We start from the raw sequence: 70,889 nt of genomic DNA on the forward strand, positions 1-70,889 counted from the left end.
TCCCTCCCGGGCAGCACAAATGTGCCTGCCTTGTCCTGTCCTACTGATGTGCTCTTGGTGTGCTCCTGATGTGTTGCTTCATGCTGGTGGTGTGGAGGCTGCAGGAACACACCTGAAGATTTCTTGTAACCAGAGTCTCTTCTGCTCTCTAAGGCACAAGTACCCTGGGGAGACCAGTAACTGCCTGTTCACTCAAACAGACACAGTTTAAATGAGAAAATCACAATGATAAAAGGACTGTTAAGAAAATAATAATCTCTGTCTGTCCTGCTGAGATTCCTGGCCATGCTGCAGCCAGAGATAATAAGAGAACCTTAAATAAAAATGAGCAGGTTGGACCCAGGCAGGTTTGAAAAATTAGATGTCTTTACTGAAGCAAACTCCTATTTAATCATTCTTCTGTTGCTTTAAAGGTAGAACATACAGCCAGGTAAGTGGAAATATGTTTTTTTTTGAAGCCCTGGGTAAATGTCATATAGAGGAATTAAAATGTCAATCTGTAGCTGCATTTGTGTAATGAAATTGTATAAACAAGGCTGGAAGCAGACATCATCTCACTCCAGCACCTTAAAGGTTTTGAACCACTTCCCACTCCTCCAAATGTGCAGCCATCCCCACACTCTGCTGGCAGAAGGGTCAGGGGGATGCTGATGGGGTGCTGGAGGCAAACTCCCCCAGGCTGGCTTGTCCCCTAATTCATCAAATTAACTCATCCATCTGCAGCAGCTCAAGGTATTTGCAGGGTGGTCTTGAGCTGTCATCTGCCACCAAGCACAAGGGCTGCCTGCAAGGGCTGTGGGGTGAGTATGTGAGCACAGCTCCACAGCAAAGACTCAGAGCTGAACTGGAGCAGGCATGGTCAGGAGACGTGGGCTGACTTCACCTGTCTGACTGCTTGTATTGCTGCTTTGTTTGAAGGATGCTGCTCACCACCATGACTTCCTTGCCCTAACTCTCCTGTGGTGTGTCCCAGGGAAGGGACACCTGGCATCCATCACCTGTGCCTTACCAAACCCACACAGGCTGGTAACTGTGCAGCAGAAGCATCCACGTGGAGTTACAGTGCCAGAGTTGTTGCATTTCAGTTTCTCACTTAGGTAATTTTATAGCAGCTTCCCCACTGGGGATAAGCCATAAAAAGCACACAGGAGTACCAGGATGCATCTTTATGTTTACTACTGGCTCTCACTTTCCCTATAAATTCATGTTGTGCACAGTTTCAATCCCACCCCCTTGCTTAGAAGATGAACTGTTTGTCTAAAACAGGTTGTTTCTTCTCATATCAGATGATCACTTAGGAGGGAAGCTTGTATTTTACTAAGGTGCCTTTAAAACAGGCTTCCAAAAGAAAGGAGAAGGGGGGACATCTTTGTCTTGCAAAATGGCTAACAGTGGTTTCTCAGCTTTGCCTGTGTAGTGAATTGACATTTCTAGCAAAGACAAACAAAGACACCATGCATGTATTAAAACCAAACAAGAATCAAAGATTGCTTAAAAAAACAAACGGGCAAATTTAAGTAGTGAACACACAGATGTTCAGTCTAGCCCCCAAGGACATTTTCTTTTAGCCAGTTCATGTGATACCTGATGAAGTGCGAGCTACAGGTTTGCAGTTGAAATACTGTGTTGGTTAGCACCTTTGTTTTCCCCAGTTTCCCAATTTTCTACTCCACTGTGTAAGCTGTTGTGTTGCTTTAGAGAAGTCACTCAGCCTCTTACTTCCCATTTCTGCTGGTAAAATTGGGAACTTGCATTGCTGTGTTCAAATGACAGTCTCAGGTGGGACAGGGGTCTGTCCTTTGTTGTCTTTACACTCAGCCTGTTACTGTGAACTCCTGGCTTTGGTTGTTACTGTGCTCCTAAAACCAGAATAATGCTACCTCAGAGAGCAGCCAACGTTGGAGTGCCCCGTTCTGCAGTCATATGTACAACAGGTGAAATTCTTTCTTCAGGCATGACCCCAGAGATTTGAATGTTCAAGGGACAGGACAGCACACCTTCTTCTCTACTTAGGTGCAGGGCAGGTGCTGTGCATGGCTATGTTGATAAAGGCAATTATGTTCTGGGTCTTTTTCTAATCCTAAACAAGATAAAACATCCCTGATTGTAGAGTAGAAGAATGGTTGATGTGCAAGAAATATTTCAATAAGAAGGGACCGTTGAGTTTGAGAGCACTTAAGGGGTTGGTAAGAATTGTGATGGTTTGTTTTTCACATCTGTTAAATATTCAGCATGTGCTTTTAGCAATTACCCTTTTTGTGAGGTTGAATAGGTTTGATTGGATTTTATGCAATTAGTATATTGTGAGAGTTTGTGAGGATTTGCTTCAATTCTGAGATGATTTCACTTTGTCTGCCTGTGGTTTTCTTCAAATGTCTGAGCCAGTGCACCATGGTGGCAAAAACATTTGAGGAAAATAAATGTCAAAATCTCATGTGTTGCTACTGCTGAAAGTGGGAATTTAACTAAGATCTTCCAGATTTCATAGTAAGTATTCTTGTGTGCTTTTCAGAAAATAGAAGTTTAGCTTTTAGGGAATTGATAAGTATTGTCTGTTTTGGGTGTTGAATTACAGAGAGCAAAACAATTTAGAAAGCTGTTCATTGAATATGCTCAGAACAAAAGTCACAGCAGGCTGTGGTTTCTGAGAGCAGGAAAAAAGGCCAATCTTATGTCATAGGCTAATAAAATGTATTAAGCATGAAGTCAGTAAAGCTGTGTAGGAAATCCTCTGAAACTGGGGTGGAATAGCAACTTACTGTCAACGTTCTTAGAAAAATTAAAAGTTAAGTAAAATATCATACAAAATAACGTTTGGCCTCTCTTTGTATCGTATGAAAACTTGGCAAAGGCAGAGTATCCTTCAGAAGGGAGCATTGCTTGCTGTGAGTAACCTCTGCACAGCTCTCCTGTGAGAGCTCCTCCACAAGCAAGTCCCAACACATTTTCTTGGTGCACATGGTTAATACTGTACTGAGAAGTTTTGTCAGAAAGTTAAAGGTTGCTAAATCAATGACTCTAAGTGTTTTCTAGCAAATATTTGCCTTAGGAGATGTCTAGCTTTGGGAGATGCACAAACAGGAACACGGTTTCCAGCTGCTCGGGTGGAGGGCACCATTTCAGGTGGTGAACTGAACACGAGCCCATGGGAAGCTCCTTCTGCAAGTGCCAGTGTGGCCTGAAAGGGAGGTTTGGAGGGAAGCATGAACCACCCCTCCTCTGCTGTGAGCCCAGAGCCAACCTCAGCCAGCCACGGACAAAGAGGAATAGAAAGCATGGAAATGCTCCAGTGGTGTCTCATGGTGGCACCTCTGGGGAACTGACCAGTGTTGGTGGAGTCTGAGTGAGACCAGTGCATTTCTCCATCGAGCTGTTTGCTCCCTCGCTGCGGAGGGCAGCTGTTCATGCAGCAGACTGGTTTGCATTTTTGCTGGGTAGCGTGGGGACTTATATTTTATGAATATTTTATTCAGAAGGTAATACCTCCAGACTGTGGTCTTTGTGGGGGGAAGTCACTCTATGACTTAATTGCTCGAAGTCTTTCCCCACATTGTTGTCAGCAGAAGCAGATTGTTGGAGGTGAAGCTGTTACAAGTGAGAGCCTTCCCCCACTTCCCCTTCCTTCCTAGTGTGCAGGGGAACTGGTGCCCTGCTGTGGTATCACAACACTGGAAACCAAAAGCCTCAGCTTGTGCTGGATGAGTTGCTGTCCCACAAGGAACATTAAGGAGAAGCAACTGATTGTTTAAAGAATGCCTGTGAGAAAAAGGATTTGCTGTTTACCTCAGAATTATTAATAAAAACAAAATCAAGTATTCAGGGCTTCTAAAGTCTTCCTCTCTGTTTTCATAATTTTTTAAACTGAGTTGCTGGATGATGATATTACTGCATTATATATATATATATATTTTTTTTTTTTTTTGCAATTGACCCAGTCGGATTGGTAGTTACAGCTTGAAAATCCCAGTTGAAAAATGAATTATCTGCATACATCCCAGAACCAAAATTTTTGGGGGCTAATTTAGATTCAGTGTTATCATGCTGACAACTTCTTACCGGCTCTAACTTCATCTTTCCTCTTGTAGCTCGAAGCTTGGTTGGCATTCCCAGTTGGTGAAATGCTTTGTCACCCCCATGGTTAGGAAGGACATGGGAGGATGCATTGCTCTGGATATGCCACTTTCCCTGTCACTGACTTGGTGGATTGATATGTGATGGACTGGACATGAAGAGATGTGGTTGCTGAACCAGGAAATGTGTAAACAGATTGCACAGCGAGGAAGAAAGGGGTGCAGAAATCCTGTGCTGCTGCCAGGTACTCTCCTGGTGTGTGTGAGGAGCCGATCCATGTGGCTTGAAAATCAATTCTCACCTTGTAGTGCTCACACAACAAGGGTGAGAGCTCATTATTTTGCCCATGTCAGCCTCTGACAGAAAGGATGAAAGGGATTCATGCTTATTCTCAGAATCTTGTCCTCCAGCCTGTGCTGTTTTCCTTTTTACACTGACTGGACTGGGAGAATCCAATCTAATCCGGACATTCAGGATCTTTACTGGACAATGTGCCAAAGCTGGGTTTTATCTGAGTTTCATTAACGCACCATCTGGGGCTCAGGCAGGCAGGGACCTCCAGGCCTGGCTGTCTCTGGGCAGTGTAGGGCACATCTCCTGCCCTCCCTGTGATTTAATGATTTTCTGTGAGGAAATTACTGTTCTTCTGCTCCCAAGAAGTTAGCGTGGGCTTTTTCTTATCTGCTCCAACTTCAACCTTCCTCCTGTAGCTCAGTGGGTTTGTATGCTGGGCTGTGGATGAAACTCTCCAGTGCTGCCATGGTCAGGGTGGGACTGGTAGGATGGAGATGCCACTTTCCCTGTCTCTGCCTTGGCGGGTTGATGGACTGACCCAGGAGCAGATGTGGTTGCTAGGTTTTTCTCCTCCCGAGTACCTCAGGAGGGCTTGTTTCTGACAGGGAAGGACTGCTTGGAAAAGCATCTACACAGCATCCTCTCGGGTTGGCGCCGCTGGTTCACTGGCGAGCCTCTTGCGGCGGGGCTGGGGCGGACGGGCAGCACTCCCCGCTGTCTCCGCACTCCGGGAGCGGGGCTGATGCTCTCCTGGCCCCCGTTCCCGCGGGCTGCGGCCACGGCCGAGCGCGGGGCGCTCCCGGGCACGCCCCGTCCTGCGGGGGGCGCTGCCGCGGGGCCGCGCACACGGGCCGCCCCCGACCGTCCGCGGGGAGGGGCGGCTGCTCCGGGGCTCCCCATTGGCTACCGATGACGTTATCGCCCCGCCTCCGGGCCGGCCCCCGCGCTTCGATTGGTCGGCGCGGCCGCCCGTCGGCGCGGGCCACGCCCCCGCCGGGCCGTACATTTACGCGGTAGCAAAAGAGAAAGTAACGAGGATGGTGCGGGCGGCGCGCGGAGCGCGGGGCGGGCGGCGCGCGGGGCAGTGCGCGCGACACGCACCGGCACGAGGGGCTCCTCCCGCGGCGGCCGCCGCCACCTCCGCGCAGCGGGCCGGAGCGCGGCGCGCCGGTGAGTGCGGCGCACGGCGCGGAGCGGGGCCGCGGGAGCCCGCGCCAGGGCTGCCGGGGCGGGGAGCGCCGGCCCGGCCCGGCCCGCCGCGCCATTGGCGGTAGCCCCGGCTCCCTGCGATCGCGGGCAGAACTTTAGCTTCTCTCTTCTCCTGGGCTCTTTCGTTGTCTCCCCTCGCTGGGGTAACTGGGTTGTCTTCCTCGTTTATTAAATAATTTTAACTGCGTCAGGCGAATGCGCTCGGGGCGCCCTTATCCTAGTTCTTATCCTAAATAGGGCGAGGGGAGGGTTGGGAAAAGAGCGGGCTGGGGAAGCCTCTGGAGCGAGCGAGCCGCCGCTGGCCCCGCTCTGCCCAGCCGCGGCACCTCCGCCGTGCCCGGGCGGGCGGGTCGCCGCGCCTTTCCGCGCTCCGGAGGCACCCGCGGGTTTGCTACGTAGAGCGGTGGCTGCTGGAGGTGGCAGTGCCCCCCGCCATCCCCTGTTCGGGATGGACATGCCCCAGCCGGCCCGGTGCAGAGCCGGCCGGGGCGGCCAGCGGGAGCTGCGAGTGCTCGCCCCGCTCCGGGGTCTTGGTGGAGTTGGTGAAGTTGGTGCCGGGATGGGTTTCTCAGGGAGAGCTGCGACTGCTCCCAGAGTTGCTGGTGAAGGTGACACACTATCAGGGTGTTTTATTCCTGTCGTCTTCGTTGTCTGCCGAGTAGAAACGGGGGGATTCAAATCCTGCGTGCTGCGTCTTAGCAAATGGGAAGGCAAAGGTGGGGCAGGCAGTGACCTTGCCTGGGGCGGAGGGGACCACTCTTTGAAGAAGCTGTGAAATGTGGTGGGGAGCGGGAATTTACCTCGCGGACTGCTGGAGAACAGCAGACTTCCCGAGCCTGGGGCTAAGGGCTTAACTGGGATTGGATTCACCTCTAACAGGGGGAGGGAAGTGCAAGGTGCACGCTTATAAGGATCTCCAGAAGCTAATTTTTTTTGTTTTCTATTGGGTATTTTTTTGTTTAGCCTTATGTGTTCAAGTTTGTAACTGTCTCAGAAAATTTATTCACAGGCTAATTTTATTCCAGCATGCTGGAAAAGTTGCATGTCACCTCTGACACATTCAGCTATTCAGCTCTTGCACGCTTCTCCCTGTAGTGGACTCAGCCCAGTAGTTGCTTTCTTTTCAGTGAGCAACGGGGTAAGGGAACGTGCCTCTGTCGCTATCAGTGGTGAGCTTTGCAGCCTGGGGTTTTGGAATAGCTCCGTAGCGTCTGCATGTAGCTAAATGCCTTCTCCTGGGTGTCACTGCACAGTCCAGGCTGCTCGTGTGGATTCTGCGTGCTATGGGCTTACATGCAGATAGCTGAAGCATTCTCTGCAGCACTGAAAAGGCTTATTAGCAGCTACTGTGAGCTGGTAACTGTCAGAAGGGGTTGTAGGGATAATGAGTGTCGGCAAAATAAGTTGCTGGATCTCTTGGTTTATGTGATTTCCTGATCTGTTTTCATCACCTTTTCTCTTCTTTCCCTTCTGCTTTTTCTTTTTCAGGGTGATCTTGAGTTCTTCTTAACTTGCTAGTGCTCAGCTTCCTCATGCCTCCATCTCCTTTAGACGACAGGGTAGTAGTGGCACTTTCGAGGCCAGTGAGACCTCAGGATCTCAACCTGTGTTTAGACTCCAGCTTCCTTGAATCTGCTTCATCTGCTGGTGAGAGCCACTCCAGTCTGCTCGGCGGAGTTGTCGTGTCCACAAAGACTGCTAATCTCACGTATATGCCCTCATCCAACGGCTCTGCACGCTCTCTGAGTTGTGGATGCAGCAGTGCCAGTTGCTGCACTGTGGCAACTTACGACAAGGACACTCAGGCCCAAACTCAAGCGAGCACCAGCAGCGCCCACGCCGGAGCCTCCCCCGCCTGTGCTGCCAACCAAATGGTCAACAGCAATGAGAATGCCGGCAGCCTGAGCCCGCTGGGCGGTGTGGGCAGCCCCGTCTCGGGCAGCACCAAGCAGCTCACCAGCATCAAAATCATCTACCCCAATGATCTGGCCAAGAAGATGACCAAATGCAGCAAGAGCCACCAACAGAACCAAGGTCCTGTCATCATTGACTGCAGGCCCTTCATGGAGTATAATAAGAGCCACATTCAAGGGGCTGTCCACATTAACTGTTCTGACAAGATCAGCCGGAGAAGGCTCCAGCAGGGCAAGATCACAGTCTTGGACTTGATCTCCTGCCGGGAAGGCAAGGACTCCTTCAAGAGAATCTTTTCCAAAGAAATTGTAGTTTATGATGAGAATACCAATGAGCCAAGCAGGGTGATGCCTTCCCAGCCACTTCACATAGTGCTGGAGTCACTCAAGCGAGAAGGCAAGGAGCCCTTAGTCCTAAAAGGTAATCCTCCTCATTGCACAGACACAGTGTGTTGGTTTGCTTTGCAGTGTGTACTCTCTGCTGTTAGCCTTGCTGATGGTTGCACCTTGAAAGCATCTGTTTATCTCTGGGAAGGCTTGGGTGTCTCAAGTCACCAGTGGCAAAGCAAATGCCTTCCATGGACAAATCATGGTGCTGGTAGCAGAGAGGTGCTTGCTTTTCTCTGGATGTTGTCCTTGAGTAGCTGGAGGGATGAGAAGTGTAAGGAGGAGGAAATGTGCTTCCTGGTGTCTATCTGTGCAAACAAAGAATTTCCCCCAGTGCTTATTCTGAGTATTTATAGCTCAAGGAGCAGAGGTCCAGGAGGGGATACTTCTCTTTTAGTTTGTCAGACTGACCTTTACTTAGCAACCTTATTTTAGTCCATGTAAAACTGGACTCCTAGGCGCTGGAGATGGACAGTGGGAGAGTAGAAGGAGTGGGGAGGAAAGATGAGGGAGGTCACTTGGTCTGAGGCATTGTATCATGGACCAGTCAGCACAACTTGAGCAATCAAGCCCAGTTTTGGTGATACAGGGTCTGAATAATGGACAGGGGGAAATTATTTGTTTAAAGAGTGATCTGAAAGTGGTGTGTTTCTGTGTATGAGTGCTTATGTATGTATATGGCTTTCCTGTGAAGGCTCCTGTTTTAATATGGAATTTGGTTTATCCCTTAATGCTCTTGTGGAGATGAGCCCCACCAATTAAGGCATCATCCAAGGACACTTCACTTTATTCTCCAGATCCTATTTATAACAATGCTGTCCTCTAGATTAAATTTCCTTTCCCCTGGGTATTTACGCCATTCGGAGGTATGGTTGGCAGAGACTGGCTGTGGCAGTGGGGAACTATGGAAGGATTTGCTGCTTAGCTCATACTGTATGTATTTAATTTGCTTAATTTTTCTGTGCAGCTTGCTACTTCCAACCTGCACAGTGTGGCAGGAGAATGCAGTGGGCTGGTACTTTATCCCTTTTCCTCAGCTGAGTTTCATGGCTTTGTAGGATCTAGGGATCCTGTAAGATACTCCTCTGTGTATCTTGTGGAAGCTTGAAATTGCTGAACTGTCCCCTTGCTCCTGGTAAGAGTGTTATCATGCTGGGCTTGTTTTGATACTTGCTACAGGATCCCAGTATGCTTTTATTGAGTCTCTGGGGGTCACGATGATGCCCTTCATTGTGGAAAGAGGAGATGAGGCGCTTGGCAGAGTGAGGCTGCCACTGGAGTTGTGCCTTTCTGGTGGTAATCCTTCTGTTGTACAGCCTTTGCAGCTGGGTATGTGGTTGTAGTCTGCAAGCCTTCCTATCCTTAGAAAAAGTAGAGTGCTGAAGGTGTTCTCTGTGTTTCTCTGAAAACACTGTAGCTTCTCTGAGCCTCGCATGGTACTTCTTTAGTACCTGGGATGAGATCCTGGCTGAGATGAAGCTGCAGGGCAGTAATTGGGCAGCGCTGAGCTGTTGGCCATCACCGCAACTCCACTCCCATTCTCTGAAGGGGGGCTCCAGCTGGGGTCGGATGGAGTTGAGCATGGGATAAAGCAGCATTTAGGGAGGCTGCGGCTGGCTTTCCGAGCTGGGGGCGTGGCGCTGGAGGCACTCGTTATTTAGTTTCACTTGACAGGTAGCGTTTTTTCCGTCGTGCTTCAGCCGCCCTGGAGCTGGCTCGCCCCGTCCCTGTGTTCAGGCGCTAAAACGAAACTGGAGGTGGCCGGGGAGCCCTCTTTGCCTGGTTATGTTACTCTGAGTGATTTCTCTCGCTCTCCGCTGCCCGGCGCTAATTTATTGCGGGCCCATCTGATGCCCGTGTTGTGTTTGCAAACACTGGTTGCTAGCCGGGCTGTCCAAGGGCCGTCCCCGCTGCGGTGCCCCCTTGCCCATGTTTGGTGCTGCTGTCAGCCCCGCGGCCGCTCTCGGTCCCATCGCCGGGCCGGGGCTTGGGTTACAGCCCTGCCCCACAGCCCTGCCCGCCCCCCGCCAGCGGCTCGGAGGTGCCCCAGACTTTATGAGCAGCACAGAAACCCTCTGCTGTTTTCCAAGGCCGCGCCGTGATCTATAGATAAATGTATGTATAGCGTGCCTTGTTAGGCACGAGTTAAAAAGAGATGGTGTGGTTTATTTTTAATGTAGCAGACCAGTGTATAAACTAGCGATGTGACAAGAGAGGGTTTTGTGTACGCTGTGGCATGAAAGATTTTAAGACTTCAGTTCCTCCTTTTCTATCCATGCCTCTTCTTGCTACTTCCTTTAACATTTTTTTGGTCATAAATATAACACATGCATAATTTTGATTTAAGCTCTTAAGAAAGATTTGCTTATTTCTTTTGCCACAGGGCACAGCAATACTTGAGACAGGCATAAATCGTCTATTTTTACAAAAAATAAGCCCATAAGAATCCTGTATTTGGTAGTCCTGGTACACGGGCAGTAACAGCCTGAGCTGTCCTGGCTAAAGCTGCTGCTCAATCTGTTTATAAACAAAATAGGAAGAAGTCATATTTCCCCCAACACCCCATGACCATGACCATGGTATTCCATGCTTGCTGAAAACTAAAGGCCTCACTTTTTGTCGATGCTTTTTTTTTTTAATTTAGGTTTTTTTCTTAGCATTGGAATGGAGATGGGGGCGGTGATATGAGCCCAGTGTCCCTTCTGCTTGAGGCCAATGTCAAAGCTGAATTTGGGGAGGGGAAGAACATGGTGCTGTGACCCCAGGCTGGGTCAGCAGCCCTGGCCCTCCTTGGTAGGGCTGTGCCCCTTTCCCTCCTGCAAACCCAACAGTGATGCATCTCTGCCTTCCCTGAGCACCTCAGCTCATAGCACAAGTTTCCTTGAGTCTTGGGGGCTGGTATGCTTAAGATTGCTCCTAGGACCTCAAAATGGAAAGTGGGAAATTCATTTGCATTCAGATCAAAAGTACTAGTTTTCTATGACTGAAACATTTAAGCTTGGAGTTCAGCTTTTTTTTTTTTTTTTTTCACAAGCTAAATTCAATCTCCAAAGGAAAATAAAATGAAAAATTGAAGCATCTATGCCAGCACATCTTGGCAGCTTTTAACACAAGAGGAGTTGCCTTTGTCTCCCTGACCAGGGTCCAGTGGCATTGTCTCCATCCTGCCGTTCTTCCTTTTCCTCAAGACCCAGCAGCAGGAGCTTTGTGAATCTGCTTAAGTCTTGTGTTTAGTTTGTAAGGCCTGCTGTGTTTGACTTCAAGGAATTTAAAAGCAGAGGTCAAAAATATGATTTGGCTTTTTCTTTTTAATTCCCACTATATGCTGTAAACTCATGGCTGGACTTCTGCAAAGGAGATGGGGAGGAACCAACTGGTTCCTCCACAAAACCTGGTTGTTTCTTTGTTCTTGTTCGCAGTCTGAGGAGTTTATTTATGTTCTGCCTTTCAGTCTTCTCTCTGCTCATCTGACGGGGAAATAAATGAAGTGACTTGCTCTCATTATAGTGGGGAGTGTAAGACCTGCCAAGAAACCACTTCATGCTTTCTGCCATGGTCTAAGAATTGTTTCAGATCTCTTACCACACTAGAGTCACATATCAGCAAAGTTGAAACAACTACAGAGGGGCTTTGTAAGCAAGTAATTATTCCTTACAGAAGGAATAATTATTTGCTTTATATTCTTCTACATTCATGTAAATACTGTGATCAGCTGCCTTTGGAATACCTGACCTGGTCACTTGTACAAATACCTTAATTATTACTTTGATTAATTATAGAATTTAACAGTGTCAGTGTTGCTTTAAACCCTAATTGGATTACACTGCACAAGTGTATTTGAAAGTAAAACTTGATGTAATAGTCAACAAATCCAGCTGACCAACAAAACATGTGCCTGGCACTTATTTCCACCAGAGATCCCCACTGAATAAGTATTAGGTCATGGTTGTAATAGGGAAATGTGTAGTTTTAAAAACACAGGACACTTCACATGAGTCACTTAACATTTAAAAATAAAACTTATTCCCTCTGTGCTGCAGAGGAGAGCTGGCCCTATCATTCACGGGGGGAAAAGCTTCTGCTAGCTCTGTCAGGGCTGAGATTTCACCTTCAGTGTTCAGACTCTGATTGCTGGTGCTTAAAGTATCTTTCTACTGGAATAAATAATATTCTTTGCCATCATACTAGAAAATTGTTTGTATGTGTCATTACCTTTTGCATATAGATAAATTGGGGTGATGGTGTGGCTGGAGACCAGGGTCTTTGACATATTTTGAGGGTACTTCTGCAGAGGAGAGGTACCTCTACACTTTGCCTATTCAACAGTAATGGTAAATGTGGCTTTTTCTCTGAGATTATGGCATCTGAGAGTTTGCTGTACTGGCTTGCATGGTGCCTATCACATTTTAACTGTCCTTGGAAAGAGAGCAATGGTAGTGCCTTGGAAACGGAGGAATAGAAAGGAGATTTCACCCCCCCCCCCCCCGCCCCAGTTTTTGCTCCCCAGTTTCTTATACCCATGGAATGAAGAACCAAAATGTTACATTAGGCAAACCTCTCTGATGCTTGTAAAGAAAAATCTGGTTCCAGTTCTGTATAAACTGGGGTAACATTTCATATGATGCTCCTGGTTGGTAGATGTTGGATTATAATTAGCTGAATGCCTCATGTGCTGCCCTTAGCCTTGCCCTGCCAGAGAATTTCCTCCACTGAAATCTCTCTAGGATGGTGTGCTCGTCTGTCTTCTGGCTTTTTGTTCTCGAGGTGAACAGAACCTTTTGGAGAGGCTCGGGATGGAAGGGTAGCTGTGTTTGAGCTTTGAGTGGTGTCTGGATCTTAACTAATACACATGGGCTATTTAAAAAAAAAAAAGTGTTTTACACATGTACATGTGTGATTTGCTTCCAAAGCAGCAGCCAAAGTTTTCACTACACTTATGAGCACAGAAGTTTTTAGTGAGATTGCCTTGGCTTGATGATGTGTTTGAAGAGGGGGCCCATCCCTTGTCTTTAGGCTATGACTTTTTACTCTGTGAAAAGCCCCATTATATTTAGGGGTTTTTATTTATGCAAACAACTCAAAAATGAAGAAATGCTCTAAATATAAGCAGTATGCAGACATCTCAGTGTTTCCCTGCTTTGCAATTTCACCAGCCAGCCAGGAGGGAAGCACCTCTCAAACATTCAGCATCAGCTTGCAGGGCTGTCAAGTCATGCTATTTAAATAAATAGATTGTGGTAATCTGAAGATAACCTAGTGCCTTGTCCATCTGAGTGTGAGATGAGATTTTGTGTGGTGCTTTGGCCTTGTTGGGAAGTCCCTGGTGGGCTTGGGAGAGTGCTGGCTACAGAAATCACAAGGCTGACCTGAATTACTGTGAGCAGCTGTTTTTCTGAAGCTTTGAGTCTAAGTTTTCACCTGAATCAGTCTGTAGCAGTTTTTTAAACACCTCTGTACTGTAAAAGTTAATTTGTTGTTATCATAAAGGTGTTTGGTAAGCTGGGGCTTAAAGAAGAGCAGTGTGTTTATCATGGACTCACCTTTCCCTGCCTCATGGAAAAGTAAAGGCTGCAAAGAGTCTGGTTGAGAGGAGATTGGATCACGGTGCTGTCTTGAATATTGTATTTGCTTCAGCTTCCTCTGGCAGGCTTTTCGCCTACTCTTGATCCAGTGAGTGTTGAGGGTTGTGGGAAAGCTGAAATGTGCACTAGTGTTCTTGGCTTTGGCCACCAGTCCTGGCAGTGCCACTCAGACACCCTGTGACAGGGCAGAATGGGGACTGCACGAGGGATTCAGGGGACGTGTTTCTGCAGCTGGGAGAATCAGGGGTGCTCATGGTTTCTGCACAGTGTGTTGATGAATGCTCTGTGGTTCAGTAGTGGAGCTTGGGAGTTTTGTTATTTCATTTTGTTTAAATATCTTGTGACTTTTTAGTACAGGAAACTCTTTGCTTCAATCAGTGTCTATGGTGAAGGCAGCCTCACATCTGGGAGCACTCTGAAGGTTGTTTTTGGTGTGTCCTCTGCTGCTTAGAAAGATATTGATTCCCCATGGACCTGTGTTCTACCCAGAGGTGGTCTCTGACCTAGTTCTGGAGCAGCATTTTGGGGACTGGAAGGAAAGGGGAAGAGATGGAGAAGCAAGTCTGTCCGCCATGTGGTACAAAAAGGGAGGAACTGGACTAGAGGGATAAATCTGGGCCTAGATAGCAGGGCAGTCTTGTGGCCAGGGGAGCTCTGATTAAGCCAACATAACAAACTTGCCATGAGGTGTAGAGAAGTTATTTTCATCTGATTTGGATGTGGGGTTTTTTTTTTGGTTTGTTGTGGTTGGTTTGGTTTGGTTTTTGTTTTTTTCGTTTCTGGTTTTTTTTTTTTTTTTAATGCCCTTTGCGCCGTTTGTTACACAGAGCTTATCTCTCTCGTTGCCATTGGTGTTAAGTGTGTTTGACCCTGGCTCCATCCACAGTCGGAGTGGTGCCCTGGGACAGCACAGCTGCCTGCTGCAGAAAGTGGGAGATGGATTTCGGAGCACCCTCTTTCTTCCCTTGATTGTGCATTTTTGCACATAATTTTGCAAATTTTAGGCTCTGATTTGCCTCCAGGAATTTTTTTTTTAAATAGAGGTTCATCTTCATGTGTTTCTCTGCTTGGGTGAGGGAATTGCCTCCTTTTCAAAGGAATGCTCTGCTCCCAGTAAAAAGAGTGGGATCCGGAAGGGGCACAAGCTTCTGATCTCCTGGCACTTGGTTTCAGTGAGCCTGTCCCAGGAGAGTGTGTGCAGAGAGACCTAAACTGGCCAGTCTGCAGGGAGCAACCGGGACCTTGTAGGTCTGGGTGCCACCTCATCCCTCTGACGTGAAGGAACGAGCTTCTGATTGCTGCTGCCTGGAGCAGTGCCACCCTTTGTCAGCCCAGCTACAGCCACCCACAGCTCCTGCCGTGGGAGCTTCTGCCTTGGGCTGTGCCCACCGGAGGGTCTGGGCATGGTGGGGTCAGGAGGGAATGTAAATCTGTCATTGCCTGCTGCTGGAGGACAGAAATGCTCCTACTGGGCGGGAGGGTTTGGGAACCACCGCTCCTGCCAGGGTTAAGTGCTGCTTTGTGTGCATGCAACACCCTGCTTAGAAGATCAGGGCTTTGAAGGAGTAAATTGGAAAATATAAATTAAGAGAATAATAACAGAGATGTGAACACATTTGTTTCCAACTCCTTTACTATGCCCTAGCTTTAAAAAGTCTACAGCCTGTCTGGATAAATTCCCACTTGATTCACTGCAACAGAGAAGAGCTGCTTCTAATTAAAGGTAATAAAAAGAACAAATGTTGCTCTTTGTCCACACATAATTATCATATATATTTTTTTTCTTACAATGGCCTAAAGAAAATAGAAGAAAACTTGCAAGCTTCTGTCATACCAGTCAAATTGATTGTCTCCAGTTCATTATGCCAAAGTGTGATATTAAGCCTTATGTAAGCAGTTGAACACTAATGCTTTAAAGCAAAAGCTGCTGTTGGAGCAGTTGACCTGCACTATGTTGATGCTGGGCTCTTAATTATTCTTGTTTTCTGTTAAGGTAATGGGAATCTGTCTGTCCAGTGGATGAGAGCTAAAAATAAGACTTTTGCTGCTGCTTAAAATTTGCTGGCATATTTTAGGTACACAACCACTCTGATTGTTTACAATGAAATTATTCTTAAATTCATATGTGTTAGTCCAGGAAGGCAGAGCATCATCACTGTTGGGGGACAACAGAGTTCTTATGTTTCCTGGGAAATATTAGTGGAGACAAGGAGTTATTTTATTTGGACACAAGGATTGATTTTCATCTAGCTGGAAATATTACTTGTTTTGTTGCTGTTTAGCTCTGGATTCTGTTAATATGCCTTTTTCTCTTCACCCTCTCCCTGCTTCCTTCTTGCCTTGAGTCTGAAGAATATGGATGCAATCTTGGTCAACTTTCTCTTTGCCTGTGGGGTTTTTGGGGGCTAGCCTTGGTTCCTTGACCATTTAGACTGGGATGTATGTGCCAGCCGTGCTGGCCCTGAAGCTTTTGCCAAAGTGGGGGCTAGCATACACCGTGCTACTTCCAGTAGTGTGCTGCTTTTAATTTGGACTCTGTGGCACTGAGATATGTCAAGAAACCATCCTTTGCTTTCCTTGTTTTTCCTTAATGTGTTTTGCAATACCTTGCTAGAAAATGTCAAATCAGAGCCAGATATTGTTATTTCTAGATAAAAAGGTAGAAACTTTTCAGTCTAAAAAGAGTTTAAATTCATCAGGAATGGATGGTACTCCCCAATGAGAGTGTGCTGTATCAGCACCCTGTTTTCCTTTCATATTAATGTGCATGGTGCTGGTGTTTCTGATGTAGAGGAGCAGTGGCTTGGACTGGAAAAGAGCCTGTGTTATTCTCAGGAGAAACAAAGCAGCCTGCTCTCTCTTTAGAAAGAAACTGTCCTGGAGAGGTTGTCCTTAAAAGGGGAAAGAGAATAAATGTGTGGCTGAAGCATGAAAATGTCAGTGTTCTCTAAAGCGCTCGGATTAAACAGAAAGGTCTGCTCCTACGCATCCAGGATTGCGTGTGTCTGACACACTGCTGGGACCCTTCTGCCTCCTCAGACATGCTGAGCCACAGCTGCCCGTGTCCTGCTCCTGGGCTGGCTCTGTCCAGGCCCCTCGCTTGAGAGGTGCATATGGTCATGGCCGGGGAGGGAACTGATAATCGATTAAAAAACAAATGAAACTTGCTGTTTTGGGCAAATCTGCTCAGCTCTACCTCTGTCTGGGAAAACAGACCCATAGCTCTTTGTCAATATAAAACCATTTGTGGTATTGTATTGCATTAAAATAGTTTCTGTTCCCTCCTCCCTCACTTCCCCTGCCTCTTTTGTACATAGCTTTAGCATTTCTTGATGACCTTTTTGTTAATATGATTTCCAGTGGGAGCATTTCACAGTAGAAGTATGTATTCTTTCAGGGTTTATGCTGACATTTCCAGTGATTATTTAATTGGACTTCATGTTAGCCTGCATCCCCATGGGAACACATACTTTTGCCATGAGAATTTGTAATGTGACTAATTTTGAGTTTCTGCTATAAATGCTTGCCCTCCAGGGAGGGCACGTCCAGTCCTCCTTGGTGGCTGCAGAGTTGTCACCATAGTGTGTTTGGGATGTGGGGTTTACTGCCTTATTCCTATTTACATTCTTGTATGGTTTAGTCCTTGTACCAAAATTCAGATCAGGCCTTCTCTTTCACCTTCCTGACCGCTCCCCAAGGATAACACAGTGGTTTGAAGAAAGCTAGCTTATTTTCCTGTGAATACTTGAGTTTTTATTTTGAAATAAGCAGACTCAGCACTCCCATAACACAGGGCAGATTTCCAGTTACAAGTTGGAACCACTGTCTTGAATACAGAGAGGGGGTCCCAAATTATTCAGGGTGGCTTCTGGACAGGCTGATGAGCCCAAAGGTTAGTAGCATCTCTTGGAAAAGCTGACAGGTAAAGGGGTGATATGGATGGGATATGTGGGTTTGCTTGGGTGTTCAGGGTCTGAGAGAAACCCCTAAATTTAAGACAAAAAAAGTATAAAGAAGAGTTAAACTGAAATCGAAGAAAGGTTTTCTAGTGGCAGGTCAAGGAAGAAAGACTGTTTTTTTTTTCTAATTGGAATGGATTTAGATGATCTAGTAGTCACGAGAAGAGGAAAAGTGAAGAGGTGAAAGCTGATGGTGGAAAAAAGCAAGTCGTGTTGAGGTGTGGGAGGCTCCTGGGGGGTGATGGTGTGGTTGAAAATGGGTGGTAGTGGGATGGGAGGAGACTAGAATGGAGCTGGACAGAGCCAGCAACTCTGGCACAGTCTGGCAGGGAGTGGGGTTTTGGATGGCTTCTTGCCTGCCTCCCCAGGATGTGACCCTGGGAGAGCCAGCTTTGCTGTGCTGGTATCAGAGGAAAAAAATAAAAGTGGATGAGGTCAGGGACCTCAAAAGCCAATGAGAGAGGATGTGCTGTGACGAGGGGTGAGAACCATAGTGAGATAAAATTAGAAATAACATGCAAACATATGTGCATGTCCCTTGATGCTGAGGGGGAATCTTTCCTCTTTATCTGGCGTTGCACTCTTGACTTCTAAAGGGACCTCAAAGCCATTGTGTCAAGGATGTCCTTGCGACTCCTCTAGGCCAGAATTTGTGTACAAACTGACCTCTCGGGATAGTTCTTACACGGAAAAAAACTGACCTTGCAAGTTCTTTGGAATGTGAAGTTTTGCCTTTTTTTTTGAAGTGCTGTTGGCAGCTCAGTTCGAGGGAGAGACTAGATTAGATTGAGTGTATCGAGGTGGAAGCTGTTCTTTGTGTGTGCTGTTTACTTTTACTTTTTTATGTTTGCTCAAAGCTTAATCTTTTGCAGCACATCTGTTGCTGAATGCTGTGTGGGTGACAGGGAAAGCCCCACGACAGGGTTTCCTTGGAACATCCCACAGGCAGGTGAGCAGTTCACTAATGTCACCTGGCTGAGTGTGGTCCAATAGGTCCCCACCCCTGTGGATATAAGGGAGTTGTCCTTCCTGCTGTGTGGGCAAATACAGTATTTCCAGCCATGTCAAAGTTGCTACAGCAGTGAGGGCAAGCCTTGAGCACTGCTCAGCTGTAGCTGTGGTGAGGAGATGGCCATCTGCTTGGAGAGTAGGAACACTCCTACAGTGATCTGCTTGGATTGGCCCTGATGCTGTAGAAGAAGTTTGGGAAGCAGAGCTCTGCTTGGGCAAGGAAAGTGGGTGTCTTGTGTTGTTCTGAGGTCTGAGCATCCCTTCTTTCAGTGCCTCAGGATGGACAGAGCATAATCCCCAGGACACACCAGGAACCATCTTTGTTATGGCTAAAATCACTCCAGTAACATCTGTGAGCCAGTGTGTTGGCTGCATCTACAACTGCAAGGTGGCCTTAGGCCCTGTGCCCGATGAATGCAGCCCCTGTGCCTCCATGCCCTCCCTGACAGTTTCCTTGGTGCTCAGCACACCTACACCTGCAGCCCTAGCTGTGTTGGTGGTGTGAAGAGATGGTCTAGGTTGTTGTCCATATCCTAGGAGTGGATTGGGCCTATAATGGCAGAATTCTGCTTCAATCTGTGCAGCAGCATCTGCCTTGGTGGAAGGCCCATGGCCCAGGAGCAGGCTGCATGGTGGCATTGCAGTGGCGGTGGCTCAGCAGGACCAGTGTGCCACCCTGCAGCAGGACCTCTCCACACTGCTGGGAGCATGGTGGGGCTGGCTGTGAGACCTGGGCCCTCCTGCTCAGGAGGCTGAGGAGGGAGGAGAGCACTGGGTGGGCGAAGCATCTGGACAATACCTAACTTCTGTTTTTACGTGCTGGAGTCACATTTGCTTAACCTTGAGGCATCCTGTGCTTTGAATCAACTTGACACAAAGTCATCTGTTCATTAATAACACAGGAGCAGTTTAATTGTTGTCTTAGTGGAAAAATACATGAGACTGTCATCAGCTGTTGCTTCTGGCAGTGCTTTTCTGCAGTAATGTAAATAAATGAGGTCACAGGTTTAAAGGAACAGGCTGTATTGCACAAATTCAAAGCATTGTCTTAAACAGATACACACCAATTGTCTGAGTGTCTCTGTCCTGCACCCCAAATGCTCCCTGTGACATTTCAGCCCTAAATTCACTCAAACACAGCCGCAGGGTTTGCTGTGATGGTACTCACAGGGCACATGCTGAGTGGATGTTTTAAAGCTTGGCTTCACTACTGAGCAACTAAAGTTTGTGGAGACCAGAACTGTGGTAACACCAGATTCTCTGCTATGCACCCCAAAAGAGCCCAGCAATACGAGAGGAGGGGAATTTACAGATTGAACATCTCTTTCACTGATACTTCCCAGTCTCCTGGGATTTCTGTTCTTCTTGTGCTTGTGTGTGCATTGCTTTTCTTTTTTTTTGCCCCCCTTTTTTTTTCCAAGATAGCTTTGTGGTATTGTAATCAAGGATGAGCAGATCCAGAAATCTGCCTGGACAGCTTTGAAAACCATATAAAAGGTCTGGTTGTCTCCTAAGACCACGTGCTTAGTCTAAATGTGGCTCCCACATCTGCAGTCTGTCATGTATAAAAGTATGTTCCTGTTTGCAGTGGGAGCGGGAACACCCAGTACCTGCCACGCTCACAACAAAGTATATCCACACCGATGAGGTAATGCAAAGGTGTTGCTTTGTGGTGAGGGTATTTGACTGTAGCTGCCTCTCTCTAAGCTCTCCCACTGGAAACAAGGTCATTTACTTCCTTAACTTTGGGGCAAGAACCTGTTTCCAGATAGGAAACATATTGCAAATGTGCCAAAGCATATTGTGAACCCAAATCCTAGTTTGCATATAGTAATGCAGCCAGAGAGCAGCAGTGGTGGCTGAAGGAGAGACAGAGGAGGAGGCCAGGTGTTACTGTACTCCTTGTATTTAAATTCTCAATATTCTTGAACAGCAAACAATAAAACCCCTAAACTAAAAAGCTGCCGTGGTACAAACACAAAAAAATCCCCTCAAACAAGCAAATCCCCAACCAGCCAATCCACTTTTATAAATTTGTTTCTCTGGATTTCTTTGAAGATGATGCTATTTCAAGGCCATAGTCTCTCATAAAAAGCTGGCTGCCTCATTCTTGCTGTACCTTTTGTGCTTGTTTTGCATCGTATTTGCCCTCTTCTGATGGCAAGTGACGGACACTGTGTTAAGCATGAATTTATTGCCAGACCCATGATTCTTGTCTTTTTTAATTTGTTCAGAGCTGCTTTGGCTGCTGTTCAGCTGCTCACCTGGTCTTGCAGTGCTGGTGTGAGCCCTGGGGTCCTGGGTGGCTTTGGAGCTGGAAAATCTGTGTGCAGCTGCTGCTTGGGTGCTGCCTGATGGGAGAGTTTGAGGAGCATTAAGTGAGATGTTTATGGGCAGATGGCTGCAGAGAATTTGAACAAATGAGTGGGAATAGCTGGAGCACGTAAGGTGCTGACTTAAAACTTCTCCAAAATTTTTGAGGTCTCAGACACTCCAAAGTCTGTTGTCACTTATTAACTGTTCTGGCAGGGTAGGATGTTGGAAAATGTCATGCAGTTACAACTGCAAGAAGGGTTCTGCAACTTGGGTCTTGCATCAGTGGTGAGCAAAGAGCCCTTGGTGTTCTGTTGTATTCTGCTAAATGCCATGTGAGGCCATCTGCCAGCAAAGATTCCACTTCACTGATTGATTTCCTCATGGAAGAAATACCTTGGGTTGCCCAGAGTGCTGAGTGCCCTTGTATGTCCATCTCTGTTTGGGTTTGGGTAGGTTCAACCCTCTGAACACCTGCCCAGCAGCCGTTCTGGAACAGAGCAAAGGCACTTGGGATGTTGTCCGTGCCCATGCACAGGCTGCATCCCACTGGCTGGGCATACTTGCTCATGCTTTAGTCATTACAAGCTCTGTGGAGTGCTTAAAGCCAGGGGAGATGGGCTGCAGGCAGGGCAGTGTTGAAATGGACATCCATCAGTGGCTCATCTGCCTGCTGGCATTTTGGTTGGTCACTGAAGGTGGCTACACTCCTGAGTCCAGACTCTGTGGCTGTGGTTCCAGCAGACTGCCAGGCATTCCCATGGGCTTTCTTGGTGGATATATTATGGTTCCTCTCTACTTGGGTTGTCTCTATATGATGAAGGCTTTTCCCATATTGCAAACAGCATCTGAAAAGCTGCTTTTAAAATGCAGCTTTTGTGCTAGTAAGAGGCTTCTGCTAAGTTGTGCTTCTTGGCCACAGGTGCTGTTAGTGCCCTCTGTAGTGCTTCCTTCATTCCCCAGGTTTGGAAAGGCTTGGGCAGGGTCAATCACAAAACAGTTTTTGTTACAACCCCAAGCTGTGTCTCTGCATCCATGCCTTGAGCTTCCTTGTGGTCTGGAGTTGTGGTCAGTAGCACTGGTGTCTTGCACCTTACTGAGTTTAGTGAATCAACTCTTAGACCAGTCTTGCAAGATATTTGTGTTGGCCTCTGGTGTGGGAACAGCCTCTTCTCTCCCACCTTTTCTACTCTCCCTAAATGAAGACTTGAAATGAACCAAAATAGCAGCAGATGCATTTGAATACTTTGTATGTTGTATTTATCTTCATGTGGAAAATCCACTCCTCTCTTTCTGACTGATCATTATTAACTTTGCTTGGACCTGTTTTGGGAGGTAGTCTCAAACTTAAGAAAAGCCTGAGCATTATACGTGCTTGAGTGCCACTGAAATTACTCTAGTGCCTCATAAATCAGTTTGTACAAGGATGGTGTGTGTTGAGAATGGAACAGCACTCAGGGGGTGTCTGGGTCCATTTTGGGACCTTCATGACTCATATGGCAGCACAGATACAAGCTAAGCTCCTGCTCTTCGATTAGAGTTCAGCTTGCTGCCATGACTGCATCTTGCTGCATCATTTCCTGGGTACCAGTGTTCTTGTCCAGTCCTCCCCAGGCTGGCATGTCTGAGCCAGTTCAGGTTAGTAATCCTCTCCCCAGTAATGTGTTCTTTCAGGAACATTTGCTCTGAGGGTTGCTTTAAATATTGTTTGAACTGACTTTTTAACTCTCCTCTCACATGAGGAGATGATCAAGGAGAGTGGGGGATGTGAATTGACATTAGGAATGGTGGCACTGGCAAATGTCTGTAAATGTCTGTAAAAAAATTGTGAATGAAGGTATTATATGTCTGGCTACTCCACTTGTTGGGGCATCTTCCGTATGTTGTATTTGGGGTCCCTTCCCATCCTTTGCCCTGATATTCTGCTGTGTCTTACAAGACAGCTGGTGAAGCGAGATGGTGTCTGCCACACCATCAGTGTGTCCCCACCTGAGTGAGGAACCAGTGGGGTTCTACCTCCACCTATGGCTGCTTATTCCCAGAGGTCAGCAGGAGAGGTGGAAAATGAGCGTTGGCTCTGGGGTCACTAAAAAAAATCTTTTTCAGGGGATTTCTTGGGAATCCCAGCATGCTTAGCTATTGTTTAAACAGGAGTATTCAAGCTGAATGGATTGCTTGCCCATTCAGAAAGATGGGAATGTGGGTTAGGGTTTAGTCTTTAGCCTAGACTGTAGGCTGGGGCTGTTGGTTTAGATGAGACTTCAAACTTCAGCTTGGGGACCATCATCTTGTTTATTTTCCTGAGTGGACTGAGAAGACTTTTCAGGCCCTGTTGAGGCCAGGTGGTGCAGTTGAGCTCTAGTTTTTGTCCTTGCTCTTCTTTCTAGCCTGATCCCCTGTTATAAAAACTTAAATAATAGAGATCTTTAAGGCAAATCTGTTTCCTCTGCGTCCTATAACCAGCAGAAATAGCTGAAGACAAGCACATTTTTGAGGCAGGGGAAATATTCTGCATTTTGTAGGCATTTCAAGGATTTCAGGGAAATGACGTTGCTAGCAGTGCGTGAAGGACACGAGTTTGGATGTGGAAAAGGACACTTTCATTACAGGGGCGCAGATGGTTGTAACTAGTCTGAGTGCCTTGTGCCCTTGAAATGCAGAACAGGGCACCGAAATGGGCCTGGGTGGGTCCCACCCTGAGCATGTCACAGACACTTGAATTGGACATTTGAATTGCAGCCCTCAACAGTAGGCATTGAAACCCTTTGCTGTGTCTGATCCAGAGCCCGAGTGGAGGCATATTTTGCTTCACTTTAATGCCTTCACTGGATCACTGTGAAAGAGCATGGAAAAGACAAGTAGCTTCTCTCTTTATTTTTTTTTTCTTTTTGAATAACATTATTGGGAGAGTGACATTCTGCATTTATTTTGGCTAGTGAGGCTCTTTCTAGTAACTTCAGAGTCGCTCTCCCCTCTCCTGGGTTTTTTTTGGCTTGCAGTTAACAAAGTGCAATTGAGCCTGAGCACTTGGCTCATGTTGATGCTGAGCATGACTTCAGGCATCCCGGCACAACAGCAACATGCGTGAGGTGGGGGGAACATATCCCTGCGTTTCTCCTCTTTCCGCCTTTTTCTTTCAGAGGAGCCACCTGTTAGCATTACATCAGTGACTTCCAGGAACGCTGCTGCCTCCTACCAAAGGCCTTGCACAAAGTAGTAGTTCTTGTATTGTTTGCACTCAAAGAGCTGATGTCATGCCAGCTGATGTCATTGTGTGCTTTGTGGGATCGCCATGGAAACTGAGCAGGTGGGGAGCCTGCTGCTGATGTCAGGGCAGAATGAGGTGTAGAAAGAAGGTCCACTTTGCTTGCTCCAGCTCTGTGAAGCCACCCTCCTCAAAAAAAAAAAAAAAAAAAAAGTAAGGGGAGGGTAATGGTTATTGAAAAAGCCAGCAATAGAACAGGGAAGGCATGAGCTTCCTTCACTGAAAAACTGACTTCTCCCTCCCCCCTCAGATCCATTTCCCAATCCATTTTAATGTCCTAAAAATAACTCTTGCTAGATATTTTCAGGTGGCTGGGGCAGCAGAAGGAGAGCTGTTTGCCACATGTTAAGCAAGCACCTCAGTCGCTGTTAGGTTACAAGGAGTGGTTTTCTTTTGTTTGGGCACACAGACGGGTACATGCTGTTCCCTGCAGTGATGCTGGGGTGAGCTGCTCCCATCCCCCTCAGAGCTTTTGGGTGGGGGGGATGCCCTGCAGTCCTGCTAAAGGACAGGTAAAGCTAAGACTGTCCCAGCTGGCTTGCTGCTCTGCTCTAGTGTGCTGATAGCCCCTTGGCCCCTTAGTTTTGGTCAAGTTTCTTTCTTGGAACACCTTCCTTGTCGCGTGGGATGGTAGGTGAGGCAGCCCTAGCAGGCTGGTGTTGCACAGAGGCATGTTTGTCTGTGAGCCCTGTTGTTCTTTGGCACCATCCACCGCACAGAGGGAGGACAATGCCTGCTGCTGATTCATGCCACCCTTGCTGTCGACAGCCCAGTGGCACTGTTACAGCGGTGATGGGGACAGCAGAACCAGCTCCAATCCTTGTGGCCCCACTGTGTGCTCTGAAGGAATCTTGGGGTATCTAACCAAAGTATCTGCTTGATCTCTCTTCCCAGGAGGACTCAGCGGTTTCAGGCAGAACCATGAAAACCTCTGTGACAACTCCCTCCAGCTGCAGGAGTGCCCCGAGGGGGGAGGAGGGGGCGGCGCCTCCGCCGTGCCCCCCGTGCTACCTCAGTCCATCCCCACCACGCCAGACATTGAGAACGCTGAGCTCACCCCCATCCTGCCTTTCCTTTTCCTCGGAAACGAGCACGATGCTCAGGACTTGGAGAAAATGCAGAGGATGAACATCGGCTACGTCATCAACGTGACCACTCACCTGCCCCTGTACCATTATGAGAAAGGCATGTTCAACTACAAGCGGCTCCCAGCCACTGACAGCAACAAGCAGAATCTCAGGCAGTATTTTGAAGAGGCTTTTGAGTTCATTGGTAATTACCCTTCCCTGGAAATACTTCTGTTTGTTTTTTCATTGTTATTATTTTTACCCATTATAACAATTGAGAGTGAACTTTATGCTTTGCCAGGAACTCTGAAGGCTGGTTAAGGCCACATTTCCTTTAGTTTGGGTTGTCAGAAATGCTGGGCACGTCATATTTCTGTCCTTTCTCATCTCTGGCCCATCTGGTTAAGTAGCCTGAGGTTACAGTTTTTATCCAATGATAGTAACGCCTACCTCCAGGCTTCTAAATTCAGGAAACTCAAAAAAATTGAGACTTTTGTCATCCCCTCTTTTTGATTCCTTTGAATTCCTAGTTTCCACACAGTGGCTTTCAGCCAGTTTTTCTTAGTGACTGTTCTTAATGGTCTCTCAGTCTTTGCTAACGTAATGAGAAAACTGACAAACTTTCACACTTGGCTTGTTCCACCATTAGATTTGTAGCTTCAGAGTGTATGCGTGGTTGAGTGGATAGTGATGAAAACTTGCATTAATAAGCCTCTCAACCTTGTAGGCTGCGTGAGAGAGGTCACCACAGACACATCGCTTGTTGTGGAGATTGCTGAAGTGACCCAGCAGCGTTGTTCTGGACCTCATTACAATCAGCACAGCACAGCCCTCAGCCAAGTTTGGGGCCATGCTCAGCTAGGCTAAAGCCAGATGGCCACTTCAAGCAGGGCTGGTCAGAGAGGGCTTCAGCATGTGGTACTGAAAGCTTTTGAGGACCTTTCCTTGCCCCTCTAGATGTCTTTGTGGACACTGCTTTTGTGGCATAGTAAAGGTGCTTTGCTAGCACAAGTATGTGTCTTAAGAGGTTTTCTGAAATATGCCAGGGGAACCACTGACATAAAATTCTATTTTCTTGTGCTGAGACTGAGCTACTTCCTTTACCAATACTTCAGGTTTTATGGAGGAGTACTAGACAAAGGAAGAAGTGTGTTTGTGTGAGCAGCACAGTGTAGGTCCATAACGGCAGGGAGGTGCAGAGCCATGTTCCTCCCTGCCCTCCTTTGTGCTGGCTCTGCGCTCAGGTGCACTCAGGCTCAGCAGGGATTGGGCCCCAGCTGTGGGAGCAGGGAGGAGGGCCAGGCTCAGCAGGTTGCTGTGAGCCCATCTGCCCCTGCAGTGTGCTGGGCAGGGCTGGCAGCTCAAGGCAGAGGGCTCCTCAGCCTTGCCTGTCTGTGTCTGGCAGGGTGTCACGGTGTGCTGGTGCCTGTGCTCTGCAGCCACACTGCTTTAGTGGAGTGAATAGGGAAATCACTGCTTATGCTGCAGTTCAGGTGAATCTTACCACTCTGACCCTTTGGGCTTGTCTTCTACAGTGTGAAGTACTGAAGGATCTCTAACTCAAATTTTCCCTTGTGTTCTTAACCCAGTCCCAGCAGTACCAGTAGTGCTGTCGGCTTCCCAAGCTGCTGGGTACTGTGTGCCTGGGAAGGTCAACACTTGTTTGGGTGAAGGGCAGAAAAAAGGAAACCTTGCTTTGATCCTCTAGGAAAACAGCTGTATCAAGAAATCCAGTAAAACCTTAAACTTCAAGTTGAACAAGACGAGGAGATGCAATAGGCTAAGCTAAGGTAAAGAGACTGTGAAGCTCCATTGAGGTCTTTCTGAGGTACAAGAGAGAGATTTCTGCTCCCCTCATCCCTTGAATTGCAGGATTGGAGTTCTCAAAACCACTGAAAGATAGTGTTTGGCTTGTGACCTTACCAAGAGCAGAGAAAGCAGCTTTGCTCTGGAAAGATTTAGAAAGCCTTTCAAAACCCATTTTACTTCCTTTTTAATAATTACATCTTGAGGGTCTGTCTTTGTTTTAATAAACAAATATATCTCCATTGAGAATTTTTCTTCCCTCTCAAATTAACCAGCTGGGGAAGTAACCGGTCAAAACTTTCCCTTCCTCAGGGTAAACTTTAAATTGCATTTGAGAAGATTTGGAAATGTTTAAACTGTGGATTGTTAGCCTATGTTTCTTTAAATATGTCTTCAAAAAACCACAACCAACCCCAGGTTTAGCTAAGACTAAAGCCATAGGAAATGAAATCATCTCTGGGAATGTGTGTCAAAATGCATTAGAGAGTTACAGCTTTCTGAAATACTAACTGGCAAAAATGTCTAAAGGGAAGTTGGCTTCATTTATGCTCTCACAGTACGGGTTGAACATGTGGGGTGGGTTGAAGTGTACTCTTGGTGGGGTTAGATTCGTGCCAAAACCTGCAAACTAAATTCATGTTCCTCCTGTGGATTGAAATAAAAGAAGTAGTTGGAAGTGTGACTTCCTGGAAGTTCCATCTCCTGTTTTAACAGCAAGCTGTGGCAGATGAGGATGGTATGGTAGTGACTGTCCTCTCTCATGTCCTGTTAGCATGTGATTAGAAGGACTCTATCCCCCCTAAATGCTGGCCAGGGTGCCTCCCTGTAAGTGATGAATCTTAATGGTGTGTGTGTGTGTATCCAGCTCCTCCTTTTGCAGAGACACCACAGCAGAGACACCCACTGAAGCTCATTTCAAGAGTACTTTTGTAAAGCTTCAGAGGAAAGGGCGTTGAAACACATGTATTGTTATGAATTGAATCTGAAAATAGCTGGTTTCTAGAAGTGGCTCCCTGCTCTGAAAAACAGGGAGGTTGAGCTGCTGACATAACGCAGTGGTGTTGCAACTGAGGTGGAAATGAAGCCTGAGATGCCTCATCATGGACCTTGCCCTCCTCACAAAATGCTCCCTGGCAGTGAAGCAGCATCTCTCAATGCATGGTTCCACTAATAAAGAGCAGAGAATGCATGTGAGGATTTTCAGTGTCAGAGTGGACTGGGGGTTTCACATTCAGTAGCTCTGAAACCTTGGGGGAAGATGTGCTGGATGGGAGGGGGAAGAGACACCATGAAAAGTTCCAAATCAAGAAACTTTTTTTTTTTTTTTTTAAGTTACTCTTAATTGCACTGAGCTTGTTCTGATTTACAAAGGGGCAGAAATCTTACTTTCTTTTGTCTGTCTTGTTTGCAGAGGAAGCTCATCAGTGTGGAAAAGGTCTCCTCATCCACTGCCAGGCCGGTGTCTCCCGATCTGCCACCATCGTTATTGCGTACCTAATGAAGCACACACGCATGACCATGACAGATGCCTATAAATTTGTCAAAGGAAAACGACCAATCATTTCCCCGAACCTTAACTTTATGGGGCAGTTACTGGAGTTCGAAGAAGACCTGAACAATGGAGTCACCCCGCGAATCCTCACGCCAAAGCTGATCGGTGTCGAGACCGTTGTGTGACGGCCACGCTGCGAGGAGGTGGAACCTGTTCTTCACCTGATTTGGCGCAGTGATGGGTGGTTGTGGGGTTTTCTTTTTAGCTTTCAAAGGGGAGTTTTGTGGCAAACTTTTTGTGAATAAAAACCTTTTTTGTAACGAAAGGTTTTTAAAAGATCCAAGAACTTTGCTGGGTTTGAGATGCTGTTGTGATTTCCTTCTCAGACACTGTCACAGCAGGGAGGCTTCAGAGCAAAAAGAGTACTTTTTAAAATAAAAACAACAGGAAGAAGAAATGTTGGGCTTTTTTCCTTTCAAGTTTTATTTTTCCCTCCTCTCCGGCTACTTGTAGAGTTTATGGCTAAGTAGTCTGTGCAGGTTCATAGACTGAAGAAACCTAAGTTGAAGATGAAACACAAATAACCAAAACAAAGCAGAAAAAACCTCCCTGAAACAGATGGGCCTTCGTTCTGCAAAGACTGTGCAAAATGCTCACTGATGCAAAGGAAATCAGAGCAGCTTAAAAGTCTGCAAGGTACTTTTCACACTCCTGACTCAAACTAAAGAAGAAAACAAAGTTTATTTGGCGTGTTTCATGTTCCAGTTCTATTTTTCTATTTTGGGGTGTTAAGTTTTAACAGTAAGGGACTTCGATCATTCTATGCCATATGCCTTCACTGGCTTCTTGTGCAATAATAATTTGGGGTTTGTTTTGAGTGCTCAAACCAATTAAGAGTTGGCTGCCCACTAATAATAAGATAATAATTTTTAAAGTCTAATAGTGCAACAGCAGCCAGCTTGATTCAGAAAGGATAAATGCGAGCAATTATTTCTTTCCTTTGTATGATTTTGATCCTGGTTACAGTGCCATAAACCTTGTCACATATGTATATCAGAATGTACAAAAATGTAGAACAAGCAAAGTTTATTTAAAAATATTTTTCGCACAAAATATTGGTGTGTTTCAGTTGTCTATGTAAAAGAAATTTGATTATAAAACAAAAAATCTTTTGGAAAGTGTGTGTCCTTTTATTTCTTTTGCCATTTTCCATTTTCTTTCTATGGGATGGGGTTTTTGTTTTGTTCCCTTTGGTTTGTTTTTTTGTGGCATTGTACCTCTCCCATTGACAACATTGATCTCTCTTGTTTGGCATCTCCCCTTCAGTGTTGCGTTCCTGTCCTCTGCTGGTGGAACATGTTTTCTTTACTTTCTGCTGTACTCTTCCATCTCTCTGTAACCAGGTTTTTCTTTCTGGTTCGGCTGAATTAGCACTATTGGTAAGGGCTTTTTGGAACAGACCTGTTATTTCTACAGCTCAGTAGCCATTTGGAAAAATAAGAAATAAACAATCTCCACTGATTCCTTTTCATATTCCTGTAGTTAGCTTATCTTCTATGTTACAAAATTGTCCAGTTTTTAGACATATGTTGGTCACATGTGCTTTTCCCTGGCTTCTCTATAGCTCCCTTGTTTAGCAGTTCCACAATTCCTGGGAATTGTCCTCCTGGGATTTTCCCCTCCCTCTTGCCCTTCTTCCCTTCATGCCCCTCCTTTTCCAGCTGTGTCAGTGTTGTGTGGTGTGCATTGTAGGGCTGATGTTTCTGCCTGTGTCCCTTGGGCAGCTGACTTTCACTTTCCTTGTTTGTACTCACTTTTTTTTAATGATATGGTATGACCTGATCTGTTCTGGATTGTTACCACCTCTAAAGTTTATTTGTATGACCCTTAAAGGAGTTAGAAAACATTTTCCATGTGATTCTGTTGTGCAAACTGATCTGTCCCAGGAAGGCTGATAGCAGTAAAGGCTTTTCCTAGATGAAAACCTACATGGACTGAACCAAGTGTAAAACAGGACCTGTTGGAAAACTTAATGTATAGTCACATTAGACATGTATATTTTTGTGGACATTTTACTTAAAATATTGTTACTATAATGATACTTTCTTGAAACTTATCCCTTTATTAAATTATTTTTCTACTGGAGTTGAATTTTAATTTTTTTTTTTCTTTTCTATGATTATAATTGGTCCTTTTGTTGAAAACATCCTTGGCAGTGATAGTTGCCCAGGAAGCAAAACTTCTTGAACTGTGACTGCTCCTGGAGCCAAGGGAGAGTGTGGCTGGACAGAGAGGGTGCCATTTGCTGGTTGGGAGCCTTTGCTTTGGGAAGGAAGGAAGTCCCTTAGCAAAGCTGGTCTCCTTCCCTCCCTCCCCCCTTTCCCCATGTTTGGGCCCAGCCTCTTCCAGCTGTCCATGAGCTGCAGGTGCCCCTGGTTAGGTAGGAGGGAGGAGGTTAGAAAACCTTTCTTACCAGAGAACCAGAAGCAGAAGCAACAGGGCTGGGGGCTGGCTGAAAAGTTGATCCTTGCAGCCTGTTTGTGGCCATAAACACTGTGTTATTCACCAGAGGTGTGCAAGCTGCATTCTTGGGACCCAGCGTGAAGGGAAGGAGGACTTGATTCAAAGTTATCTTCCACGTTACTGCTTTTCTTGTTCGAACACTTTGACAGGGAGGAAGGTTGTGCTGCACCAACACGACTCACAACATCCTCTCTTTGGTTCAGCCTCGGCCACTGCATGCTGAGTACATTAGGATGTAGTTTGCAGCCATGTAAGTACTGGTGTTTAATTCTTATTTGAGCCAATGAGTAGCTCTTGCAGCCTTGAGTGAGTTCCATCGTAGCAGAGGATTTGATGTTTTTGCCTCAGTCAGGCTCAGCAGTTTGGCTGCTGCTGCTCCATGCATGGGTGTGGAGCTGGAGTTTCTGGTGCAGGAGCCCTGCCAGCTTGTTCTTGTCACCCTGAGGAGCAGTGCCTGGTTTTATTCTCTAGTGTGATGGTCTTGGAAATGTGGAGCAGGGTAATGTAAGGCTGTGAATGAGCAGAGTTTGCTGTGAGTTTGTTGATGGTGGAGGTGGGCTGATCAGACCCCTCTGTGCAGACCATTCCTTGAAGGGGACCTCTGGAGGGTTGTGTCCCAGTGAAGGCAGTGCTGGGAAATGGCAGCCTGAGAACTGCTTCACCAGGGAACAGGTTGGAGGGTAATGCTGACTTTTTTCTCAAGGCAGAATTTACTGAAGCTAGTAAATGATCACATAGCATCTTTATGCTAAGGGCAGGAGAAATTTGGTGAGGGTTTGAGGAGTCCTGCCTGTGTGCACATTTTGGATCCTTTTCTGTTACCCAGTATGATGCACTGCAAATATGCACCTGCGTGTCAGTCAAAAGCCTCTGCCTGAGCACTACATGCTCCTACCCAGAAAAAAATAGAAGATCTGACTTCATTTCTGGGAGGAAGCAAGGCTGAAGGGATGGGGGCCAGAATTGTGATAGGGTTTAAACAGGTATTGTTATTGCTGTGGCACAGGAACACCAGAAAGGTATTTATGACTTTAAGGACAGAACTGAGGCTTGATCACCCGTCCCCTGCTCTTACAGATGGCTGTGACACCCTCCTCAGCTACTCCAAGATAAGGCATGGTTAAAAAAAAGGGAAAATCATTCCATTTATTCACATAGCCTTTTATTCACACACGAGTGTCAGTGAGACCAAGACGTGCTTTTCCCTGCTTGGCATCAGCATTGTGCTCTTGTGTGAAGTGTGCTAAAATAGGCACGGTTCTGGAAAATTGATTCCTTAATAACTAATTTTCCATTTCTCCCCTGAGTTCTTGTTTCTGAGAATATTGCCCAGGTCCTGTGAGTGGCTCCCTGAGATCCATCTTACAAAGCAAGGCAGACATTGTAAGCAAGTGCTGCTTGTTGTTGGGAATTTACTTTCTCTTTACAAATGGTGACCCAGCCATGTGTGAGATCTGCTATAAAGCTCTGTTAAAGCTAAAACTGTTCAATTAGTCCATCTTGAAAGCTATCCTGACTTTAGGGTTGGATTTCCAGAGCCAAGAGATTGTTTAACTTTCCACGCTAAGCAGCTCATATGCTTTATTCTTCTTGATCACACTGGGGATAAGAGTCCCCCTTCTTGTCTTGGCAGATGTTTTTCTGAGGCTTCCTATGGCTTTATCTTTCACAGATGTGCCAGCATCCTTTGGAAAAAGACAGATGAAAGGTCCCTACCCTACCCTCTTGACAGATACAGACTCGGAGTGTTTTGAGCTGAAGCAAATGTGTGGGAATTGCATTGGTGTCTTATAGTCACAAGCTCTGCCAAGGACTCCTTGCAGGGAGGTGTGTTCAAAAGCATAGGCAGGAGCTGACAAGGCTGAGGAGTCACAAGGAGTGTGGGAAAAGGCAGATAGGAGGTGTTTTGCCCTCCAGTCCTGCTTAGCCCTGGTGAAGCTGACTCCTGGCATGTGTGCTCTAAGCAGCAGGAAGGTCTCTGGAAACTAAAGATGCTGATTCAGCAAGGAGGACAAAAAAGCCTCTGGGAATTGAAGATGCTGATTCAGTAGGGAGAACTGAAATAAAGCCTGCTCTGTCTCGACTGAGCTAAGGAGGAAATCAAAGAGAGATAATTAGTAGTTGAGGGCTGGCTCCTTAGCAGGTATCTGCTTTCCTGTGGCCTGTTTGTCTGCTGTTCCTGTAGGTACCACAGAGGTGTTACTGATACGCAGGTTTCAAATGGTTTGGGCCAGGCTGAGATCAGTAGCTGATAATCAGAGCCATTTTTTTTCCCAGTGAGTATACAGCTGCTGGAAACAGAGTTCAGGTCCTGTTGTGTTCCCAAGAGTGATCCTCGGTGCTCCAGCCCCCATCATCCTCCCACTGCTGGGTGCAGTATTAATCCCTCTGCTCAGTCCAGAGCTCCTTTTGCTGAGGGGTTTCTGGCCTCTGCTGTCTCCACTCCTTCTGTTTGGCCCTTGTCCCAGTGGAGCATGAGCTGGAGGAGCAAGCTCCTTTCTTGTCTTGCTTTAGCTGTCTTCTGCATCTTTTTCAGTCTTGTGATTCCTCAGACTGGAGGAAAGCAACTTAAAGTCAGTCATTTTTAAGGCATTGCAGCTGGGTGAATTTTTGCAATGATCTTGATGGACTTCTGGTGTGACTTGGTCATTGTCAGGTGACAACTCTTCCTGGGAACCCAGAGCTCAAGATGACCTGCAGCAATTCCAGCTTGCAACTGCCTCCTTATTAGAAACAAGGGGCACTGTTGGGATGGCAAAACTGCGTATTTCAATCACCTGCTGAGCATCTCTATTTAGTGCTGGCCAAGTGGAGAGCCTCTCAGGTGAGCTGGAGTGAGGAACAGTAGCAGAACTTACCCAAGGAGCAGTCAGGAGCCCTACTGCTGACTTGGTGACTAAGCTGCCCTGCTCTTTGCATCTTTATGGAGTCAGTATCCTGTATCCTGCAATATGTAGAGATGCATTCCCTGGCCTTGGAAGCTGTCTGAGGTCCTGTTGAATTTGGCTGGATCCAGTCTGGCTTAAATCCTGCCCTGTGAGATGCCCATCTGTTCAGTTTCTTCTTGGGATGTGACGGGAGTTTGTCACACTGAGCCAGGAGCCTGTGAGCTCCTGCTTCAGGGCTGGGTTCATTTCATTGGCAAGGAAAAATAACCTAAAGGTTTATTCCTGAGGATAAGAACGGCTGTATCTTGGAGGAGAAGAGTTCAGCACAGTACAGAAATGCTTGAAAAAACTTTCATGTGAACCAGAGAGTAAAATTAAAAATGTAGCAAGCTATTTCTGTTAGATTAATCGCTAAATGAGAGGTTAAATATAATTTAACTCATATGCCTTGTCTTCCCACTTCTGTACCTTAGTTTCTTTGATTGTCTATATATAAGAAGTGACATTGGAGAGCATGGATTTATCCTGAAGATTTATTTGTCATGGAGGGATGAAGGAGCTGTCTGGCACTTGTAAGCTTCATATCGAGTTGCGCTTCTGGCAGACACCCGTGGAGCATTTAAAGAAGATCACACTGTAGAGCATAGTAAGTTGCTATAAAGATGGGCAGAGGTTTGTTTGTGGTGCAGGGACTCTGGGTAGAGGGCTGCTGGGTTGTAGAATCTCTCTGGTCCAGGACACATGCAGGTACAGAATGTCTACTCAGAGGCATTGGCAGTAGCTTCAATGAGAGCATGTTGGTTGTTAAAATCTGTTGGGGTGATGGAAGAGGATTCTGGTATGAAAAACAGATACTGGCAGGTGGCTAAGGAGCTGTTCATATTTTTCAGAGATCTGAACAAGGTCTGGCTGTCCTGAACCAAGCTTTGCCCTGCTAGCACCCATTTGGAAGCTCTTTAAAGGCATATAGCATTGATGCAGTGTTGTGCATCTGCCTCAGTGTTTTGCTCTGTCTTGTAACCTTTTAACACCTGTGACTGAACTTTTGCAGTTACTGACAGTAGCTTGTAGGGACTTGTTTCCAGTGTGAGGTAAACAGGTACTGAGGGGCACACTGATGGATTATTTTCCTCCTCAGTTTTCAGCTGTGCCTCTTGAGTGGTGAGGACTGTGGTGACCATCAGGACATGGTGTGGTGTGGAGTCTGGCTGTTCGCCAGCTGGAGTGCATCCTGTTGGAGAAGCTCCTCTGGGCTTAGCTTTTCTGGGCTGGGATCTGTGACAGTACCTGGGATGGAAACTCCAGTGCCCTGGGTGAGCTGTTTCTTCCAGATAACTTAGCTGAACTCTGATGCGTGTAGCAACAGTAACAATCTCAGGAAGTTTGAAGAGTCCATTTCCTACCCTGAATTTTGAAGCATATTGACGATTGGATGCACAGTCACAAATATGTATGTAATATAATTTGTCAGGGAATCTAGGCAGATGAAACATTTACTGCTCCATATGAGATGTATGAAACATAGTATGTTGGACATAAGAAAGGAGTTGGTTTATTTAGAAGTCCTCTCTGCCTTGAAGTATCACCCACACTTGTAAATAACAACATGGAAGCAGGAGACAAGATTTCATCCTTTAGAGAGGTGCTATTTCTCCCATTCTGCAGCTGGGGCAGATGAGAGGGATCTCCATGGTCAGAGTGAGGGACAGAGCCCAGGAGCTAGAATCCCTCTTCCTTTACTAATGTCACAAAACCATTTCTTATGCTGATAAATGTGGTGATTAGCTACAGCTTCAGACACTTGGGGCCTTCTCCACTGAAAATGCCAGAGGGACTTTAGCTGCCACAAAGTGACACTGTTAGTGCCATTCCCCATTCACCATGCCATTCACCACAGTGGCACTTATTAGTGCCACTCACCAAACCCCTTTCTCACTTTCTCTCTAGTGCTGTATGAGCATTAGCAAGTGGTCCCCTACACCTTAGCTCCAGGGGCAGAGCAGCGTCTGGCTGCTACCCTGCTATATTTAACAAAGCTGTGATTACATGCAGATATAGAAGGAACTGATAAGCTGTTTGATTGCTCAGCAGAGAAATGGCACCAAAATAGTTGTAGTGTTGTTTCTAATTGCAATGGATGAGCAGCCTGGCTCATTAATCCTCCCTATCAGCAGCACATAGCCTGTCTGCACCAGAATAGCCCTGATCTCAGCAAACCTGCATCCAGCCCTGGCCTTCTGTTTTCGACGTATTTGGAAAAGACTAGCTTCCAGCACAGCCTCAAAGGGGCTTCCGCTTGGCTGGGCTGACCATCCACGGCAGAGATGACCCAGGGCATGAGGGGTTCTGTGGTGTTTCAGGAGGCTGCCAGGGTGCACACACGTCTGTGCAACCCTGACCTTAGGCTGAGCAAGAGCACTGCTTTGGCAGGTGCTGCAGTGCAGGCGCTCAGATAATCACAGAATGACTGAGGTTGGGAAAGTCCTCTGAGACTGAGTCTGACCATTAACTGCCACTGGCGAGGGGTGACCCATTGCCCTGGCATGTCCCGTGGCTCGGAGGGTGATGTGCAGGTTGCTAAATATGCAGGCAGGAGATTTGCTTTGGAGATGGGCTAATAATGCCTGTTGAAAGGTGTGAGGTTTTTCCTCATCTTTTTTCCTTCATTTTAGTTGTGCATGTTGTATTGGCTTTGAAGGCTGCAGAGCTAGCAGCATCCTACAGCACACTGCTGAGGTGGGATGTGTCACTGAGTGCTGATAGCTGGCTGGGACCACTTGGTCAGTGCCAGCACATCTCAAGATGGGCACTTGCAGAGCTGAGCCCTTCTCCATTCACCACCTTGCCAAGAGCGTCTTGAAAACCACCCAACCTAACTGCCCTCCCAGCTGAGTTCCTGAGGTGGCTGGGCTGGATGTGGCTGGACAAACCACTGGGGAATTAAGTAAATAAACTCTTGGTACCTTTGCCCTGCTTTTGCTGGGGTGACTGTACATTGTACATGAGGAAGTGGAGGAACCATGGCTTGGTGCAATCTGTCAGAGTAAGGGTCACATATGGGGAAACTCGGCAAAAGGGTTTCTGGATCAACCTAACATCCCAAGGAAGTTTACTATAGTATCATTGCTTCTTCAACCTCTCCTATTCTACGTTTCTCTCTGCCAGGTGCCTCTGGTAGCATTCCAGGCTACACACCACAGAATAATGATGGTTTGCCTATTGAAATTCTCCTTTCTGTTTCAGCTGGAGATGGTGTTTCTCTTTGCTTCCTTTTTCACCCTTAAAGTGAAAAAAAACCCCCAGGCTTTTAATGATTGAAGGGTGGAAAAGACATAATCACCTTGCTGAAAAGAAACAGAGGAAGGCACGGACAGGGAAAATTTGGCACAGAAGTGAGAGTCCCCATCACCCAGATTTGAGGGATAGTGACAGGTCTCTCTTAAATGGTGGGGATTTGGGAACGCCACCTCTGGCAGCTGATAGCAGGACCTCTTGAGGTGAGGTGCTGACCAGGGACAGAAATGAGTCCTAGGATAGACCAGGGATAGAAATGAGTCCTAGGAGCTGGGCTGGAGCAAATCCCACTACTTTTGCTTCACTCATTTGTTTATGATATTGGCCTGGTTCAGAGAGATGGAAACAGTGACCAGAGAGGCAGGGAGTTTCTGCGTGGCCAGAAGTCCCCCTTAGTCCCTGCTCTGGGCAGTGGTGACAGCTGGGCTGAGATCAGGCACCTGGAGAAGGCAGTGGAGTAATTGTGTGTCCACTCAAGGTCTGAGAACCTGGTGGATCCCCACCTTCCCAGGATGGGCTTGGGGCCCGCTGGCTGAAAGCTGGTTGGGTCCAACAGGCATCCTAATGCTGGGAGACAAGTCTGGATGCCCAGCCACTGGCAGATTGTCCTACCTGAGGTCCATCTTGTCTTCCCTGCAGCCCTTTTGCCATAAAGGTTAAATTCTTTTTCCTCACGAAGGGACTTGGCACTTTGTCATTGCCCTGCTCACTCTGTCTCACTGTGGCTTCCTTGCACTTATCATGAGAAGGCTCAGGTGTCTGTTCCTCATAATTTGACTGAACCTGAGCTATTGAGGTTAAAATTTTCCATGCTGGGTAGGTGCCAAGGCTAAGCACCCCTTTATGAACATCTGAAGCTGATTTAATCTATTTCCATTGTATTCTTAGGTAATTCTCTTTTAACTTGAAGAGAATTAAATGTGCTTGGAATAAGATGTTTGGATTTTATTCATGAGGAAGATTAAAATAATTTCAATTTCATTAGGAAAATTATTAATTTCATTAACAGCAAGACATTGCATAGAATGCATAATTCTCTTAAGAGTTTTGTTTAGAAAATAATTGGAAAGAACCTTTTGATAAGGTCAGAACATGTCACTTTAACATTTTTAGTAATGAAACTGTTCAATTGCTCACCCCCTAAAAGGGCTTCATCTTCTGAATGCACGTCTAAAATGAAATCAAGTTGTTGGTCAAAAGAAGTGACCAACAAGTTTTGGCTTTCCTCAAAACTTTTTGGTCATCTGGGAAGGAACAGTTTTTTAAATGGCTTGGTGTAGGTGGTTTTTGAAACTATGGTGTTTCTTTCAATAAGGTATGCTTACATTTCCCAATGGATCATAATCCCAAATAGTAAATGTGAGAGAGGGGAGCTTTGTCTGCCTGCCTTGGTTGTTTCACAGTCTCTGACGTCCCCTGAGGGTGTGGAGGTGCCTGGCTAGGGGCTGGTGTGGGTCACCAGCAGGAGCACTGGTGCCATGAGTGTGACCCAGGTCTGTAAAGGATGTCAGAGTGGTGTGCTGACATCCTGAAATATGGTTGCTGCTCTTCCAGAGGAATCCAAGGTTTCACCTGTGTGAAGTGCCCAGCCTGGCCATGGTGAGAGGGAAAACACAGAAAGGGGCTCCAGTGTTGAATTGTCTTCAGTCAATTCACCCCACAGCAAGGACTCTGCAGTTGTGCTGCTGCTAAATCAGATTTCATGGGGCTATGGGTGGGAAAGGAAAATGGGAAAATGTCTGTGTCAGTGGTGGACAGCACTTGCAAGGCTTCTGTGCCTTGCCTGGAGGATGATGGCAATGTATTTGTTCTACCAAGACTGTCTGGCAGCAAAAGGGGTACAAATAGACTCATATCTCTGAATTGGGTCTTAACATGAAGGTGAAATTCTCTTTATAGAAAACCATGATGTATTCTCATGTTCATAAGAGATCTTAAAAAATATTGACTTACAGGGACTCCACAGAGTTTCAGGCTTTCCCAAACAAAACTTCAGTCTCTTCAGCCTGCCAGACTTTGAGGGAAGTGAAGCTTCCCTTCTAGATGATGGTTTCTAAAAACAAACTTTATGCAGGTATTTATTTTCTTCCTTCCTAATGCTTGTCTGATCCTCTCTGGGGGAGCACTCAGACTAGAAGCACTCAGCTGTGCTTATTGGGAAAATCCTTCACTTGATTCCCTGAAAGTGTAAGAGAAGGACTTATGGAAGTTTTGTGTTTGCAGTCTTGACAAGTGAACTTCTGATTTGCAGTTGAGCTGAGACTGAGTTTGAGCTGGACATTCCCTGCTGGTATCCCTGTGAGGATCTGGCCCAGCTGGAGGCCATGGAAACTGTCAACTCCAAGCCAGTATCAAAAGCAAACAACAGGCCAGTGATGCTGCTGTAGTTGTAGCAATGCTGTGCCCACACTCTGAGGGATGTGAACTCCTGAAACAGCTCCTGACTCAGGGCTGGCCACCAGCCAGGGCAGCAGTGACAGCTGGGGCTGGTCTCCCTGATCTGGGAATGTCACCTTACACCCATGCCAGCGGAGGTTTTCTTGTTTCTGCTTCTCTTTCTGGACAAGAAGGCAAGCATTTATGTGGTAAAGCATGGTCTTAATTCTCACTCTCAGCATTTCATCTCTACTATCATAGTATACATCTCGGGGCTCATTTCTGCTTGCAGAAAGTGTGGGTGCAAGAAGGCAGGTTGGAAGTCCTTCAAGAGAACCTGTGGCCTTAGGAGCAATTAATGGAACCACAGAACAGGTTGGGTTGGAAGGGATGTTAAAGATCGTCTATTTCCACTCCTGCCTTGGTGCAGCTCTCTGGATTCACCCTGAAAATGCCCGATGTGCTGCATGAGGTGTTGGGATGGGAATGCTTTTTATTAGAGCATGAACATTCAGAGATGAAGCAAAGGGGTTTAAGTATTCACCAGGGGTGGTTGGTGCTGAATTAAAGGAGGCTTGATAACGCAGTCAGTAAGGGAAGAAAGCAACATGTGGAAGTTGTTTTCTCTGTGGTAAAGGAGAACAAGCAGTAAAAGCTAGTAGAAAGACCCACAACACACTGTGAGAAAATCAGCCCAAAATGTGCTGGAAAGAGAAAAATGGTTCATAATTATCATAAGACCATTATCCTGTGAAAACCTGCCATCTAAGGTTGAGTTAGAAGCAAGCTAATTATGGTTCAAAGGGATTTTAACATTTTGGTAATTCAGAGATATTTAGTTGGTAATTTACCTTTTATTTCTTATAAAAGCATCTACCCCTTTTCTGCAGGGCAGGTATCAAAGACATTGGTTTCATTTCATGCAGAAAATTCCACTGATGAGGTAAAAAGTATTATTTTAAATAACTTTTCAGCAACTTTTCTTTATTAAAATTTCAGAATTTTATGTCCTGTTTTGGTTTTCATGGATGATACTAAGGTTGGTTCCTCTGAATTATTTTGTAGAGATTTGTGGCATTTTTTGGAAGTTGCTAGCAAAATTTTTATGGACCTGTCATCACAGCTTTTAAGCAACCTAATTTACTCAAAAGAATCCTTGCAATTAGCTTTTTGAGTAAATTTTTAACCTTTTTTGAAATGTTTGATTTTTGTTTTTACTGCTTTGGGGCGAAGGTCCCCAAAGTTTCTAAGCTTCTGCAAAGTGAAACCCTCTCAAATGTCTGATCTCAAAAGCCCTGCAGGTGCTGCCTGAACCTGAAGCTCTCAAGGACCTGTAAGTTTTTATTCACTTTCCACACACCTGGTTCCTCTTGCTCTTCTCCCCAGGTCCTGTGTTCTATAAATGGAAATTCTGAGATAAGGATTTTTCTCTTTTCCCCTTTTCCCCCCCTATTATGTTTTGACCACTTGCTTATCCTGTTCCAGGCAGGATGCAATATTTCTCAGAAAAGGTGGCCCTTTCTTCTTCCTTATCAGCCCCGCTATAACCCAGAAAATAAATCAGTGAAAGTTCAAATTCCAATCTAGTTATCAAAATCACAGTGTTGGAGCTATTACAAAATACATTTGCCTCTCTGTACCCATGCCTTCAAAATTACTCACTAATGTTGGCAGTTTGAGCAAAAATCTGTTTGTCTATTTGAAAGTGGCTACTAATAAATCCAGATTTTAAGCCTTGCCATGTTTAGCACCAGCTTTTTATCATTTTCCTGTAGTCGCTGACTTCATGGCTGGTGGTGAGCATCAGTCATTCTCACAATCTGACCCACCTCAATCCACTGACAATGTATTTTTCCCACTACTGGAAGTTCATCCTGTTTATTATGCACTTTCTCAGCTTTCTTCCTTCATCAACTTCTCCTTACCTGATGCTGAGGTTGAATGCCACAGAAATAATCCTCCACAAGCACTTAGCCAGCCTGTTTTCTGTCCTCCTAGCTGGCTGATTGACTAACTTTATTTCTATTATTTAATTTTATTCAGTAAGCCTTTAAAGGATTTCTTTCTGAACGCAAATAAAGAGTTAATTATTTAATGTAATTATTTTATTAACATACTTTACAGCATTTTTTACCTTGTGTTGAGGCTTTTATATGCTTAATGCATTACAGTCCTGATGGCAACACAGGATTTTGAAATTCCAATTAACAACTTAAATTAACTTCTAATCAGAAAGAAATAAAACTTATGCCTGACTTCTAAGCTACTCTGACCTGACAAATTCATTTCTGAAGCATCTTTATTCTGTTGTCTCCTTCCTCCCTAGTGGACAGCATAGTCTTAAATTTGTCCTTATGGAACCAATCTGGTGTTGAGTTTGAGTGTTAACTCTGGGTCTCCTGTTGACTGTGTGGCCTGGCAGAAGGGTGACAGGGTAAGTCCCTCTGTATTGTCAGGTCACTTCTCAGATCCAGTCCAGCCAGGTACTTTCCCAAAAGCTGAGAGATACCTGTGGCATATGAAAAATGTGCCAGCAGTGAATGGATTTAATCATCACTAAATCCCAGATGGGGGCTGGAACTTGCAGTCCTCTATTCAAATATGCTTTTTTTTTTTCCCTCCTCCTTCTTCTTCTTCTTTTTTTTTTTTTTTATTTGTAAGGAATTTGATGATTGACAGCTCAGTCTTCACTGTTTCAGTTTAAAAGCATTGCTGTTCCTGGTCTGTGTGCATGGGCAGGGAAACTGAGCTGCTGCCAGCCTGAAGGAAGTTCCTTAGCAGTAACACTCTTGCAGTGATCACTTGCAGTCTATGAGTATTCCATAAAAATAACAAACAAATCTGCTGCCAGAATCTATAGAAGCCTTTTCATAAATCCTGAAGCAAACTTGGGCCATAGTAATTGCTGCCAGGCAGGACAGAAGACTGTTTCTTTGTAGCATAAAATCTGGGGTGAAAAAAATTAAATTCAATACCTCAAAAGAGGCAATTTTAAGACATTTAAAGAATAAGTAGCTTTCTGGATAATAAGCAGGACCGCGATTCTCTCTGCACATCTGTCCCTTGTTAATAATGAAGGGGGGACTTGCTTACGAGGACATAGGTTGTGGCTGAGATTGCTCAAGAAATAACATTTTCTAACTGATTGGAAAGAGTGGAAGTGGGCAGTTGGGAATGAAAGTTTCCACCAGAGGAAATGATGGGTTGATGGAATTGTTACGCAGAGCTTAAACGGTGACTTGGAAACAGCCTTGGGTCTAGGACGTCTGTACCTTGCCCGAAAATGTCTGCACCAGATACTGTGAGAAATGTCCTAGTTCATCCTAACATAATGGTGGGTTTTCCCAAGAGATCCTGGCATTCCTTATGGCTTCCCTCGCAAAGGGGGGTGTGCAGTGAGGATGAGACACTGTTTTATGCACATATGAGGTGCTAATGGAGAGCTACTGAAGTCTGTGTCACCATGTCCTCAGCTTGCTGTCCCCTGCCAAGTTTGCAGACACTCCTTTCTTGAACCCCAGTGACAAAGAATGGTGAGATGTGGCTCCTGTGCTGCCTCTGCTCCCAGGGGTCTGTGTGCCCCAGGCCAACAGACCGGGAGCCCCAAAGGCAGACCAGAATCCAGCCTTTCATTAGAAGTGTGATATGAGCTTGGAGTAAAGCTGAAATTAAATGTGGATTAAAATGCTGGATGTCACTTAAAACTAAATAGTCATCGACTGGTGTGAGGTACTGTCTCATCATAAGGCCCTGTCTTATCTAATTAGATGTAATAGGATCAAAATATAACAATATCATTAAATTACAATAATTGCAGGAAAGTGTGAATCATAGCACAGCTAAAGCTCATGAAACTTGGTGTCAGTGTTCATGCATTCATTGTGGCTAAAGCAGCAGCTGTGGTGAAACATTCCTGACAGAGAGGAGTGGGTGACTTACTGGGGCTGGGTTTGGGAGTTTGATCATACACCAAAAAACAAGAGGATGTCCAAAGTGACTTTTTCCTCTTCCACTTGTTCTTTTTCTGGCTGTGGCTGGGCAGAGCTGGGAGCATTTGTCACCATTCTTCAGGTTCTCATGATCCCAAGTCCACATCTTCTCCTGCTTAGTGGAGACCAAACAGGTAAATATGCAGGGTGAACTGCCCTGAACTTACACTGGGTTTTTCTGGAGGGTTACAACAGGATATGACCTGAGAGTGAGGAGTTCTCACCTTCCTCTTCCCCTTTCCTTGGAGGGAGGAGGTTCTGCTGTTTCCAGCTGGAATGCTGTGGGTATTGTGTGAAAGTGCTGCTGTGAACAGGACATGTACAGGCGTTTCCCACCCTGCATGGGTGAGGCAGATGCTGGTTAGAGGGAGCTCTGTGTGAAAGTCACTAAAACAAAATTTGGTTGGTAACTGCTCCCTGCTGAAGAGGCAGGGAGACCATTTGACCAAACAAGAAGTGATAGAGCAGAAAGGTCAGGACATTTTCTTTTAATTTCCACAACTGGTAAGTGTCCAGCTTAATACCAAGGTTTCCAAAGGTGAGAACATTTGGAAACTTTTTGGTGAATATTTCTGTTTTGGCTTGCTTGGTGGATATATTTGCTGAGTTCCTTCCTGCTGTCTGTGGTCCTAAATCTTGTGGGGCCTAAGGAGGAACGAGACAGATTTGTGGGTGCTGGGACTTTTTCATGACATGGTGCTGTGCTTGTGGAGCAATAACTTTGGACAGAGCAGATGTCAACATTTGGCCTTGACAATTTCATGCCTGTGTGTGAGAAATGCAGCATTCCTAGGGAAAGAGTAGTGAGAGAAGCAAGAGTTGTTAAGGAGAGCCACAAAGCCAGCAACCAGCATGATGAGGTCATTGTGTCTGAGGGTAATGTGGTTCCTGGGAAAGGTTTTAGCAACTGATTACTTTTCTGCTCATGCAGAGACAGTTTTTGGGTCCTGCCAGTGGTTGATAAAAACACATCTATTGCTTCATGAAGCTGAAGCTTACCAAGTCCCTGAGTGGGATTCTGTTAGTCTGGTGTGTGTTGGGGTATGTGGGGCTTGGTCCATGTGTGCTGCTGCTGATCAAGAAACCCTACATTTCGTGCACTCAGGCTGTCTTACTTCCTCAAAGACACTCTGAATTCGTCTGCTCTTTTTCAGAAGGACGCTCTCACAGCGGGTAAGGAGGCAGCCCTGAGGACTGGTGCCTGAATTACTCAATGCCTCTGAAGTGTGTTGTTTGAAGAGGGAAGGATAGAAAAGTGGAGGAGATAATGACTCTGCTGTCTTGGCAAGAGCTGGGAAGGCACAGGGATGCAGAGGAAGATTGACTTGTCTCTAGGATACATTAAGACACTACATTCTGATCTGTAAAATGTTTGAGCTTCAACAATACAGAGATTAGAGGGATGATGTCTCTAAGAGCAGCCACTGGCATGCTTTCATTTCATTATGACCATTAAAATGAGGCATGTCATGAAAACTGTGCCCCCCCACCTGCCTGAGCACAGATGTCCAGTTAGACACAGCAGTTATTGATGAGCAAAGGCAATAAATGCCTGTAGGGGGTGTGTGTGGCTCCCTGTGTATTAGTAAATACTCTGCTGTTGTCTTACAGAAAATTAATGAAATCCAAGCAGTGGGAAATCAGTGCTGTGTTGTGGCTGGCAAGCAGCAGTGTGTCGATTTTCCTCTCCTTCCCCCACCCTCTGCAAATTATGAGGTGCCTGGATTAGTGACATAAGAATGAGTAAGGCTTTTCTGAGTTTGCTTATATAAAATCTAGTCCAAGTACATTTACTGAGGGGATACAGTTTTTCCTAGTATTAAATCACAGCCTGCTCTGGCAGTGATTCCCAAGCCTTTCCAGTAGGCAAAGTTCCCTTTCCCACCTACCACCCAGAAGGGCAGGCTCAGCCGCATCTACCCCCAGCTCTCTCAATGAGTCCCAGGGGAGAAACATATGTATTTTATGGATGATTACTAAATTCTGTGGAGACACAATCCCAGTATTGCTCCAGGCAGTTCTTATGAAAGCACTGCTGCAAATACAGATGCCCTTTATAATTTTTTGTCTTAATGTAGGAATTGTTCATCCGTGAGCTGTGAACAGGCCCCATCACCACCACCCAGCAAGAAAAGGTCATAGGCCTGCTCCCCAGACTTTGTTAGTCCACTAGCTGCATCTGAACAACCTCTTTTAAAACAGTTTAAGATTTTGAACCTCCTTAGGTCCAAACAGACAGTGTTATCTCAGATGCCAGCTGCATAAAAATCCTCATGTGTTTCATGCCAGTGAAGCTGTCAGCCAGGTCTCTGAGCCATCTGAGACCCCCTTTGGGGCAAGGCACAAAAATTCTAAAGGAAGGTTTTCCTCTGACACAGAGGAATCCTATTGCTTGTGGTCATCTAGATGAAAAGGAAATAGCTAAGGAAAGGGACTGGATTTTAGGGATAAACATAACAGCACCCTAGAGAAACAGATTGCTGGAGATGTGGGGGGGATGGGACTGTAGGAGTGGCTTGGCCATGTGCTATATGTCCTGCAACATGGAAAAAGGCACTGCTGTTTGGGTATCTGTATGGCAGTGCCCTTTGTCCCCTTGCAGAGCCTGGCAGGGCAGCAGGGAGGGCTTGGGGCGCTGCCTCCAACCCCCAGCAAGGGAGATTCCACAAGGGGTACATCTGCCCACCAAACAAGAAAAGAGATATTAATTAACCCAGCGGCTAATTTGATTGGGATATGAAAGCGCCTTGACTGATCCTGCCTCAAGCACAGCTCGCTGCGAGGAGGCAGCCGCTCTCCTCCCTGGCCCGGGAGAGGGGGAAGGACAGGAGCTGTGGTGCTGTAGGGGGAGGACATAGGTAATAGCCAGCACTTGAGCCTAACTGAACCTGCCAGGAGATGTCACTCCAATGTGCAGGGACACATCCAAGGGAACATTTATCTGGCAGCTTTGGATTTGACTTGTGGAGGCGCCTCTGAATGCCAAGTCCAGGTAGTTCAGTGCACAAGCAATTCCCACTCATTCTGGAGAGGAGCTGGAGGATGTGCATGCGTGTGTCCCTGGCACCACAGCATTCCCTGCCTGTTTACAAACTGTGATTTTGTGTACACTAATGCTTGCCAGCTTACATCAACAGGCTTGCTGTTGGTGCTTGAGCAGCAGTGGGCTCCAGCTCTCCTGACTGTGACTGCTCTGCTCACAGAAATAGAAGGCGTTTTTTAAGTCCTTCTGACTTTGAACACTGCGCTGTGAGCCAATCTTTTATATTAAAAATAACACTTCCTTACAGAGTCTCTTTTGGAGTGCCTGTGTACCTCCGCTTTCCTTCCCTCTTCTGTGCTTAAATAAAGACTGATTAATTACTCAAGCTTTTCTCTGCATAAATGATGAGGATCTCTGGCAAGCAATATGATACTGCTATCTTCATGCTGTCCATTGAAATCTAGGGAAATCAAGCTACTTGCTAGTCACTGTCAGTGGTGCAAGACAGTGCTGTAGGTTCTGAGCAGGGGAAATTGTGCATAAAATATTAGATAAGGGCTTTATTTGAATGAATCTGACTTCCAAAGAACGGGTTAATCATGTGTTTGCTTCACCTAAAACTAAAAATGGACCAAACTTTAGTCCTCTTTGCACTTGTGGCCTGTATAAGGCCAGCACAGAGTCAAACCTGACCAAAGCAATATGGAAATTTTCAACTAAAAAATTGAATTTTTCATTTTTATTTTACAAGGACTCTGAACTATTTCATTGTTGTTTATGACTTGGGGAGGGTCCCTTTTTCTTGGTTCATTTTGCTTGGTTGGGGGGTTTTTGACCTCCATACCAACTGGAATTTGTCGGAAGCTTTTGGAGCTCATTTCTGCATAAAGGTCTGCTTAGGAAGATAAAGAGAAAGGATTGTTTAACATATCAGTAGTAAATTAGATCCTCTTATCTGTGTTACTTATCTTAGAAGAGCCCATTTTGGTGTTGGGAAGCATGTGCTATGTTCTCATTTCTGTACTGACATAGTAGCCAGCTTTGCTAATAATTTTGTCTCCTCCTGCCTCTTCTTTCTTACTTGTAAATTGCGGCCGATGATGCTTTCCTCCTTCATAACGCGCTTTAAAGATCATCTCCATAGAAGGAGATTGCTGATGGACGATCAAAGGGGAGCCTGATGGCACTGTTCAGTACATCAAAAATGGGGTTTATTACATGAGTTCTACTACTGGAAAGATTGAATTTACATTTACAGTGGTATGAATCTGACTGAGAGCTCTCTGACGTCAATGCAGTGCTTTGCATTGGTTTCAAAGGACATTAAATTAAGCTTTATATAAAAATGCATGCTTCATCCTTTTTGCTGACTGCTGTATTTTCCATTTGTAAAACGGGACTTAATTCACTTGAACTATCAGAGGATATACAAGGCATATTTTGCAGCCTGAACAGGGCAGACTCCACAAAAATTTGGAGCAGAGTTCTCTTTGCAGTGATCTTAGAAAATCATATAGCTGTTTCTTGTCTCTGAAAATAGCAGAAGCACTATAAAATGGGGATTGGAATCCTGATCTTCTCCCTCTTCAGACTACAGAAATGTCTGCTGGGTCTATCCTGGCAAATCCCTCCCAGTGACTGAATGACAGGAATTCAACCTGCTAAAAGAAGAAACAACATATGTGGGAACAGAAAATAGATAGAGACAGTTCATTAAGAAAAAAAACGACATAATGTGTGCTCTTGAATTAATAGTGCAAGAAGAGATCAGTGATTACTTACCCACTGTCCCTTCCCCTTTGCTTGCAGTGTCCAAGGAGACTTCTGTGCCATAGGCTGAGGGTGTACATGAAATCTCTGCCCTTGCCATTCACACTGCCCATACCTGACCCATGGTAGCAGTGAGTTGTGCATATAAGTGAGCACATCCTTGTTAAACTGGCAGCCCTTAAAGACACTGCTCTCCCTTCCACACATAGAAATAAAGCAACAAGTTGTCTTTTCTAGATTGTTCCTCCTGCCCGCAAAACCTTGATTTTTAAGATCTCAAATTAACCCTTTAGAAGTAACTAATGATCCTGAATTTTTTATTTCTTTTTACTGATTACAATTATATGGTAGTATTGGAATATGATCCCAATATTACCGGATGGAATGTGCCTGGGCTCATCTGACCCTTACTGCTGGACCAAAAGCAGCAGCTGTGGTGTTTCACCTCAGAGACACCTTTGGCTGGCTGGGTGTGGCAGCTGGCACTTGGAACAGGTCCAGGCATGCAGGAACTCAGTTTTACCTCTGGTGGAAAGGCTTTAGGTGATGGTGAAGGGAAAAGGAGATGGATTCTGCTGGAGGGTTTGATCCAGAGCTTTATTCCAGGCACACAGACATCTGAATGTTGTAACAGCTCCAACAGAATACCAAACCACATGGTCCTGTGTCTTTTAAGCCTGGGGAGAGGGGGAGGGAAGGCGTAGGTGTGCCACCAACCAGGTAGGAGGGGGGAAGGCTCAGGGGACAAGTGACACTTGGATAAGCCAATGTCCCCAGGGCTGAGAGGCATCTTTTGAACTTGGCCAATCACAGACGCCCTTTCTAGAATGCCAAGATTGACAGACAGCTCTCAGCAGGAGGCAAAGGGAGGGGAAGGGAGAAGGTATTGGCACACCTGGGAAAGGAACTGGGATAACTGAAGTGGGATGTTGCGTCACCCTGCAACATGGTAGCTTTAGCCTCCTATTTTCTGCAGCAACCCAAAGGGAAATGCTCTGATGAGTTATTTCAGCAGAGAATCAGACCAAAGAGGGGCAAACTGTGGCTAGGACATGGTCTGCCATGGACAGAGGTATGGAAAAATTTGCCATGGACAAATCCATAGCGGTGAGACAACACTGTCTTGTCAACACCCTTTTGTGGCACTTTTGGAGATAGATGCTCACCTGCTTGGTTTCTTTTGGTGAGTTTATAGTTCTTGACTATAACCTGAATCTGGGCTCTGCCTGTCTGGAATTGCAAAATGATCCTCATTTCCCTGTACCTTTCTCAGAATCAGTCCACTTGCAGCAGGTGAGCCCTTTTTCTCCTGAAAGGTAGTTTATCCACCCATTCCTCAGAATGACCACACTTATGGACAGTAGCAATTATGGGTAAGGTTTGATAAATATCTACAGCATTTTCTCAAGTTCGAAAACCAAATTACTCTTTTCATCATCACACTGAGGAATATCATAGGTTAGAGATGGGTTAATATATAGCCTGGCTTTCAGGTGTATGTCTTCTACTTCCAAGAAACAACTCTTTCAGCAATCAATATAACAGATGTACAAACATCTATCCATGTGGAGCTACCGTGAGGTCATGGGATAATACAGAAGCAAAGGTTTTGCGAAGGTCAGAAAAATTGCCCAGATTTAACTATAACACAAAGTATACTTCAGAACTGGTCTAGAGCCTAGCTTTTTAATGAAAAGGTTTTTTTCCTCAGCTGAAGATCCATCACAAGGTATCAGATACATGATCCTAATGATCAGTCATTCCACTCTTGCTATGTCTTTTATTTCTAGGAAGAATTGGCCTAGATTCATCTTCCATCAGTTGATTCCCACTATACTTTTATTTGCTGAATGTAAGAGCCATTAGTTATGACAGTTGTGAAAACTGGTGATTAAACTGTGAGGAAAACATTTGTAATGTTTGGGTTTTTTTCCCCACAAATGCTCCAGACTAAGTCATGTACATCCCTCCAGCTTTAACTGTTTTCATTATCCACTGGACCTGTCACAGTTTCCTGACTGCTTTCTAGGCATGTGGATAGCAGAATGCAGCACAGCAGTAGCTGCAGCAGAGCCAAATGAGAGGTTATTTGGCTTCTTGATATTCCCCTGTTTGCATGCTTTGATTATGCTGATCACAGTAAGTCACAGTGGATTGAAAAATGCCATCCACATAAGCCTTCTTTAGTAGTTGCTGGTTCCCTGTGAGCATGGCCTGGTCCCTCCCTCAGGGGCACAGAGCCATTCAGTCACCTCTGCCAGTGCAGGGGATGGTTCTTGGCTCACCAGCAGTTCAGACCAGCAGCCATCACTGCCTGTCCTGCTTCCTCCCTCATCCTCAGATCTCTCTGTCATTTGTAACCCTGGATCAAGAGTGATTTTGTTTGTGCTTCAGCTGACAAGAAGTGATAACACTGGGTGAGGACCATTTGTTCAGAATGCCACAAAAGCCCACCTGTGTTTGGAAGTGATCCTGTATTGCCTGCTAGAGATCTGATATCTGCTGAGGTCCAGAGCCACGTGGGTCGGTACTGTCATCCTTCTTTGGTCCAGGAGGGAAGTTATTGCAGAAAGGTAAGAGATGTGACCTCATTTCCAGTCCCACACCAGCCATCCTCTTGTCTTGGTCAAAACTGTGCCTTTCTGGTACAATAAAACTGTTCTTACCCTCTCCTGTATCTTCAAAGGTCTTAAGATTCAGCTTCAGTGATCTAAACAACTCTTTGGACAACTATTTTTAAAACTTGAATCCACGTTAGCTTTCATTAACCTTTGCCTGTTATTTTTATAACAGAGGGTATTTCATCACCATATGATACCATATTTCATCACCATATAATAGGAGCTGGTGCTCTCTTACCTATTTCTGTAGCAGAGAAATATCTATCAACTACTGCTGTATTTTCTTAATTTTACAGATAGATGTACAGTTTCTGCATTGCTTTCCTTTAGTAGCGTCCTCAGAAAAATCAAATCACCTTTATTTAGGGCTAAATAAAATTTCTGTTTTTAAATCATCGGTTTTTTAGATTTAAATTTGTATTATTAGCTAAAAACATCTGCAGTTGGCCCTGTGTGACAGCTTGGGGTTTTGACATTGTTTCAAGAGAACAGTTTCTCATTTCTCTTGAAGCCAAGGGCTTTTAGAATTTTTTTTTTTTTTTAAAAAGTGGACTCTTCATCATTAGGCTATTTAGTAAAATGCTATTAAATGATGATAGCTCATAATTTTATGTACCTTTTTTTCCTGTCACTCCTAAATACTTTTAGCTTTGTGAAATGGCAGGAAGTAGATTTAGATCAGCAGTTTGAACTGTCCCTTTGTGGTCAAAATGGGGAGTCAAAGCACTCATATGTACCAAAGTCTCACACTTGGTTTCTGGTTTGATTTTCCTTCTCCTTGCTACCTGCTAGATTGAGCCAAGATACAGCCTCCTTGAGCCAGGAAATGGTTGAAAGTGTTGCTGATAATGTAAACAATTTGGGCATAATTTTGTTGTGGCAGTTTGACATCTCTGAAACAAGATCCCAGTGCTGGAAGGATGGTCATGATGCTAGGAGAAAGGAGAAGGAGAAAGCTGTGTTAGAGAGGGAGGCCTCAAGATCTCGTCTTCTCTGATCACTTGCATGATTTTGGAGGTCTGTAGGAGATAATGACACATTAATCTGCCCTGCATTTTTTCAGAGCATTGACTCATGCATGTGTATTTGTTGGTGGGATGTCAATGACAACACAGCACTCTATTTGACAAAAAAAGCTACTTCTTCCAATTAAAACCTCTCTGTATACGCAGTTGTAGCCAAGAACAGATTTTACAGGCTTCCCCCTGCTGTCTCAATGTTTTTCCATCTTTATTCCTTGCTTTCTTTCTAATAACCTGTTTCTGTCTTGTGGTATTTACATGCTGCTCACAATAACATCTATAATTTATGAGCCTTACTTTTGGTGCACTGGAGGATCAAAACAATGTCCAAAAAGCATGACGCAGTAGTCTCAGCTTTGATATTACTTTATTTTTAGTTGTTCTCCCTACGCAGAGCAGCATGACATTTTCTGTCAGCTCCTGCTACAAATTTTCTAGACTGCATTGCCTGAGGCCCAAATGATTAAAAATTTGTATTTTTGAGGTGGACTGTTCTAGATTTCCCTGAGATGTTAGCAGCAATCATTCCTGAAACAGCTGGCGGTTTTGCCCACTAAATATTTTAGCTGCAGATTAAGGCAACAATTTTGCTTCAGCCTTTTTGCATCTTTTTCAAAATGAGGCTGCCTTAAAAGCAACAGGGCAAAATACTAATGAAAGAATCCTTCCTTCCTTCCTTCCTTCCTTCCTTCCTTCCTTCCTTCCTTCCTTCCTTCCTTCCTTCCTTCCTTCCTTCCTTCCTTCCTTCCTTCCTTCCTTCCTTCCTTCCTTCCTTCCTTCCTTCCTTCCTTCCTTCCTTCCTTCCTTCCTTCCTTCCTTCCTTCCTTCCTTCCTTCCTTCCTTCCTTCCTTCCTTCCTTCCTTCCTTCCGACACTTCCTTCCGACACTTCCTTCCGACACTTCCTTCCGACACTTCCTTCCGACACTTCCTTCCGACACTTCCTTCCGACACTTCCTTCCTTCCTTCCGACACTTCCTTCCGACACTTCCTTCCGACACTTCCTTCCTTCCTTCCGACACTTCCTTCCGACACTTCCTTCCTTCCTTCCGACACTTCCTTCCGACACTTCCTTCCGACACTTCCTTCCTTCCTTCCGACACTTCCTTCCGACACTTCCTTCCGACACTTCCTTCCTTCCTTCCGACACTTCCTTCCGACACTTCCTTCCTTCCGACACTTCCTTCCGACACTTCCTTCGACACTTCCTTCCTTCCTTCCTTCCTTCCTTCCTTCCTTCCTTCCTTCCTTCCTTCCTTCCTTCCTTCCTTCCTTCCTTCCTTCCTTCCTTCCTTCCTTCCTTCCTTCCTTCCTTCCTTCCTTCCTTCCTTCCTTCCTTCCTTCCTTCCTTCCTTCCTTCCTTCCTTCCTTCCTTCCTTCCTTCCTTCCTTCCTTCCTTCGCACTTGAGGGCTTTCAAGAGAGAAGAGAAATGTCACTAGCGGGGAAAGAAGTCACAACTTCAGACAGCAGATGGGTGGCAGAACTGGAAACAAGGCAAAGTTTTTGTATCCCAGTGCCTAAAATACCGCTTGATTGAGCAGGCTAAGAGGTATTTTTTTAAGCTCACATGTGCCCAATGGTTTCAGTATTTCAGCTCCTCATTATGCTCTCCAGTGAGCTACAGGGAGGTGGGGACTCTGCTTGGCTGCTTCCAATGTTACCAGCTGTGGGGAAGCTGGGGTGCAAAACTCTACCTGCCCCTTCCTAACCTTTCCAAAATTTGCTTTGTGTTATATTTCCACAGTCTCCAGTCCCAGCTTGTATTGTATGTGCAGGAACTGAAGGAGAAGCTCAGACTGCTGAAGGACAGCATTTATCACAGGACACTGCAGGTGCTTTTCCCCTTGGAAGGGCTGGAGCTTTTTTGTGTATTTCTACTCTTAAATTCTGTATGAAACCTAATCTGAAGCACTTCAGTAACAGCTGGAACTGCCAGAAGATTTCTTTGAAAACTTTCATGAGATCAGATATAATCTCATGTTTTATAGATTAAACACCTTATGACTCCATTGGAAATGAGAAGTCCTAACGATTGTGCCATGCAGTCTGGATTCCCAGGGGGGAGTATTTTTAGGCCTGCCATTAGCACTACCAGCTCCAGCCTATCAGCTCTCCAGCAGGCATTTAAGCTTCTCTAGAAGCCAGTTGTGTTTTGGCTCCACAAGCCCAGTAATGTACTCGGCTTGGTGTGCCCTGCTCCTGATCTGGTTGGACAAGCATTCCCACTGCATGGCTCCTTCAGGCACCCTCACTGCATCCAATGCCAAGCTGTGCTCTATCTCCTCCAACACAGACTGCAAGACACTGCCCAGGCTGGTTGGCAACTCAAAATGCTCAATAAAAATGTTATGGCCTTCAGTAAACGAGGGCAGGTGGGTTGGGGTGGATAGGAAAAGAGAAAGCTGGAGTGAAGCCATATAGCACCTTCCAGTGCCTGTAAGGATCTGCTGGAGAGCGGCCTTTTACAAGGAAAAGTACTGATAGGACAAGGGGGGATGGCTTCAAACTGAAAGAGAGTAGGTTTGGATTGGATATTAGGAAGAAATTCTGAAGTGTGAGGGTGGTAAGGCACTGCCAAAGGTTGCCTAGAGAAGCTGTGGATGTCCCATCCCTGGATGTGTTCAAGGTCAGAATGAGCTTTGAGCAGCCTGGTCTGGTGTAAGGTGTCCCTACCCATGGCAGAGGGTTGTAACTGGATGATTTTTACAGTCCCTTTGAATCCAGACCACTTTGAGATTCTGAATTCCATGTGTGGTGGGGACTTTGGGAAGCTGAAAGCACTCGATCCATTGAGAGGAAAAACATTTCAGGAACTGCCAGCAGGGAGAGGGGAAAGAGTGAGGATCATGCGCTTGCTCCTGAATTTGAAGTAGAAAGAGAAATAGGATAGGGTAGTGCTGGGAGGATCCAGAGAATGTTAAAAGGATTAACTGTAAGCAAGGAGGGTTCTGGAGAAGAAGGAGTTTTCTACTGAAATAGGGCTAAAAGGCAAAAAAACCCAAGCCAGCAAAAGACCCAACAAACCAACCAAAAACCTCCAGAAAAGCTGGGGTTTGGGGAGGGAGCTATGAAAAGGAATAAAGCACAACGTCTCTGTTAGCCTGGGGATGCAAGACTGATTTGTTTCTTAACCTCCTTAATGTTTGACTAGATGTGAAACCAAGAATTAGTTTTATTTGCTTTTAAGATACTGTCTGTTGTAGCGCAATTCCTGCTAAAGGAGGGATTTTCACTCAAGAATTTGGGGTAATAAAGGAAAGGGAAGAGGCTGCATGTGCAGTGTAGAAGACCCATGATTCCATAAAATGCAATGCAAATATTTAGGGGGTAGGAAGGTCCTGAAATGGGTTGTTTGTGAGTTGGTAAGGCCCATAAACTTAGAGAAGACTGAGTACCCTTATCCTCCATTTCCAGTGCTGGTATTCATGGCTCATGGGAAATCTCTGTGCAACCCAGCAATCTATTGTTCCTACAAAATATGTAAAATTTAATGCCTGAGGAAGACTTTCTTAGAAACCAGAGTATACTTGTCGTGCTATTTAGACAACCAGTATTTCAGGGTAAGACTACAGAGATATGGACTACAGCCAGGAGGATAAATATATATGGCCACAGCACAGTGTGACTGAATCCCATCTGAGAGTTCCCAGCGCAATGTCGGTGCAAAAGTCTGCTTCCCTCAGTCAGACCTGGCTTCAGGGGATGCATCCCATGAAGGGAAAATGCTACTGCAAACTCTTGGAGCTAGGAAGGTGTTAAAACCTCAGCCAAAATATGAAGCTGTATCACATAAGGTTTGGAAAAGTCCAGATTGCCCCTCCATGGTTAATCTGTCATAGCCATCTGCTGGCTTGCTGTTGTCTCACAGCAAATCCAAGCTGATTTAGGTAAGTTTAGTGGGGTTTTGGGTTGTAATTGGGTTTTCTTGAACTAGTTCAGTCACTGTGTACTGTTTCCGGTGTAAACAGGCCTAAGGAAAGTTAGTGTGACACACTGCTCTGTGTTGGAGCTCACAGCCTGATGCTGAGATGAGCAGCTCATCAGGCATAAAATGATCCTTATTTTGGCAGATCATAAAATCTGAAGTGTGAAAACAATGGTATTTAAAACCACTATCTCTTCTTGCTATTTTGTCAATAAAACCCCTATACTAATCCACTGGATGCAGTTGTTGCCCAGTCTCTAATGACTCTTCCTGTGCAAATAAACCAGTGGATGAGAGTAGGTGGTTGCCTGCCCAAGACCCCCCCTCCAGTCACAGAGGATGAGTTTGCTCTTCCCAGCCATCATACAGTGGGTGACAAACATGCTTCTCCCAGGAATGTCTGAAGTAGGGTACTGAGCTGTGGCTCAGAGCAGTGATTCAGGGAATGTGTGCCATGAGCACTCAGTGTAGGTTTTTATGGTGTAAACATGGTTAAAATTATGAGGTAATCTCTCCTCCCCCCCTTTTTAAATTAAATTACTTATGAGGAAGCATCAGGACCATTTGCACAGGCAGAAGAGATGAGGATTGGACTGAACAAATAGGTCAAACCCCTTCATTTTCTGTCCACGTCACTCTTGGATCTATTTCACTGCACGGCTTTTTGTGGATGAACAGTACAGGCTTTGGCATTGCATACGGGTGTGCTGTGAATGTAACATTCCTTGAAAGTAGACCATTTTACATAAAACAACTTCCCCCCATCCGCATGCCTTTGATTTGGTTTGCACATGTTCCACCAAGCTTCCTTGACTGGATGTGCCTGTTGCTGTCTCACTTTCTCTGCTGGCACTCGGAGAGAAGCTGCTGCTGCCCACTCTGCAGAGCCAGTTATTTCCAGCCATCAAACCAGCTGCAGCCAGAAACTTCATAAATGTCATTAATTTGGGATCCTGCTCTGCAGTTACAAGTCAATCCAGCTATGTAGGTCCTGCACCTATTTATAACCTAGCAGTGTGTCTCTGGGGGCTTTGTGCAGTTCTTTGCTCCGTGCCATGTGGGTGGTAATGTAATAGCTGGGTATATTATAAGATTTCCTCTACCACTTTTTAGAAGCAGCAGGTGCAGTATCAGCAGACTGCTCTGGTAATAGAGCACAGGTAAGGTGGGAGCTGCTTTGTGGAATGCTCTCTCCTGTTTCTGCTGCACCATCTGATGTTTAGACAGTGGTTTGTTTCCTGCTCCTTTGTGTCAGTGACCTCCCAGCTGGAACAGACTACAAAAGATTAAATATATTGATGGAGTGGTGTTACTTTTGCATCAATGAGCAGCTGCAATGTTCCCTCAAAGTTTTGCCATGCAAAACCTGGGGGGAAGATGCAGTATCACTGTCTGCTTCGTACCCAGAGCATGGCAGCACTGATGCTGTGTGGATGAACACCCACCTCCAAGAAACTCCACAGTTTGAAACAAAATGGTTCAAGAGAGATGCAGGAGACCACAAAGAAATAGCAAAATGACAGTCAGCACCACAGACAGAGGATGTAGGGTAATCAGCAACCTCTGGGCTGTCAGGTTGTCTGCGGGTAAATTGACAAGAGAGCACTGCAGTGGAGACACTTTGTGGATGCTCATAGGAGTTCCTCAAAAAAAAGAAGTTTTTCTCAAGACACTCTAGCCTACTGGGGATAGATTAGGGGCTTTGGGGGTTAATTCTCCAAAATAAAATCAGTGAAAAAAAACCTGAATGAACATGGACTGTTTGCTTATGGATGTTCTTGCTTGTGAGTTTTACCCAGAAGCAGGTGAGACTGGAGCTTGGAGAAGTAAGGTCTTTATCTCTACCTGCACAGAGAAACCAAGTGGAGAGAGAGAGGAAAGGATGTGATCCAGCCACTTAAGGGAAATTCTCTGTTGTCTGCAGTGATATGCTCCTTCTACTCCTCGGCTGCTTCTTTCATATCGTGTCTGTGGATCTGAAGCTGAGAAAACACCTCATGTATGGGCTTGCTTAGTTCAGCCAGATGCCTTCACAGCTGCTTTGTGGCTCCTGAAATGCTTAAAAATGGTTAATAGGAAGGACAATATCTCATATGTTTCTTGGGTGAGATATGCCATACAGACAGGTTAGAAAACACGGGTTTTGTGTGTGGGGACAGGTTCCCCAAATGCTCAGCATTTGCCCAGCAGCATATACCTTGTGTGGGTTAGGGTTAGGGTGATGGTTTTTGTGCTCTGGGTGATGGTGGTTGTGCTCTGGGAGCCTCTCTGGTCTGGGAACAGCTGAACTTGGATCCACCTCTCCTGTTGTGGGCACAGGCCTGGGAAAGGGAATACATTACACCTATTATTGGCAGTGACTTGAGGGGAAGCCAGGCTTACATGTGAACCTTTGAGGATAAAGGGAAGGCTATTTCATGCAGTCCTGGCTGAGGGACAACTGCAGCTGCCTGTGTCTGCTACATTACCTAAGAAAAGCTTCTCAAAAAAAAGCATCCCAAACCAACACTTTTTGGTTTATCTTTTCATAAGCCAAAACTTTAGGGTAAGTGTCAATTCAAGAGAAGGCAAAGCCTTCCTCTAATAAGAATGGTTGAGGTAGTCTGGGACAAGGACCTGGTGAGGAAAGCACTGAGACAGAGATGCTCTGGGGGAAGGAGGACAGTGGCACTGGAATGATGAACTTAGAGAAAATGGAGGAGCTTGGGAGGGAGCCAAGTGCACTGGGGGAAAACTGAGATTGGAAAAAGAGTCCGCAAGTGATGGACAGAGTAAAGAAACCTGCTCTAAATGGGTCTAGGAAAGAACAGGGCAGAGGGACCTGAGCACAAAAGCATGTCCTGTGCAGGGTCTAAAATAGGGCTGAGCCTTGGTCCTCCACTGCCAGAAAGCAACTGCAGAGCCTGGAGTGTGGACCTGGGCCTCAGCATCCTCTGCTTGCTGAATGGCGCAGGACAACCCACTGAGCTCCTATGCAACTGAAAGGCAGAGATCTCCTTTTTGGTCCCTGCCTCCTGCCAAATCTCACTGAAGGGACCTGGTGCAGGGCCCCACAGGCACACAGGGACAAGAGACATTCAGTGTGTGGGAGAAAAGGAATTTCAGGTTTGCCTTCAAATCTCCTTATTGAATGAAACAGAGGCTTGGGGGGGGAAAGTGTCATCATGTAATTAAAGAATTCTCATAATAAAGATCACCTTCATTTCTTCCTTTGGCCAGCTTTTTGAGTGCTTGACTTCTTAGCCTTGATGCCTTTTTGTGGATATTTGAGGATGCAATGTAGCTATGGAATTCCATGCAACAGAAGAGGACAAAAATATTTCTCCACTTTGTAAAGTATTCATAGGATTCACAAAAGGATCTCCAGTGGGTAACCCTGTGTATTGGCCTTTGAATCCCCAGGTGATTATTTTCTAGCATGATGTAATTTCCTTTCAGAAGGGGAAACCTAGGCTTTGAACCAGGCAGACAGATTATGCCTTTCTCTACCCTGATGTCTTTTCCAGGTGAGTGTTCTTATAGTGTTTGGCCTTTCAAATTAGGCAAAGGAATGACTGAAAATGTAATGCTTCTCGGGTTTTTTTTATGTCATTCACGTGTGTCATAACATGTCATAAAAGGGCAGTAATTCATGGGGCCCTGCCTGGTGCTACAATGATGTGAGGTCCTCTTGCCTGCAAAATGTGTCTGGGGATGACGAAGCTGTTGCAGGCTGGATGCTATGGAAAGGGGGCACAGGCAAAAATTTTGATGACCTTTAACACAGTTCTTATGCTCAGCTCTGGCGTTCTCATTGTTTTTCCTGGTCAACTGGCAGCTGAATATTTTGTCCTTTAGAAAATGATCAAAAGCTGTTCCTGGGGCTGAACATGGAGGAATGAGTGTGCAGGCAGTACATGGATTGCTGTGTACAGGGTCTTGCCTGTAAATTTTGGGGGAATGGATTTTGATGAAGAACTGGCTGACTGGAACAGAGGAGAAGTGGTTTGATCCAGCACATGTGCCTGCTGTATTTAATCAGCTATAATAATTACAGATAGATTGAATCAAAATCCTTATGGGGTGCTGCTCAGCCAGCCTTTCACACATGGGATGTCCACGGTGACATTACATGGCAGGCAGGAACAGTGGAAACAATGCCCTGTAATCCCACCCACAAGACTGGCACAGGAAACCTTCCCAGCCATCCAAACAATTGCCCTGCCTGAAATGGGCTGCATTGTTTCCGAAAACTGGCTGAAACACCCTTATTTTTACACAGGATGATTTACATGAAGATGATCTTGTAATCCTGCTGTTAAATTCCCTACCAGGACAGCAGCAACCCACATGAAGTCTCAGGCTACAGGGTTCTATATGAAATAGGTTATGGAAACAATCATCCAGCGGGGAAGTAGGGGTTCAACCACAACAACCAGGGAAAGGTCTAAGAGGGAGATCTTGCTGCCTGCCTCCAGCCAGATTCACTGCTCACCAGCCAGCAGCAGCACCAGGATCATGGTACAGTGATATGCTGTAGATTAGAGTTATGCTGTCTGGTTGTTTCCCTACACAGGATAGAGCAAAATTAGAGAACTGCATAAAATGAAAAGGCATTAAATCTGCATGTTTTTACAGAAATTGTTCTGAAATCCTAGGCAATGCAACAAAACTGGGCTTTCACAGGCAGTTCTTGGTGTCCTTTCTATACTGATTCCTAAGCCTGCTAATTGAAATTGAAATTACCAGCATGATTAAAGATCCTATGGCTTTGTTTCTGTCCTATAATTTTCAAAACCAGAAATGTAGGGGCACCAAATAAAACTAGATGGGTGTTTGCTCTGACCCAGAATGGTTGCTTTTACTACCATTCTCCATCTCCTCCCTTGGGAAATGGGGCTAATGGCTGTGTCTGTTCTGCAGCTGAGGATGTGGCTGGAGCCATCCCACAGGTCACAGGAGGCTGCCAGGACTGGGTAACCCATGCTTGCACTTGGACTTGCCCGTTCTCCTGTATGACCTGTTGGCCTATTTCCAGCCTTATAGACCAATCTTAAGGGAAAATATCAAGCAGGGAGTAGACGAGATTCTCTCTGAATTATACAAATAACAATAGATAACCACATTGCACCAACCTTAACTGAAGGAAAGCCAGATTAGTGTCTCTCAGCTGTGATGAGTGACCCCCTCTGCCTCTTGTGAGACTTTTGTGAAGGATTGCACTTTCTATAGTAAGGAAAGTGTTCTTAAGACTGGTAATTTTGTGTAACCTTCCCATAGGCTTGCTCTTAGTGTTCTGGGCTTTTAAAAATATGCTCTTAGTTACAAATAGAAAGCTTTATGTCTGATCATTCCTCATTAGCTGTTCAAAGGCTATCCAAGCTAGCCTTTGCTCTAGTTATGTTAGGAGTTCTAGTTCTCTTAACCATTCTGCTCTAGCCCTTCCCACCACATTTCATGGCTTCAGAGAGCACTTGGTCTTTTCCTTCACCTGTCCTGGTGCTGAGAGGGTGGTAAAGTGGCAGTGACTCCTTCCCTGGCCAGTGCACTTGGAGCTGGCTATTCAGAGCCTGCATTAGAAGACTGCCTGTTCTAATGCCACCAAAGACATGATCTCCAACACAGCATCAAACTTCAGCTGAAACGCAGGTCTGACAATGTGTGAAAGTACAGTAACATGAATAAGATATTTGCCGTAGATCTTCTGATGAGGGATGTAAGTGTAAGTATGAAGTGTGCTTTCTAAAAATAGCCTACATGGAGAAGGTGCTGGAAGTGCTGGCTATGGGAGAGGCTTAAAAATATGTCACAGATAACCAAAAGAGTAAAAGAGCAATATCAGCAACATTCATTGTACAAGTCCAACATTTCAGGGCACCTGGACACTTGGGATCAGCTGGGGGTGAAATGGCACCTGTGTGCGGAAGATCTTTCTGCAAAGGCAAAATATGGGATGGAAAGTCTAACTGGGTTTACATCTGAAATGCACAACTGTTGTCCATTTAATGAAGAGGAGTCATGTTTTATTCCCCCTTTAATTCCATATAAAAGAGGAAGAGTTTCCCCAACATTTCCCACTTTCTTTTCTAGTCTTCTCTTTTTCGACAGTCCTTCATTTGCTACTGGCCTGTTCCTGCTCTGGTCAGTGCTGTAGATATGTTTGCCCAGTGAACACTCTGGGGGAAGATGTGACAAGCTCTCTGTCTCAACAGCATATGCCTCCTCTTTACAGCTCAATCCTGCTCTCTCCAGCCACATCCAGGGCAATCCCATGGGTTTTGGTGGCAGGACTGGCGGAGCACAGGCTGAGGAGGAGTGACGAGACCCTGTGGGAGGGAGTGCTGTGTCTGTGCCAGCTCTGCCCTCACTGCAGAGACCCTGACAGGGCAAACACACCCAAGAAAGACTGTATAAGTTTGCCTGGAGTAACCTGAGAGTTTGAACAGCCTAGGCTTGTGCAAACCTCTCAGTTAAAAGCTGCACGGAGTGAAAATAAAAGCTGAAGCAGACCGAGAACTGAACAGAACCTGAGAGTATTTGATATGTAATTTTGCTTTACAGTGGAAGATATGAGAAGTAGGAGTTCAACTTTCAAAATGCTGAACTCCTTCATGCTCCCCAGTGATCTTTGCATAATGAATACTTGAAAAATAGACATGACCATGTTCTGTACCTTGCAGTCCTCTGTGGTCCTTACTGAATTGATGTGTAACACATAGACTTGCCACTGGAATGAGTGAGTGTATTCCAGTCCTGTCTCTCTGTTATTTCAACTAAAAGAAATTAGATTTTTACACAATTTTCATTGCCCATTTTACTTTGCACCTGTATTGAGACGTTGTCTATAGGCAGTGTAAGGATTCTTCCATTCCCTCTCACACCTCCAGTGAGACCTTCAAACCATGAGAAACTCCAACAAACCATCTTCTACCTGCTCATATCACTTGTTTCATTGAGCAAGAGCTGCAGCATTTCCCCCAGCAAGAAGGGGCTAAACTATTTATTAAAATAGGAAATCCTTCATTATTTAAAATCATAAAAGGAGAAAATAGGACCTACGTTTTTGGACCTGAACGTGCCCTAAGATCATTCTTCTAATATGGGTGTGGTATACAAAGAAAGCATGAATGGAGGTTTCTTTTGTGGTCTTTTAGGAATTTCTAGATCAAATAGTGTTGCTTGGCAAGCTGACAAATAGGTTTCATTTTTTTGTAATCACCAGATCTTAAAACACTGTGATCAACAGCCCTACAGTCACTGAGGGCTGAATAAGAATAGACATTGGGTTGCTTTCTTCAGGGCACAGCAGCACTCTCATTAACTCTTTCAGCTCCCTTCTGCCACACATTAGCTCAAAGTAAATTATTGCAATGCAGCAAAGAATTTCTGGGCTGACACATGGTGATTGTGTGCTGGCTGGAGACCACAGATTGCCAGGTGTTTGCTCCTAGTCCTCCACATCTCAGTCTGTCAGGGCAGAACGCGTGGGTCCTTCTAGAGAGGTTCATTGACTCTGCAGTCACTGTGCTTGAGCTTACAAAGGGGATGAACTGTGGAGTTTTTGTTTTTCAAATGATAAATCTTGCCTGGCTCTGAGGTTCTTCCTGTATATGACACAATACAGCCAGTCATCTTGAGTATATTTGTGTAGATGTCTGTCTGTCTCCAGAAATTATTAATGTAAAATGGAAGTATTTTGATGTTCCTCCATGGAACAGCCAAGCTGCTGTAAAACAAGACTCGTCTTCTCTACAACACCCTTTGCAGTCCTCTTCAGGCATAAATAATGTTCCAGGGCATGACTGGGCTGCCTTGGCAACAATGCACTGTTGGGGCTACTGGGAAAAAAATAATACAAGGAAGTGTAAGTAACAGCTGAACTGAGAGAAAATTTTGTAATGTTTTTCACTAACACGTCTAGAACAGCGTTGTTAGGGAAGATCCTGCCAGTGTAAGGGGTTTTCTGTTTGCAGTTGTGAGACATCAAATTCATTCATAGTCACTTTAACCACTACTGTAGTAATTCTTGAAACAATGAAGAAGTGTTGCTTAGTGATTGAGCTGTGAGTAATGGTGGTTTTCATAAACAGCATGGCCAGCATTTCCCTAGGTGGGCCTTTAAACCTATCTCATGGTGCTGCTGCACTACGCTGGAACTTCTGGAGAGGTATGAAAGGCTGCAGATAGAACTCTTTGTCCCAGGCACTAAATGTTTAGTGGTGATTTTGCAACAAAGATGTAGAACAAGAAAACTGAGTTTTCTTGAGCTTGCTCACTGTGTATTTAGCTAGCAAAACATGAAGTGATGTCTGTTGTATGACTCTTCAGTAGCCAGCATGAGAAATGAGGGCAGAAGAGGAGGGCCACATGGGAAGGAAGGCAGCATACTGTAGTTTGAATAGCACTGGCCAAATCCTGGGCCCCTTGTTTCCACTTCAGCAGGTGCTGGAACACTGGACCATGTGGCTGCTCTGTGTGGGCACAGAGCTACATTTAAACTCTCCTTTCTACAGAGTTCAGATGTAGTGAAACAAGGGGAAATACTTCTTCATGCCATAGTGGCATGAATCTATCAGATTCCTACATCAGTAGATTGACTGAGTCTTCCTGAGACTCACCATCAATAAATGCCCATCGTCTCTTAGTTTGAAGGAGAAGGAACAACAAAAAACCTGCACTGACCCCTATTTCAGACTTTCCCTTTTTTTGTCTTTTTTATGTTAAGGGGATAGAGGAGGGAAGACTGGGAGAGGACGTTGAGATGAAGAATCCTCCTCTGTTCCCTTGGAGAGCCACAACATTTGCATCTCTTTTTTGAGGTCAAAGCCTTGTTCATCATTGCTGTTAGAGAGAGACCAAGCTGCAAACACACCAGGGAGTGCCTCTGCTGCAGGTTTTTGCAGTCTAAAGGAACAATCATCCCTACATTTCTCTAGTACTCAGCTTTCAGGAGATTGCTTTGAATGTTTTTGACATATCAGATGGCATAGTAGTGCTGAAGCTGATACTTTGATCTGCAGGGAAGTGATGCTGAGCCATCACTGGAGTATTTTTTTCTGGAGGAAAACTCCAGTTAAGGAAAATGTCATAGCAGGCTATCAGTTCTGGCAAGAAACTGCTAGCAGGTGGATATCGTGATAGGAAGTGTTAAGTGGCTTTTGCTGGCTCACTGGTGCAGCTGGCTTATTCTCTCGCTTACATAAAAGAGAAGTGGGACCTGCCCTCAGGCTACAGTGAGAATTTGGGTTTGGCGTGAGGTAGAGAACATGTAACAAGGACAACAAAGCCTGAAGTGAAGCCTTAGGCTGAGGTTTAACACAGTATATCGGGAGAAGTGAGGGCAATGTTATTTTAGCTTTCCAGGCTTTATCCTTAGCCTGTGTGAGTGATTTCAGTGCAGCTGTTACAGAAAGTGTAAGAATGAGGTGAAAGGAACTCTGAAATGTCACATGCTGCCACAACCTGGAACTGGATTTTTAAGACCATCTTTGAAAAACAATTGTCTTATCTGCTTTTGAGTTCTGATGCAGCCAGCTGCTGCCATCCTTGTAATGCTGCATTTGGCTTAGCCTTAGAGGTCTTTTTCTCTTTCCCTGCAGTTTTAGACTGCCTGTTCTTGACCTGGTCTGGGGAAATGGCTTTCTTCTCCCCCTTTGCAGCGATTCTTTACATTCAAATGGCTTTCATCCTGAATTCTCCTATTTTTCTTGGTGTAAGAGGGGTTAGTGTGGAGTTTTGAGTGTTGTTTTTGCTTTCCCCACCAAGTCAATACTCCCACATATGTGGTAATTAGAGAGACCTAAGCGGAATTAAGGGAGTTTGTGTGCAGAGTTTAGCTGCCTTTTGCTGAAGTGGCCAGATTTATGATGGGGAAAGAATGAACAGCTTTGGCAGAAAAGCAGTACAGCTTTGGATCCATGATGGAGAAGCTCTTGGCTATGCTGCAGTAGAAAGTCTACAGCAGGAAGATTCCAGTCTTTTAGCTCAGAGTAAAGAAGATAAAATGATGTTCAAGCCATAGATTTTATCTAAACCATGCCCTTACTATAAGCAAACAAAAAGGAAGTGTTAGAATATTGTATTTAATTTGGTATAAGTGCTTTACTATTTATCTATTTCTGTTTCCTCCATTTCTCTGGGCATCCTTGTAAATTAAAACACAGGGATTTCCCCACAGCTATAATTTAATTTGACCTTGTGAAAGAATTTTAAAGTGTCATTGCACTTCAAATGTGAACATATTCCCTTCAGCACTGCCCCTGTACTGGCTGGAGTGGGAGTACTCTCAAATCCTGGCTGTCCAACATCCACCAGCCATGTGTGACTGTCCTGTTCCCAACCCAGATGCAGGGTCACTTCTTTGGAATGACCACTGCTCTGCCTTCTTCCTCTCTGTTTTCATTCTTACTGTTTCTCACTGCAGCTTTAGTGAAGCACTGGCAGGGCTTTCTCTGGATGTGGAGAGGGGAGTACAAAATCTGAGTCAAGCCATGGTGGCGGCTCCTGTCTGCCTGTCCTGCTTCTTCCACAGATTTTGGGCACTTCTTTGGACTGTTCTAAAAAAACTTAATCACTTCAGACATAAGGACCAAATGCTCTTGGCAATATATTAAAATGATATGCCTTATCTTGGACCTGACACATATGTAGCTCTTCACACATTTGAAAGTAAGGCTATTAATTAGTTCTCAGAGCTCTAGCTGTGAAAGATGATCACTTTGCTGTTGAAAAGAGTATATCGAATTAAATTAACCATCAGACTAAGCAAGGGCACTTTTCCTACAGCCTTGTGAAAACATAAATAAGTTCTGATATTTCTGTTTTATGGGCGAACTTGATGTCCACAGAGGTCAAAAAAAGCCTGTAGGTACTGAAGTCTCATTTACCTTCTGTTGTAGGTGCCAAGTTGTTTCGGTTTGGAAAGACAGGAGTCTGCTAAGGAAGGCAAGAGCTTCCTCTGAAATGGAGAATGTAAACCTTCTTCACTTCTCTGAATTGTTATAAATTTTAAACTAAGGGGTTCTTGGGCAAAAAATATGGGAGCAGGAAATAACAGTTCTTAATTAGGGAAGAAAAATAAAAGGATAAAATAAACAATGCAGTGCACTAGAACAACACTGACAGAGTCAGAACCCAGCGTGACACCCTGTGGGTCAGGGTGCTGGCAGCAGTCCAACTGGAAACATGTCTGCAGTCCCCCTGAAGAGTCAGGCGTGGCTCTGCTGGAACAGGGATCCTGCAGAAAAAGTGTGTAGTTCTCCTCCGAAGATCCAGCAGAAGAAGAGGCAGCTGCTGCTCTTCTGGGAAACCCAGTGGAGAAGCCGTGCTGGTGTTCCAGAACCTCCCGATTATATCTGAGCAGGAATGCTTGGCTCCTCCCTCTGGGCGGAGCATCTCACAATAGGATGCTATAGCTCTTATCAGTCATGCATTGACATTCAATAGCCTGTTATCAGCAGATGTCCCCTCCCGAGGGAGGAGTGATTGTGGTCATTTAGAGATAAGACAAACTGCCCACTTGACAGAAGACAACTGCCATACAGATGGTAATAGAATACATCTTGCCTTGCAATCTGGAACACAAGTCCACCCTGGAAGTCTCTGCAAAACTGTGCACTACTAGAAAACAATCTTGCTTTCACATCAGTTTATTTTTGAAAATATCTCTAGCAGAATAATCTGGTTGGTAACTAGATGACAAACCCAGTTTATATTAAAAATAGTCTTGAGTCTTTGTGCTCTGTAGACATAATTCCCTCTTTGGGATTGTTTTTTTCAATTTGATCCTTTTTATCACAATCCAGTGAGGGAAAAGTAAGAATGAAGTTGCTATTCCTAAAACAAAGTGTTAAGCAAGGCTGAATAGAGGAAGCAAGTTGTAGGGATAGAATGTAGCTCAGCCTTCCTGAAGGAATTAAAGGGTGGTTGAAGAATGCACGACAGTCATCCACTGCCCTGTTCCTCTGTGCAAGGTGTTAGACACTGTTCTAACCTCTGGTGCTCTTTGTCTGTGCAGGCTCTCCAGGGTGTACAGAAATTGAATTCACCTGTGGTTGCAAGGAGAATGGTGTCTTGCACCCCTGGAAAGAGAAATGCTATGAGTGAGGAAAGGAAGACTTGCCACTGTAAATTTGAGGTTCTGGCCTATGTTTCCATAGCAAGCATGAAAGCATGGGATGAAGCTCAGGCCATGCACAAGATGGTTATTCCAGCCCACTGGAAAAGTTCTGTACCCAGGCAGAGCAACTTATATGCCTTTGATCACTCACTGTGGCTTCAGCATTGTGAATTCATTGAGTCCTTTTGAATGAATCTCAGTTTATACCAGTACTCTGGGAGAGAGGCACACATAGGCTAAATTCTGGTCTGCTCTTCAGTGTTGAGATGCTGCCACACACAGCATTTAGATGCAAAACAAGACTACAGATGCTGACAGGATTCTCCTCAGGCTGTGGATAGTGGTGGTGGTGACTGAACTGCTGTGTCCCCCTGCAGTGGAGCAATTGCACTGGAAAGGGGACCTCAAATGGGATAACTCACACAAGTTTTGTTCAGTGTCATTTATAAAACCCCTTAATTGGCTTTTACATTTGTAACCGTTAATTAACTTTTGCATTTTCAACTGTTTAAAGTTACTAGTTTGATCAATTAAAAGTGTTCAAGTTAATGAGGTAAATATTATAAAATCATTATAAAGTTATACTAGTTATTCAGTACATTTCAAATGAATGTTTAGTCATCCTGTTAAAATAATTAATAAAAGAAGAACTATGGCATTCATATTCTCTGAAAAATCCCTTCGCTCAGGATTTTTCTCCTGGGAAGCTTAGAAGCCTCAGAGAAAAGGAAAACAATAATTATCTCATTTGCTTCTCCTCTGCTTTGCTTATGTGGAATGTGTTTGGAGATTGTTTACCCACAGGTGATTGTTCCATTGGTTTCTGGTGTGAGTTGTTTTGTCTCATTGGCCAATCAGTGCCAAGCTGTGTCGGGACTCTGGAGAGAGTCACAAGCTTTCATTATTATCTTTTTAGCATTCTGGAAGTATCCTTTCTGTATTCTTTAGTATAGTTTAGTATAGTATTCTTTAATATAATGTAGTATTGTCAAATAATAAATTAGCCTTCTGAGAACATGGAGTCAGATTCATCATTCCTTCTTTCATTGGGGCACCCCGCAAATACAATAAAGAATGATACTATTTTTATAATCCTTTGTTCCTAATCTAATTACATTATTTGTAAATTTAATAATCTCTTTTAAGTATCACACTTTCAAAGGTCCCGGTGCAGTTTCCTCTCACCAACAGCACGCAGCATTTTACAGATGATTTCTAACCCACTCCAGGGAACTTGTAACTTGACACCACAGCGACTGTGCATAATAATGAGAGACCTTCCCGCCAGAAACCTCAGCGATACCATCACACCCCAGTAGCAGCACACTATTGGAAAGAAGATCTTACCTCATCATCTACTGGCACCAATCACCAGAGACAATGGGAGCAGAACAGCAAGTATAGACTGAGGGGACCGAGAATGTAAAAGGGGCAGCCTGACCTGAAGAGCTGTCTTTTGCTGTCTTTCACTGTTCCTTTGACTGTGAGTTAGCTGCAGCAGGAGACCCAACTCTGCAGACTTCCGTCAATGCCTCTTTTTAGAGACCTTTTTACAGATTTGAGGGCAGACTAACTGCATTCACTGCAGTGCCATCAGGTTCTTGCCTTGGGGCCAAATGCCAGTTTGGCTAGAGGTATCCCTCAATCCTTGGGCCCAGGACCTTTTTTTTTCTTTCTTTTTTTCCCTTCTCCTTTTATCCCTTCCTCCCCTTTGTTTTTCCTGTTTAAATAAACTTCCTATTTTTGCTCAAATCCCCAAAGTTGTATCTTTGAAAATCACATTCAGCTAGTTGAGGGTATGTCAGACCCATATCTTCCACAATTTCCCAGAATTGTGATTACCCCAAGGACACAAGCTTACCAAAGTTCCTCTGCTACAGCTGGAGAGGTTTAAACAGTGTCCTGCTGGGAGGCTTCCTGACACCTGGTTTCCACCAGCAGCACCATGGCAGGGCTTGAGGAAGTTGGGGGTAGCAGCATAAGCAAAGGAAAATGGAGTCACATTTTTATTCAAATGAGTGCAATGTCATCGGTGTGTTTGGCTTAACAGTTGTTTATACCTCATAGGATGGATTTCAAAAGCAGGTTGTATTTTCTCTCCATTAAGGCAATATACAGTGGTTTTTCTGCTCATCAAGTGGCAGAAGGAGAACACAAGCTTTTTTAAAAATGTGTGAGTGATGGACTGCTGAAGAGGTGGCCGATGCATCTTGCCCAGTCTGTGCCGCATTACCTCACTCATTTATGGTTTTTGGTTGGAGCTGGGTTGACCAAGCTGGGTGAACCAGGAGAGATGACAGGGAGAGCCCTGTCAACAAGTTTTGCCTTTCCTACAGAACTGTGACTTCATTGTAAAGCAGACATCAGTGTGAATACAGCTCCTTTCCCCCAGCACTTCCATGAGTGTGAGGTGACAGGTTAATCCTTTTGTGTCAACATGCAGGTTATGCAGCTAAGGAGTGGGAGTAAGCAGAGGATTGCCTCCAGAGCAGAAACATTTCCTGCCTTTCTGGAGACACAATTATGTAAAAAAATGTACTGATTGAAAAATGGAGGCTAATATTTTGAAGATAGTGGCTTCCACATCCTATAGAAACAATATTTGCATTGGAGGATCATGTGTTCAAACTTATTTTGCTGCTTACCCATTAAAAACAAGAATTTTCTAATAGCCTACACTTCAAATAACTCAGATTCCCAGAGCAATGAAATTCCTTTAAAACTTACACCTTTGGGCTTAATTACAATTTTCTCCTTCAGAAGAATATAGCTGGTATAGCGCATTTCCCAAGCAAGTAATTCCAATTGGTGCTTGGAAAAGTCATTGCTAGAATGATCAAAGCATTCACTGTTTGGATCAAATTAGCAAAAAATCTCTGTCCTTCTTTCGGTTGCTTGTTGCCATATGAAGGTGACCCTCTACAACCCTTTTCCCAAGTATTATAATGGAGCAGAAAAAGACGAAAGTGTTTGTCTTATTGGAGGATGTGTTTTGAGACATCTTTAGCCCCCGGTGAGTGACCTGCTCCCAGA

At 45.2% G+C, this 70,889-nt stretch overlaps 2 protein-coding genes across 2 annotated transcripts; one reads left to right on the forward strand and one right to left on the reverse strand.

Moving 5' to 3' along the window:
- Positions 1-5,027: 5,027 nt before the first annotated feature.
- LOC131081047 (proline-rich proteoglycan 2) lies at positions 5,028-5,630 on the reverse strand. Its single transcript, XM_058019907.1, has one exon. It carries the CDS (start codon positions 5,628-5,630, stop codon positions 5,028-5,030), a length of 603 nt encoding a protein of 200 aa, XP_057875890.1.
- On the forward strand, positions 5,477-30,514 carry DUSP10 (dual specificity phosphatase 10). Its single transcript, XM_058020463.1, has 4 exons — positions 5,477-5,535; positions 7,063-7,908; positions 24,899-25,276; positions 28,289-30,514. The coding sequence occupies exons 2-4, from the start codon at positions 7,107-7,109 to the stop codon at positions 28,552-28,554; spliced, it is 1,446 nt and encodes a 481-aa protein (XP_057876446.1). The 5' UTR covers positions 5,477-5,535; positions 7,063-7,106; the 3' UTR covers positions 28,555-30,514.
- The last annotated feature ends 40,375 nt before the right edge of the window (positions 30,515-70,889 follow it).

The sequence above is a fragment of the Melospiza georgiana genome, chromosome 3 (assembly GCF_028018845.1).
Source record: "Melospiza georgiana isolate bMelGeo1 chromosome 3, bMelGeo1.pri, whole genome shotgun sequence".
NCBI lineage: Eukaryota > Metazoa > Chordata > Aves > Passeriformes > Passerellidae > Melospiza > Melospiza georgiana.

What these genes read in the sequence shown, in the direction of transcription:
- LOC131081047 (XM_058019907.1), bottom strand. Translation starts at nt 5,630, where the DNA reads ATGGCGCGGCGGGCCGGGCCGGGCCGGCGCTCCCCGCCCCGGCAGCCC.
- DUSP10 (XM_058020463.1), top strand. Translation starts at nt 7,107, where the DNA reads ATGCCTCCATCTCCTTTAGACGACAGGGTAGTAGTGGCACTTTCGAGG. An exon ending in GGAGCCCTTAGTCCTAAAAG is followed by an intron (nt 7,909 to 24,898) that starts GTAATCCTCCTC and finishes CTCTCTTCCCAG; the next exon opens with GAGGACTCAGCGGTTTCAGG. An exon ending in AGAGGCTTTTGAGTTCATTG is followed by an intron (nt 25,277 to 28,288) that starts GTAATTACCCTT and finishes TCTTGTTTGCAG; the next exon opens with AGGAAGCTCATCAGTGTGGA.